The sequence below is a fragment of the Vipera berus genome (assembly GCF_964194415.1).
Source record: "Vipera berus genome assembly, chromosome: 11".
In the NCBI taxonomy this organism is placed as follows: domain Eukaryota; kingdom Metazoa; phylum Chordata; class Lepidosauria; order Squamata; family Viperidae; genus Vipera; species Vipera berus.
Genome location: NC_138214.1, coordinates 10,127,226 through 10,198,486, shown reverse-complemented (window position 1 = coordinate 10,198,486; position 71,261 = coordinate 10,127,226). Strand labels below are relative to the sequence as shown.

Here is a 71,261-nt window from a genome sequence, read left to right as displayed (position 1 = left end):
AACAATGAATAAGAATCAATTTCTGTATTATAAATGATATGTTAGTTAATCGCTCAATAGTCTTCTTCTTCCTAGTATATATTCAAAGTTACATGGTACATTTCACATTCCTTTCTCTCTAACCTGTTTCTCTAGCCATTGATAAAAATTATCCTGTGTTCTAAAGTACGCCGAGTCTTCAAAATAAAGGAGAATGTTTGTAGCTCAGGGTTGAAGTGAAGGGACCTTGGTGCTCTCTAAGCCTGGTTGTTTTCTCACAGACGTTTCATTACCCAAATTAGCACTGATGATGTTTACCTAGTTTAAGTAATGAAATATCTGCAAAACATCCAAGCTGAGAGGGCACCAAGGACCCCTCAGAATGTCATTTGATCTCATATTTTCTACCACCCTTCTCCCTGTTTATTCTGCCTTCTATCCAATTTAATTTTAACTTATCAACTTATAAAAATTAGCCAAAACCTAGCCAAGAAAAAAAAATCTAGAGATCACATACAAAAACTGGAGGTAGCATTTAAGCAACATTTCCTAATCTTGGCCACTTCGAAGACATACAACAGTCATAGGCATTCTCTCCAAACCCTACTAGAAGAACTAATCTGGCCTGGCTGATCCAACGTGCAAACATTTCAAGTGTCAAACGTAATCGCAAGAACATGAAGCAATACCACCAAACAGCTGAACGTCCCTTCCAAAACTCAAAGCTATACAAATGAGATGTGTGCTGTTTGATCTGCACACCGCCAACGTTGGCACCATTGCAAAACGATATTTGGAGACTAAAACATGTTAAGGAGTTTTTTTTAAAAAAAAAACACCCACCAACAACAATAACAACCCCACGTTGTCATTACAGCTTTTCTCTTTTTTTGCCAAAGAAAAATCCAGACTTATACAAATACATTTGACATTTCTGAAGAAAAGAATGTAAAATGAGTCTGTGTTTTAAAACAACAGGGAAGCTTCCAGTGCTACAATTAACTGCTAGCATATGCCACTGCTTCTGAGGGGATTTTTTTTAATCCCTTTAAACATTAATGTGGCATTTTTTTGTTTCTGTCGCAGTACAGCAGCCATCTGCATGGGGATCTGGTAGGAACCAGGAATATGGAGGAAAGAGGGAGGGAGGCTGAAACAAGGAAAGTTAACAGAATAACAGAATACTAGAGTTGGAAAGGGTCTTGGAGGTCATCTAGTCCAACCCCACCCTGCTCAGGCAGGAAAACCTATACCATTTCATATGGTATAGCTGTCCAGACTCTTCTTACAAAAACTTCCAGTGTTGGAGCATTCACCGCTTCTGGAGGCAGGTTGTTCCACTGGTTAATTGTTCTCACTGTCAGGAAATTTCTCCTTAATTCCAGGTTGCTTCTCTCTTTGGTTGGTTTCCATCCATTGCTTCTTGTCCGGCCTTCAGGGGCTTCCAGCAACCGTTCCCTATATGTTTTAGCCTCCAGCCCCCTGATCATCTTTGTTGCACTTCTCTGCACTCTTTCTAGAGTCTCGACATCTTTTTTACAACGCGGCGACCAAAACTGGATGCAGCATTCCAAGTGTGGCCTTACCAAGGTATTGTAAAGTGGTATTAACACTTCACATGATTTTGATTCTATCCTTCTGTTAATACTAAGCTGATGCTATTCTTTTTTTAAAAAAGTCTGGAAGCTAAACCAACAAATTATTTTCTAAAGTGTTATTAGGAAGTCTGATGGTGGCCAGAATAATGTTTAAATTGTTCACTTTCTCATTGCATGCTTTGACAACAACGGCACACCCATAGATTCTTTCTCTCCTCTCTCAAAGAATATATTTCTGTTCGGGACAGATTGTTTAGCTCACATCTGAATATTAATTTATCTAATGAAGAAGGCCATGAAGCCAAAGCCCAGACAGGTGACCCTCTGAAAATGCATTTGACAGTGCTGCTCACCATTCTAAAAACCTGTTAAAAATAAATCTGCAAAAATTATATACGATAGTTTGAAAAGAAGCATTTGATTCAGCAAAACTGCAAGGATGTGTATTTTCATGTGTTTCAAGCCTATGAAAACCAGAGGAAATTGTTTAGCTACGGTTAACCATGTGCCACTTTTAATTCACTTTATCTGGTTGCAGGTAGTCCTCAACTTATAACAATTCATTTAAGGACTGTTTGAAGTTTCAATGGCACTGAAAAAGTGGCTTAGGAATGATTTTTACACTTACGACCGTTGTAGCATCCTCAGGGTCAAGTGATCCAAATTTGGGCGCTTGGCAACTGGCATTTCTTTATGACGATTGCGCTGTCCTGAGGTCGTGTGATCACTATTTGTAACCTTCCTAGCCAGCATCTGACAAGCGGAAGTCAATAGGGCAATCCAGATTCGCTTAACAACCCCTTGATTCGCGTAACAACTGCAGTGGTTTGTTTAGCAACGGTGGCAAAAGGGTCGTAAAATGGGGCACAACTCATATAACAACTGTTTTGCTTAGCAATGGAAATTTTGGGCTCACTTGTGGCCATAAGCCAAAGATTACCTGAACATCTCTACCATTTGTCAGGGAGAAACATGCAATATAAGATGCAATAGGGACTTTTTTTTTAACCCACTCAAACCTTTAAGCATTCAGGTTTGAACTGGAAACCCAGTGAAATGTTGCTTCCTCCAGCTCTCTGTGCTAGGGGCAGGGGGGGTGGGCGGGGAATGTCCAGCCTGTTTTTGACATTAAATCAAATCTCAGTCTATTAAGGAATTCCTTCTGCAAACCAATTATTGTTGTCAAATAAAAGCAGACACAATGACTGGCAAGGCACCAAACTTTATATATCTTTCATTTCTGCATCTTCAGCCTTGACCTTCCTTTGGCCTCAAAGATCAACAGGAACATTTAAGGGATCAGCGTCTCTGCTTTTTAGACGTTGAAAAAAGAATGGCCAAACACACCGTGTTTTGGGTTGACAATCTCCCAGTCGGGACACAAACGTCGTTCATTGAAAGGGAACATGCAACACAATGGTGTTGAGAAAATGGACTTTGCATAGACTGCAGCGATTAATCGCCTTTTAAAAACAGCTGCATGATAAACTAATCTGAAAACAAGGGACCCACCCTTTACAGCATATATAGAATTGCTTGTTTTTCCCCCATATTTCTGTGTTTAATGTGGATGCCCCATCGCTGGACAGTGACTTGTCCGGAATTGTGTAGGGCAGAGGTCCCCAACCCCTGGGCCACAGTCTGTTCGAAACTGGGCCGCAGGAGATATGGGCAAGCGCACGCATGTAAAACTCACTTGTGTGAGTCAAGGGCGCCAGTGCTTGCGAGTGCAGCTTCGCATGTGAACACAAGCTCCCTCCACTCAACCGCTCTCCACTCGTGCAAGTGGAGATTCGCAGGTGAGCACAAGTGCCTGCTGCTTTCACGAGTGGAGCTTCGTGCACAAGCGCAATGCCAGAATCTGAATACTCCTCCCCTGAACACATCGTATCAAACACAATTCCCTCCCTTAATTTAAATGTCATAAATCACATTCTCCAATTAGTTTAACATGCAAAGCTTCACTTCCGTTCTGTAGCATACCATTCCTTATCTTATTAAAAACAACCGGGATAGGATTCTCCTCCCCCCAGCTTCATTTAATTCAAAGCAAAACAGTTTAAAGGAAAAGGCTGCCTCTTATATTGTCAGAGCAAAAACATCCAATGTTTGCAAAGCAAAAACATTCAACGTTTGCAGCGTTGACACACAAGCATTTTGCTTGCCCGTGAAGCTCCAATCACGCGAATGGAGGGCATGCGTGCCCACCGCTCACACAAGTGGAGCTCTGTGTGTGTGTGTGTGTGTGTGTGTGTGTGTGTGTGCACCCTGTGCTGGGCTGAGCCACCAAGCTGGATAGGTTCTGGACCACTGGAATAGGGCCTCCTGCGTGAGAAAGGGGCTGGACTAGAAGACCTCCACAGTCCCTTTCAACTTTTCAATTGTGGTTTAATGTACAAAGCAAGTACATCCCCACATTTTTGACCCACCCTCATTCATAATATCACCTCCATCACCTACCACTGATGGCTTCTGGTCGCTTGTTTTCTCTCTCAAAATAGCACGAGGGTGGAAAATTCAGGATATACTGGCTAGATTCTCACCAGAGATAACAAAAGCATCCATTGAAAGTCGGGGCACTGGGATCGAAACATTGTTCAGGTTTCCTCTCTGGAGAGAGATTAAACAATTTCAGGTGCAACTGCTCCGAAGATACTGTGAAACGCCTGTAAATAGAAAGGTGCTAAATAAAGGATTCAGGCAGTATGTTGTACAGGCTGGAATTCTCCCGAGGAAACAGAAGGAATAGAGAATTTCTGCTAAAGTCATTAACCGGCACCAATAATTCCAATCTCCTCCGTCCAAATGAATCACTTCCTTCTCTGGCTGGTGCTCAGTACTCAACCTTGTTTTCTCACAGAAAAAGCCGAAAGTAAAATAAAATAAACATGCCATACTAGAAAACAGAGTATCGTATTATTTCTGATTTCAGAGAAGGACTTTGGTTACTTACGCCTTCTAATTTTCGACTCTCCTTCCGTCAGAACTCGCCTGGGATAAAAGGTTGGCAGGAATGAAAAGACAGATTCACTTTTTGGCAGTGAGGACTGATCCCGTTCGGGATTTTCTGTTCAGGTGAAGCAGCTGAGGCTAACACCTTGTTGTCGTAAGGATTTCAGTAAGAAGTTCACCCTTTTGGTGGCTTGCAAGGATACGTTAAACTTGCAGCCAATATAATAAGACCAAAAAGGAGCACGGTTCTAACTATCTCCTCAAACTCTGTTGACCTTTGCATCCCTGGCTGGGAGGATACGGCACCACACAAGGCATATACAAAAAAGAGTTCAAAGAACGTGAGGCAGACCCAGAATAAGATGGAGGGACAGCCAGAAATTTGTGTCTCCCTTGACACCCAAAGGGAGGAAGAGGAAGAGGAGGACGAGGAGGAGGAGGAGGAAGAGAAGGAGAAGATCTTTCTTTTTCTTTCTTTCCTTCTTTCCTTCTTCTTCTTCTTTGTATCTCCCTTGACACCCAAAGGGAGGAAGAGGAGGAGGAGGAGGAGAAGAAGAAGAAGATCTTTCTTTTTTTCTTTCCTTCTTTCCTTCTTCTTCTTCTTCTCCTCCTCCTCCTCCTCCTCCTCCTCCTTCTTTGTATCTCCCTTGACACCCAAAGGGAGGAAGAGGAGGAGGAGGAGGAGAAGAAGAAGGAGGAGGAGGAGGAGAAGAAGAAGAAGAAGAAGAAGAAAAAGATCTTTCTTTTTCTTTCTTTCTTTCCTTCTTTCCTCCTCCTCCTCCTCCTCCTCCTCCTCCTCCTCCTCCTCCTTCTTCTTCTTCTTCTTCTTCTTCTCCTTCTCCTCCTCCTCCTCCTCCTCCTCCTCCTCCTCCTCCTCCTCCTCCTCCTCCTCCTCCTCCTTAGATTAATATAGACCGGCAGATTTGTAGCTTAAAATGGCATTTCATTGACTAACAACATTTCATGTAAGGCAGAATTCATTCAGTGCACTTTGTTGGGATGAATAAAGTGTAAGGCAGAGCTCTCATCTTCACCTTTTGAAGTGGGATGGATGAGTAACATATGGATACAAGAGAAACCCAGAGCACAAGACAGAATGTGTTGCTTCGGCTCCTTGCCATCTCCAGTCCAAAGGATCAGGTAGAAGGCGACGGGGAAGGGCCTGCATCAGATACCACTGAGAGTCCTTGGATCCTCACCTCTGAAGGAAATTGAGCAATACATTATATTCCTCGGGAGCTCTTGGCCGTTTGGAATTCTGACCGAACAAGATATCGGCATGAAGAATACAGTAGAAAATAAGGATTCTGGTAACAGCCTTATCATAACTCCCACCCAGCTGAGGAAAAGGGAGGAACAAGCCTTCCAGCCAGGTGAGGAGGGTATGTTGGTCAATAATAGAGGAGTTTTCTCAAGAACATGAGACCAGTTCAGATCCAGCATTAAGTTAATCCAGGTCATGTTTGAGATTATTTGAAGTTTTAAAAGAGTAATAAACCATTTCAGACAAATGGGTGATTCCATTCTTATCCCTTGTACATTTACAATAATTGCTCATGCTTCTTGCTCCCGCCCAAATCACATTTGCAACAGCACTTTACAGATCCCAAATCCAATCTTCTCCTGCAGTGGAAGTAACAGAGCTTCCCTTCTTCCTTTCTCCTTCCCTCCCTTCCTTTCCCAACTCCTTCCTTCCTTCCTCTCTTCCTTCCCCAACTCCTTCCTTCCTTTCCCAACTCTTTCCTTCCTACCTTTCTCAATTCCTTCCTTCCTTTCTCCTTCCTTCTCTCTTCCTTTCCCAACTCCTTCCTTCCCTTCCCTCCCTTCCTTTCTCAAACCTTACCTCCCTTCCTTTCTCAATTCCTTCCTTCCTCTCTTCCTTCCCCAACTCCTTCCTTCCTTCCTCAACTCCTTCCTTCTTTCCCTCCCTTCCTTTCTCAATTCCTTCCTTCCTCTCTTCCTTCCCCAACTCCTTCCTTCCTTTCTCAACTCCTTCCTTCCCTCCCTTCCTTTCTCAATTCCTTCCTTCCTCTCTTCCTTCCCCAACTACTTCCTTCCTTTCCCAACTCTTTCCTTCCTACCTTTCTCAATTCCTTCCTTCCATTCTCCTTCCTTCTCTCTTCCTTTCCCAACTCCTTCCTTCCCTTCCCTCCCTTCCTTTCTCAATTCCTTCCTTCCTCTCTTCCTTCCCCAACTCCTTCCTTCCTTTCTCAACTCCTTCCTTCCCTCCCTTCCTTTCTCAATTCCTTCCTTCCTCTCTTCCTTCCCCAACTCCTTCCTTCCTTTCCCAACTCTTTCCTTCCTACTTTTCTCAGTTTCTTCCTTCCTTCCCTTCCTTCCTTTCTCCTTCCTTCTCTCTTCCTTTCCCAACTCCTTCCTTCCCTTCCTTTCTCCTTCCTTCCTTCTTTCCTTCCTTCCCATTCAGGATCAAGCCCATTTCTAATTAGCATGGCTGAAGAGGTTAGAGCCAGCTGCCTTCACAGAAAGAGGCCATTGGTCTCCCCAGTTGGCCATTTAAACACAGAACAGCGACCTCAAACTGTCCACCAGGTGACTTTTCAGGTTACTCCATAAAGTCCCAGTCCCAGCAGGGAAGCTTCATTTTATCTCTCTGACTTACCTGAGACCTCAGCCATGTGTTAAGTAAAATCACCATTCTGCTTTACCCATAATAATTCCCAGGAATCCACAAGTGATGAAAGATGCCATAAGGCCCTTCTGAGATGACCGTCTGGATGCGACGTTAGATTCAAAGCAAAAGTGAAGCATTGCCTTTCTCTTTTAATTAAAGAATTCACTTATGTGTCCTAATATAAATAAACTCGGACACCTGATGTTCATGGTTACCAGACCTTTAATCTGCCATATCCAGTACAGCCCAGTGGTTGAGGGCTCCAACTCATGGCATAAACGTTAGGTTATGGTTCAGAAAACCTCCTTGCATTTCAAATGAAATAAATCAGGGTACTGGAATGTTTTATTTGGAAAATATTTCCAATCATTTCCTATAAAGGGCAGACCTGAAAGCATTACCGCAGCTAGGAAGTGAGTGCAGAGTTTCTAGATCAAGAATATAAATTCTTATTGTTTCTCATCCATTTGATGTATTTGTGGCCAGCAATGAGCAGATACCAAAAGCAGAATATAATGGAGTTTACATACTGTATCGCATGGAGAACAGTTTGGTGTAGTGTTGGGCATAAGATTAGAAACCAAGAGACTGGGAATTCTAGAGTACTTAGCTACAAAGTCAACGGGATGGCCTTGAACCAGCCCCCCCCCTTTTTCATCCCAGAAAGAAGTCTAATGACAAATCACATCGAGAACGTCGCTAAGGAAACTGCAGGAAACAGTTGTTCCACTACCACACACACAAAGACACACACACACACACACACATGCAAACACACATATCTACCATACCCAACATTGGAAAAGAAGCATATTAGTGGGAGAGTACCTTCAGAAAAGATGATTCCAATGGTGGTTTAAGTTCCGCCGATGTTATTGGTCCACCGTCTCCTCCGATCTTGCTTTAGTTTGGCATGTTCTGTCTATAGGTGAGGAACAACAGTGAAATCTGCTTGGAAGGTAGGAGCCTTGGTAGCACAGTGGTTAGAATGCAGTATTGTAGGCTAACTCTGCCCACAACCTGGAATTCGATCTTGATGGGGTTGACTTAGCCTTCAAGCCTTCCAAAATCAGTAAAATGAGGACCCAGATTGTTGGGGACAGTAGGCTGACTTTGTAAACTGTCCAGAAAGGGCTGTAAAGCATTATGGGGTGGTATATGTCTAAATGCTATTGGTTAGTGCTAGTGTTATTTTAGACTCTGACAAAATGGAATCAGTTACTCTGGTTTCACTTCAGATCACATAAATCTTTCACCCCAATATATTTCTTTATCACCTTTAGTAGGTGTTATAGGTGTTGTTAGTAAATCCTAAGCGTCTTAAATAAAATGAACTGATGGGAGAAATGCTAGTAGTCCATCGGTAACTTCATAGATGATGGAAGTAATTTTATAGAACCCGTTGTGCAAGGAAAAGCATTGTTCCACAAGGGTGTGAATATTTGAGAAAGTAATTTAACAAGAGCATAATCTGGCTCAATAAAATCAAGAGGTATTTTATTTATTTTATTTTTTATTTTAATTCCATTTATATCCTGCCCTTCTCCGAAGACTCAGGGCGGCTTACAAGCTTAGCAGTAGCCTTCATTCTATGTATATGCCTGCTTATTAGGGCTTTTCCCCCCCAAGCGGCATTATTACAAAGTCAGCTTATTGCCCCCAACAATCTGGGTCCTCATTTTACCTACCTCGGAAGGATGGAAGGCTGAGTCAACCTTGAGCCTGGTGGGACTCGAACCTGCACTAATTGCAGGCAGCTGGTGTTACTTAGGGAGGCATTAGCCCACTGCTCCACCAAGGCTCTTTTGAAATGAGATCCAGTGCTATCAGAGAGAAAGACAAAAGGAAACCTAGTATGAATGTCACACAATGGGTTTTGGCTTTCAGACATACAAAGAAGGAAATAAAAGAAGAGGAATAAAGGAAAAAAATTTTTTAGTACCAATGAAAGAAATTTGTGCAGCTCACGATCTAAAACTTTGGTAATAAGAAATCTGCTATTAATGAAACCTTGGGAAATAATGACTTTAGTAGCCAAAGAAATGTTGCTGCCTTCTTGTTAATTTGATGTCAGCATCCTTCCTGTTAATGTTTCACAACAACACAATCGAAAGGCCTAATTTGTTTTTGTTAATATAAAAAATATTTGTAAAAAATCTCTGGGGACAAGAAGGATTTTTTTTAAAAAAAAAAAACAACAACAACCACAAAACCAAAACAAAGAAAATATTTTTTTGGGGGGGGACACAAATCTGGAGTAAAAAATACCTAGAGACTTAACGCTGAACTTTTCCAAAATAAACCTCTGCCTCGGGTTTATTTGTCTTTAGAAATATTTCTGAAGGCTATGGGAAAGTTCAAGGATTTGGTAGGAGAAACGGTAGATCCTTCTCTAAATGAATCAGCTAGTAGTTCCATGCTGCAATGCCTTTTCACTGGAGTATTTGCAGATATCCTAAAAGCTGTCTCTTGCTCCAGATCACCCAGAACCATTTTGAAATAGAGATAAAGAATCAGGCTTCCCCTGTCCAGTTGTGTCCAACTCTAGGGGTGGCACTCATTTCCGTTCCTTACCCGAGGGAGCCAGCATTGTCTGAAGTCATTTCCATGGTTATGTGGACAGCAGGACTATAAAACGAGGAGCATAGAATGCGGTTAACTTCCCACCGAAGTGGTACCTATTTATCTACTTGCATTTGCATGCTTTTAAACTGGTAGGCGGGCAGGAGCAGGGCAAGTAAGAGGAGCTCATCCCATCGCATGGCACACGGAACCCGGGCTGTCAGCTTTCCAGCTGACAAGCTCAGTGTCTTTAGCTGTTGAGCCATTTTTCCCCTCCCCCGTTTAGAAACAGGCTACCCTTAATCAATTTCCTCCCTCCTTGGAATCCAGATTACATTCCACCTCAATCCTTTCTAACTGTCCATGTCATCCTTTGCCTCTTCAGCTATCTAGTAACTCTATTCTACTCCTCTTATCCTGAAGATAAGTATCCAAGGACATCATGGCAATTCCTTCTTCAACCCTGCTGATTTTCTAATCCAATAAAGGTAAAGGTTCCCCCGCACATGCATGCTAGTCATTTCCAACTCTAGGGGCCGGTGCTCATCTCTGTTTCAAAGCCGAAGAGCCAGCATTTGTCCGAGGATGTCTTCCGTGGTCATGTGGCCGGCGTGACTAGATGCCAAAGGCGCACGGAACGCTGTTACCTTCCCACCGTATTGGTCCCTATTTTTCTACTTGCATTTTTACATGCTTTCGAACTGCTAGGTTGGCAGAAGCTGGGACGAGTAACAGGCGCTCACTCTGTTACACGGCACTCGGGATTCGACCCGCCAAACTGCCGACCTTCTGATTGACAAGCTCAGCGTCCTAACTCACTGAGCCACCGCGTCCCTTATCCAATGCAATTCTGTATGCATTCGCCCTCTCACATTCTTGCTCCTCCTCCCTTGTGCGTTCTCACCTTCTGATTCTCCTAGTCCACGCAGAGTGGTTTTGCAAGTCAACGGATGTTTCCCTATTCTCTTTTTAAAAGCTAACCCCTTTTTTCCTTTTGGCCATCCAGTTCTGAATAGGGGCTGAAGGATCTTCTGTGACATCACAGCATTCAGCTGATTTATTTATTTGTGTCCCGCCTTTTATTATTTTTACAAATAACTCAAGGCAGCCAACATACTCAACACACTTTCCTCCTTCTATTTTCCTCACATCAACTACCCTGTGAAGCGAGTTGGGCTGAGAAACAGGGACTGGCCCAAAGTCAGCAAGCTGCTTTTCATGCCTAAAGGCAAGACTAGAATTCACAGGCTCCCGGTGATTGGCCCCAAATCACCAACTGTTTTTCAAGCTTAGGGCAGGATTGGAACTCACAGGCTCCTGGTGATTGGCCCAAAGTCACCCAGCTGACTTTCCTGCCTAAGACAAGAAATTGTCTTAAGGCAGGACTAGAACTCACAGTTTCTGGCTTTCTAGCCAGGTGCCTTAACACGAGACTGAACTGACTCTCCAGTTTGTTATTAATACTGGCAATGCTTTCAGGGGCAAACATATTGAATCTCAAATGCCAGCTTGACCATTATAACACTATTTATGGACAGTGTGTTGTATCATAAGTAATATCGGGTCTTCAAGCTTAAGTTAATTGATGGTCTGATGCCTTTCTCTGAAAGATTAACCTGATAGATAAGTATATTTAAGAGATTCTAATGTGCACATCGAAGTGGAGTTACAATGATGCAGCAAGCAATTCTTACTGAATCAGCAGTTTCTCAGGATATAAATATAATTTTCAGAATGGAATCTGGCCAGGATACTCAAGGACAAAAAAGAAATAAAAATGCCTTTTTTATCAGTGCTGCCTGAAGCAATTCAGGAATAATTATATATAATATCAAATTATTCAATTATGCAGTAAAGATGGCTTTCTTCCGCAATTATGCTTTTAAACATAAAAATGCTAACACCTCATCATTTCATAATAGAATGCAAGCTACAAAATTGATATAATATGGGCACATTGTATATGTGCATTAGAAGTTTAAAATCAAATTCTGAGTTCAAAGAAATCTAATAAAAGGGGAAGGGAAGGGGAAGGGGAAGGCAAAAGCCTCTTTGCTTTTAGGCACTAAATAAGGAGTTTCGTTTTTTAAAACTTTAAAAAAAATTCTACTCCCACCAAGTACTTCCATATCAAAGGAACAATTATTACCAACTGATCGAACTGCAGGACTGCTATCTCCCCAAAGTAAGGATCGCACTCACCAGAAATAAATAACTAGAAATAAATCTATTGAATAAAAATAGATTTTTATTAAATCTGTCCATCTAGCTTGGAATAGTCAAGTGGTCTCCCATCCATCCATGGCTGGAAAGTCCAACCCACCTTAGCGTCTGAGATAGCGGTGCCATCAGTAGAGATTTAAAGTGATAAGCTACGGTCCAAAGATGTTCTGATGAAGTTCTAAAACTTTCCCAAGCTTGCTTTTGTTGAGATTAAGGCCAAGAGCCAGCTAAGTCCACCATCAGCTGGATACCAAGGTCTATGCAGGTGGCTGTAATTCAGGGCTTTGGACATATCATCACCTGCTTGGAAAGAAGACAAGAAAGGGTTGGTAGATACTGGAGAACATCCTGTCACTCTAGAAAGTGAGGCAAGGAGCAACTTCACGGCTTCACCTTTTGCCTTCCCTACTAGATGACCTGCAAGCTGTACCTTGTGTTGTGACTCTTTACTGCCCTTCATGCTAAGGTTCTGAGGAACAGGGATATTGCTTTCAGCTAGCTCCCCTTTAATGAACTGTAGAAACATCAGTATGTACTGTATGCTTCCTGCTCAATACGATGGACTTACCCTGAATATTTTGTTTCCCATGACTTCTGTGGCAGTCAGTCAAGACAGAGATTTGGGATGTATATTTGTTTCTGCTTCTGATCGCTGGATGACCTGCCCAAGGAATTCAGACTTCTGTCATTTCTCTGGAGAAAAGGGAATCTAATACCACAAATGGATTATTTGCAAGTTCAGTGTGTACAGTCCATTCCGTGTTGGATAGACGTACAACGCACTCAGCTGACCAGTGTGATCTCCCAGCGCCCACGGCCTGCTATGGTTAACCATCAAAGGACCCCACCATAGGGCCAGGTTGGGTGTTCTCTAGAGAAGACGAATTAAAAAGAAATCAGGGCAGGACAAAGCATGTCTTAGTTCAGGATCTTCAAAAGTGTCTCTAAGAGAAAGTGATTTAGCATCTCTTTTGGGGGAAGCAACTTGAGGTTGACAATTCCCTGTCTCCAAAATGTGGGGGGTGGGCAGTTCTAGGTTACCTAATCTGGGCTGCGTGAATCTGGGTTATCACTAGATAGCAGCAAAGGAGTAGTTTTTTGTCACCTAATGATCATTTTTGCAGCCCAAATCTAGTAGCCTTAGGTAATCCACTGAACACTTTTTCACCAAAAAATTGATGCAATGATTCATTATCATTCTGAGAAGAACATACCAAAATGGCAATGCATTAAAAATAAATCTCTATGCTTTCCCAGAAATAGAATCCTTGGTCCCACTCATCTCTGTGATGTGTTCCAGCTAAGTTGCTCCATAAACCCACCTACTGTAGTTCTTCTCCCCAAACCAAATATTAACTGTAGTTCAATGCTGCCAAAAATCTGATCTCCAAAGACCCCAATCTACTGGAAAACCTTTCTGATGGAATGGGCCAACTTGTCGCAGCCAACTCACCTTGGCCAACTCATCACCACAACCATCTCACCATGGCCAACTCACTCTGGCCAACTTGCTATGGCCAGCTTGCCACAGGACAACTCATCATGGCCAGCTTGCCGTGGAACAGCTCACTGCAGCACAATTCAATAATTCAATTTCATTATCTGAAATAACTAAAAAAAATATTTTAATTTTTGTCATTCACATTTCATTCTGTCCCTCCTTTGGCATCCTTTGTCTAAACATTCTATTGCACCATTTCTTCAATATTAGTGTAACTCTTGTCCTGCAGTGAGTTGTCCTGTGTTCCACAGCAAGTTGGCCGTGGCACGTTGGCTGTGGTGAGTTGTCCTAGGCCCCTTTCCGAAGTAACACCTCTTTGCTTTTCTAAGTCATTGGTCTCCTTGACACGCTGTTATTCTTCCTCCATTGAACTGAAATCTACCCTCCTGTTATCTGGCCCTTCAACAGAAAGAAGAACCCATTGAAAAGCCCACAACTGTTATCCATGACTTAAGAGAGAGGAGTCCACGTGGATATAACAGATTTGCCTTTCGTTCTCTCCATGGCCCTTTGAATCAAAGTGCCACACAATGCCTGTTCCTATCATTCTTCTCCAGAAGCCATTTTGCATTCCCTTTCAAACCATCCATTGATTCAGCTCTGTTCCTGTTAGGTTTTTTTATATATATATTGATAAACAGATTGCATCAAGAAAGCCAGCTCCAATCAACACATCTTGAGCAGTCCTGGACACGTATCTCAAAGGGGTGTTTGTTTTTTTCTTTCTTAACAGTATGTTTATATAAGGAGTGATTTTTCTGACAACACATTTGGAGAGTGATTTCTTAACTAAGAACCTGAAGGGAAAGGGGGCTGGATTTGAATCATAATTGGCAATCATCCAATGTGGTCACCCTGGTACATAAGAAATGCTTGCAATGGAAGGGAGCAACTGTCTCTATAATGTGGTCTCTTCTTTGGAGTTGACTGCAGTGCAGGTCCCTGTTTGGTTCAGGGAATTCCCGTCTTGGATCTGCTCTCCTTTCTCTCCGAATTATTACCTTCCGGGAAATGACTAGGATCAACTCCGAAAGATAGCGAGTCTCGTGCACTTTGACAGCCCAGCTCCAAAGAATCAGAATTCATTTGAAGATGGTCTGTGAGCATTGTCTCTTCTGCTGACTCAAAACACTAAAGACGAAGAGCAAAAAAAATCACAGTCCCTCTCAAGCATCTGTAGGTGCGGCAGCCAAAAAAAAAAAAAGGGGGGGAAATCAAAAAGAAGATCCTCGGGAGTGTATTTGCAAAAACGCAAATCCGGCTGACTGACTTGTTAAGTGTCCAGCTAGTCCCTGCTCTGCAGAAAAAGATGGAAACGAAAAAAAAACCTTGTTCATTACGTTCTGTGGAGGTCTTGGTGGTTTCTGAACTTGGTGGTTCCCTTGCAGATATTTCATTACCCAACTAGGTAACACCATCCATGTGAGTGAGTGAAGTTATACCTCTGCAGAGCAATAGCACTTAGACTTATATACCACTTCACAGTGCTTTACAGCCCTCTCTAAGCAGTTTACAGAGTCAGCCTATTGCCCCCCAACAATCTAGGTCCTCATTTTACTGACCTCGGAACGATGGAAGGCCGATGAGAATTGAACTGTCAAACTGCTGGCTACCGGCAGTCAGCAGAAGTAGAATACATTTATATACATTTATATGTGTGATGGCGTGAAGGCGCTTCTCCAATAAGGCTCAGCTATTAGAAGGAAACTGATTGGCCACTGCTTTCCTGGAACTGAAAAAGCGAGGGACCATCCAAGGAGAATGGGATAGCCTGCAATCTGGATTCGCACATTGTTGCTGAACTCTAGATAGGATTTTCTTAAGCTGTTTTAGAATCAAGCCAGCATCAACACAAGACCGGAACAGCCTAAGGATACAGTGCAGATCAGCCCTGGCTCTATAAATTGGCTCCATTGCAAACAGGCCTTGGGATCCCAGGGTGTGATGGAGCCCATCAAATGACTCATTTGATTGACGTTGCTGGGGGACTGGGGTTGAGAGTTATTGCTTTTCTATTGTTTTTCTATTGGGTTTTTATTGAGAGTTTTATTCTGGGTTCTCACTCATGAGTCACTGAGAGCGAGTTGCGGGACCATGTAAATTTCCTCAAATTAATAAACAAGCAAATGTTTATTTCATGGTGATGCTACTCACAAGGTTTCTATGCACAGTGGAAGGGGTATAAATAAACGACATGTACAAGCCCAGAGAGACGAAATTACACAAGGGAGAGGACAATCCCAGGACAATTGGTGCCGGGACTCTTTCTTAGGCTAGCTAGTCTGAATGCAGGGTCACTTTTAGCTGTAACAATATGTGGGGTCCTGTATGTGGGGAGTTACAATATGCCAAATCAGCAAATGACAAGGTTAAAAAAAGCCCGAACATTTGGTGGGTGGGTGGTTACGTTGACAATCTTAAATCTTCTTGCTATTTTATGTGGGTGTCTCTCCATCTCACTTGAGCAGGGCTTTAAAAAACAAACCAGTCTAGGCATTTTGCTTTGAATGTCCGCTGTGCTTACCCATTAGCCAGAAACCAATTCCTCCAATCGACTAAACTGTTACTGACCTATTCAAGATTTTACGATAGCATCCAGTTCAGATTTGGATTTCTAAGTAACTTTAAAAAAAAAGAGAGAGAGAAAGAGAGAGAGAGGAAGTAATGGAGTGGAAGTAAAACACATGGTGCTTAATTAGAACAATCCTCTCTTGTTCAAAGTCCAGGAATGAGTAGAGATTATTTTGTGGCTAGAAAAGCACAACTATCATCACACACACACACACACACACAAACCCCACTTTGAGTTCTGTGGGATAGTCCATATTCTGAAAAAATGGGGCAAAAATATCACCCACCGAGAACAAAAACACTTAACGCTATAAAGTAATCCAGCGATGGCCAGGTCATCTCAGTGATCAGAGAACTTCTCTGTTGTTGGATGAGTTTAATAACAGGAAGTGGAATGTTGGCTAGAGTCTGTTCAATAAAGACAGATGTCTGTTGCAAATCCCATCCTACGATTAAAAAAGCAAAATGTATCAGCTCTAGCCTAAACACAGACACGAATCTGGTAGCCCATCCTGATGAGAGCTGGAAAAAGTTAGTGTTGGAGGACCTAAAAAGAATTGGTCAAGCAATGTTTAACCTCTGGATTGAAGCTACGGTATTAAATAAGGATTGGTTAGCTGATTTCCTTCAATCCTATTTGAAACCAGCTTTTCACTTTGTAAGGCCATGTTCTTTTTCTACGAAGGGCTCTGCTTTCTGAATTGAAGTGTTGATTATTGCTTACTTACTTAAATCCTGCAAACATGATGGAAAATCTCACACAATGAGCAGGTTCTGCTTTTGGGGGGGGGGGGGGTAAAGGAGAGAAGTTATTAAACACTTTGGGTACGGATCAACTAATTTCCATTGCTTCCAAGACATAGCAAGCCGTTGCCCGCTCACGATAAAGGTGATGCTTCTTATATATATTGTGATAAAAGATACACATACCTCATGAAGTTAGATACATGAACAAGGGAGTAAATAAAGAAAGTAGTGTTAATTTCAAGCTCCATTAAGAGTAGGATAACAAATCAATTTGAGTTAAATGGGGAAATGGGCAAAATGGTGCAGGCATATTTTTAAGACTTCTAAAAAGGAATTAGAGAGAAAGGATGTGGGGAAAACCATTAGCTATTATTTTACTTCTTGGACTCCTGCATTGCACTAAAATCAGACCCCTATAAAAAGCATGGTCTGTAGTCTGCTAACTGGGAAGAAAGAAACAGAAATTGAATTGGATGCATTTTGAATGAGAAAGGTGGGATGGCCTCGCTCATCACTGTTATGAAGTTCTGCCAGGAAAGCAATCATCAACTTTTAAAAAAATATCCCTTCTTTTTCCTGAGAGAGTCTAGATCAGAGGTCCCCAACCTTTGGGGCCCCAGGGACCGGTTCCGCGGAGAGAGGGTTTTCCGCGGACCGGAGGGGGCGTGGTTGTGTGTGCTGCCTGCATCCCGCGGATGGGGCTTTTCTTGTTTGTACAGACAGGTTGCTGGCATGCCGCGGTCCAGTACCGGTCCACAGACCAGGGGTTGGGGACCCCTGGTCTAGAGAACTCATTATATAGTTATAGAACTCAATGTATAGTTGAAAGTACATTGTGAAAAAAAAATCAGAACCTGAAGTTAGACCATTCTTACATACAGATATTTAGCAATTGGGGTGAGGCAAGCAAGTTCCTCCTCCTCCTCCTCCTCCTCCTCCTCCTCCTCCTCCTCCTCCTCCTCCTCCTCCTCCTCCTCCTCCTCTTGAAAACTAAACCATCACATTCTCCTAACAGGGAAATAATGCTGTTTTCTGTCTCCAGGAGGGCAATCTCAGCTCCATCAATGCATCTTTTCTACAGCAAAGTGTTTAAGAAACATAAATTGACTTAAGAAATGACTTAGTCTCCCACAAGAAGGGGAAAGAAAGAAAAATCAGATAAAGAAAAAGAAAAAAACACACCACACCAATGTTTTAATCTAAGTCATTTCAGAACCCGTCACCGTCAAAAGAATAAAAGGGAAGCTTATTTGCATGGCTTCTTTGCTTACTTAATAACAGCACAAATAATCTCTAAAAAGGTCTGGGATTTTTCCATGCCATTTGATATAATCAAATGGAAGACCCATTTAGTCTAACCGGCAGTATGATTAAATCATTTACTCGCAGATCAAAGGAGATTTTTAATTATGTAAACCAGTTGTTCAGACACATAAAATGTTCCATTAAGCTTCACAATTAATATGTCAAGTATTTAGGAGCAGTTTTGACTGTGGATGCTTCCCCCCCCCCATTTTCTTTGGGGAAAAAAAAGTTAACCATTTGAAAATGTCCCCTGGAATCTATCGATTGGGAAGGAAGCTGTTTTGAACCTGCAACGTAGAAAGCAGCCAAGGTACTTGATTATTTTCATCCACCCCTTTAATTACCTTTATTTTTTGTTTTTCTTCTGCAACTGGCACTAAAAAAGCGTTTTGTCACCAGATGTTCATTATTGGGAGGAGGTGGGAGAGAGATGTGACATTTTGTACCATGATATCTTCACAGCGTGGTTGGCTTTCACCGAGGGCAAAAATCCAGGATTGGGTCTATAACAGTTGTCACTCAAGCAAACAATTATAGACCAATATCACTTTTGAATACGGACTACAAGATATTTGCTAAGGTTTTAGTTAATAGATTAATATGGGACTAAAAAGTTTCATTTAGCATTTGAATAAGTACTGATGTGATATTTATATTCCTTGTAGTCATTTTATAAGAGTTAAAGTGCGATAGATTTAATAGTTTATTGTTGTTTGCATATGGTAGATTATGATTGTTTCTACTTTTATACCTTGTATTTAGCTCTGGGAAGTCGGGGAGGGGGAGGGAGGGAGGTGTTGGGGAGGGTTGGGAAGAGGGGAGGGGGTTGGGAGGGGTTTTGTTTTGTTTTGTTAAAGATAAAATGTACTGTAAAACTTTTCAATAAAAAAAACAGTTAACTATAAAGTTTGCCATAGAGGAAACAAAGGACAGAAGAATGTCTGGATTGCAGAAAACGGTGAGGACAAATTGCATCGAAGCATTATGCCATCTCCTGCACCCAGAAATGCTACAGTTTCACTTAGGCTGGCGTGGATATACCTAATTACTAAATCCACATAATTTCATCGTTTCTGTGGGCAGATTACAGAACCAATGAAAAAGCCCGTTTAAAAGTCTCTTCGTAGCACACGAAAAAGACAGAACACAAAAGCAACCATTTTAATAGGAGGGCACCTAATAATAGTTCAAATACCTAAAATGTCTTTTTTTTCTTCCTTTCTTAAATACCCAGGAAAAGTGTTTAAATCTGGGGTTGAAAAATTAACAACACTGACCTGATTCCCCCCCCCCCCGCAATAATTGGAGGAATCTAGGAGAAGCTTCTGAAACTGACCAAAGTCAACATATTCAGAGAATTTATTATTTACTCATTATTTTATTTTATTTATATCCCACCCTTATTGGTTTATTTTATAAACAGGTCAAGGCAGAAAACATATCTAATATAATAATAATAATAATAATAATAATAATAATAATAATAATAATAATAATAACAATAATAATAATAATAATAATAATAATAACAACAACAACAATAACAACAACAACAACAACAACAACAATAATAATAATAATAATAATAAGAAGAAGAAGAAGAAGAAGAAGAAGAAGAAGAAGAAGTTGGAAGGGACCTTGGAGGTCATCTAGTCCAACCCCCTGCTAAGGCAGGAAACCCTATACCATTTCAGGCAAATGGCTGTCCAGTCTCTTCTTAAAAACCTCCAGTGTTGGAGCATTCACCACCTCTGGAGGCAGGTTGTTCCACTGGTTAGTTGTTCTAACTGTCAGGAAGTTTCTCCTTAGTTCCAGGTTGCTTCTCTCCTTGACTAGTTTCCATCCGTTCCTTCTTGTCCTGCTTTCAGGTGCTTTGGAGAATAGCTTGACTCCCTTTTCTTTGTGGTAGCCCCTGAGATATTGGAACACTGCTATCATGTCACCCCTCACCCTTCTCTTCATTAAACTACACATACCCAATTCCAGCAACCGTTCCCTATATGTTTTAGCCTCCAGCCCCCCAATATCCCTTTCTCCTCCTATTTCCCTCGCACTGTGAGGTGAGCTGGGCTGAAAGAGAATGCCTGACCCAAAGTCACCCAGCAGGCTTTCATGGCTAAGGCAGAACTAGAACTCAACATCTCCTGGTTTCTAGCATGGTGCCTTAACCACTAGACCAAGCTGGCTCTTTATTAATCAAATTTATATGCCTGCCATCTCACAAGGAGTGGCTCCGGGTGGTGTATAATAATCAAATAAAACAAGCATATAAAAGCAATCATGATTAAATATCAAAACATTATTAAAAACTAAAATATACAGTCACAAGGCATGGAGATAGTAGATCAATCAACCAGAAGAGTGGAGACCTTGTTGAATGTTTCTAGCTCCCTGTGACCCCAAGTCTGATCACCAAGCCAACTTTGGAGGGACCTTGAGAAGATTAACAAGGATGGAGCAGACCTGATTTTGGGGTGCTAGTGGGAAGATATATCTAAAGAAGTCCAGAGGGTTAGAGAAATGCAGCAGAACATAAATATAAATATAATAAATATAAATATAATAAATATAAATAGATCACATGAAGTGTGAATACCACTTTACAATGCCTTGGTAAGGAAACACTTGTAATACTGCATCCAGTTTTGGTCACCCTCTCTTACCCAGCATAGCTCCATGGCTGCCCACGGTGCTCTTAAACATCATAGTTTGGCATCACAAATGGGCTTTGATGATTTCAATATGGCCCTTTCATAAGGAGTGATGTGGCATGACCTTCCTTTGCAAAAGATCACCCTTGTCCATGAGGTGTCCAGAAGATCGGTGGGCAGCCTTCTCCATAAACAGATTGTTAAGCGGCCATGCTCTGTGGCTCGGCTAACGAGGAAAAATTACACTTCAAAGCAAACAAACAGCCAGGGCAGTTCTGCTAAAATATTCAAGCTGTATTGGTTATTGAGTAATTTATTTCTTGCCAAAGTTTTACTAAGGGAAGCAAATCATGGGAATGGAAGGCTGCTGACACTAAATAATCTTGGAAATCGGAGGGAACAGTTGTAAGAAAACTGATTACTACTTAAGAATGATGAACATAAATCCTTCCAAACTCTCAAGGCCAGCTGTAGCATCAGCAGTTTCTGCCCACTGTAGCCCCCACCACCACCACCACCAGAGGCTGTGCGCCCTCTTATCAAATCCACTCAAACGACACTAGTGTGCACACATGTGGGAAAGATTAGTGTGCAATGCTGGGGCACCATTTGATCTCACTGATCATTGGGTTAGACCTGGGTGCAGAAATTGATTGGGCTGAAGGCTGGAGAGTAAAAGGAGAGCATCGCGTTCCACAAATTCTAGCTAGGGTCAAAGCAAGGGCTAAATTTGACTTGATTTTGTATCGTTTATCACTCAATTCAGTGAAGGTGAAATCTAACGCAGGAAGTCCTCGACTTCAACAGTTCATTTAGCCACCGTTCAAAGTTACAACGGCACAGAAAAAGTGACACAGGAACGTTTTTTCACATTATGCCAGTTGCAACATCCCTGTGGCCAAAATCCATTCAGTGCAAATATATGTACAATGTTGACTTGGGGTTCTAGGTATATCCAGCACCAAAAGTGGGATCTTCTGCAGAGCCTTGGTGGAGCAGTGGGCTAATGCCTCCTTAAGTAACACCAGCTGCCTGCAATTAGTGCAGGTTCGCATCCCACCAGGCTCAAGGTTGACTCAGCCTTCCATCCTTCCGAGGTAGGTAAAATGAGGACCCAGATTGTTGGGGGCAATAAGCTGACTTTGTAATAATGCCGCTTGGGGGCCCCCGAAAGCCCTAATAAGCAGGCATATACATAGAATGAAGGCTATTGCTAAGCACATTGGTTTGTGCTTAAATTGTAAGCCGCCCTGAGTCTTCGGAGAAGGGCGGGATATAAATGGGATTAAAATAAAATAAATAAATGTAGACTTCCCTCCTCCCACCACCAAACTATTTGACTGTGACTGTATTTTAATATGTTTATGTAATTTTAACAGCTTTCTGAACTAGCCATTTCTTTTCCATTAATTTATGAAGCATCTCTTTGAACAATGTGACATCGTATCCTCATTGTCACCATCTAATATCAACCCTGTGTAGGGGGTGGAGGTAGCGTTAAGCCGGCCTCTTTTGCTAATGAAAGGCGACTAGATTTTTAAAAGGATTATGAAATGGAGATTGCTAAACAAAGTGGATGGACTGATGCTAGATTGGCCACTTTCTTTAATGAAAATAACTTTTACTCAGCTTTGATTTCTCCATCCAGGCTGTCTTGTTAATTTCTGGTATGTTGGAGAAGCAAAGATTTGTTTGAATCAAGGGGTTTTGTGCATGTGTGTGTTTGTGTGTGCACAGTGTAATCGGTGAGGATCCATTTATTTTATTTAGCGTGCGGCATCTACAGAGATCATGCAATCACGGACATGCAAATTTAATTTAAATAAATCATTAGCAAATATATATAAGCAAGATATGTGAACAATACAACATAGGAGATAATATATTAAATTAAGATAAAACCATAATAGAAGCACCGTAATATGTAGCCATAGAATTGCAATGGGATGTAGAGGTTATACAGATAGTCCTTGACTTAAGAACAGCTCATTTAGCAACTGTTCAAAGTTACAACGGCAGTTACCTATGACCATTTTACCCCCTTGCAGCATCCCCAGGGTCACCTGATCAAAATTCAGACACTTGGCAACTGACTCCTATTTACGACGGTTTTCAGGGTCCCGGGGTGATTCCCTTTTGCGACCTTCTGACAAGCAAAGTCAATGGGAAAGCCAGATTGACTTCACAACCGGGTTACTAACTGAAAAACAGCAGCGATTCCCTTAACTGTGGCAAGAAAGGTCGTAAAATGGGGCTAAACAAACTTAACAGATGTCTCATGGAGCAACAGAGATATTGGGCTCAATTGCGTTCCTAATTCGAGGACTATCTGTAATTCGATACCTAAGGAAGCTAACCGACTTAACGGCTGCTTTTGGTGAGGAAAAGCTTCTTTTAAGGACCTTTGCTGTCCCCTACTGGACATTGGTGAGCAAGATGGATTTTTGTCCTTCTCATTTTGAATCTTCGGAAGCATTGATTTTTTAAAAAAAACAACAACACCCAAACCCTAGAAATTCAGGGTTATCAATCTGTTTTGAGGATGCCTACAAGGAACCCGATTGGTCCTGTGAACATTAGGTAAAGGTAAAGGTTCCCCTGCATACATGTGTGCTAGTCATTTCCAACTCTAGGGGCCGGTGCTCATCTCCATTTCAAAGCCAAAGAGCCAGCGCTTGTCCGAGGACGTCTCCGTTGTCATGTGGCCGGCATGACTAGACGCCAAAGGCGCACGGAACGCTGTTACCTTCCCACCGTTGTGGTCCCTATTTTTCTACTTGCATTTTTACGTGCTTACGAACTGCTAGGTTGGCAGAAGCTGGGACGAGTAACAGGCGCTCACTCTGTTACGCGGCACTCGGGATTCAACCTGCCAAACTGCCGAACTTCTGATCGACAAGCTCAGCGTGAAGACAACAGATGTGTGCTGCAGAAAATAGCTCGCCTTTATCAATCTGATGCTCTCCAGATACAATGGTAAGTACAGCTAAGTCCTCAGTGATGGCTGCAATCGAGCTGAACATTTCCGTTGCTAAGCAAGACCTTTGCTAAAGGAATTTTGCCCCATTTTACGATCTTTCTCACCACGGGTTAAACGGATCACCGCAGTTGTTAAGTTAGTAACACGGTTGTTCAGTGAATCGGGCTCCCCCATTGACTTTGCTTGTCAGAAGGTCGCAAAAGGGGATCACGTGACCCCTGGGTCACTGCAACCGTCATAAAGACATGCCGGTTGCCAAACGTCTGGATTTTGATCATGGGCTCACGAGGCTGCTGCAAGGGTTGTGAGAGTGAAAAACAGTCCTAAGTCATTTTTTACAGTGCTGTTGTAACTTTGGTCACTAAAGAAAGGGTTGTAAGTCAAGGATTACCTGTACAACTTTCAGAATTCCAAGCCAGGAATTCTCTGAAGGATGGATAACCTAGGGTGTAAAGCAGAGGTCCCCAACCTTTTGGGCACCAGGGACCGGTTCCGTGGAGAGAGGTTTTTCCGTGGACTGGAGGGGGCGTGGTTTTGTGTGTTGCCTGCTTCCAGTGGATGGGGCTTTGCTTGTTTGTGTGGACCGGTTGCTGGCATGCTGTGGCCCAGTACTGGTCCATGGACCAGGGGTTGGGGACCCCTATTTTAGAGCGTTCTTCTCAAACTTGGTACCCTCCATAAGTGAAGGAATATATATTGCAACAACCGAATGGTACTAAGCTGGGGTAGTTGACTTAGAGCAGGGGTCTTCAAACTTGGCCCTTTTATGATTTGTGGACTTCAACTTCCAGAATTCCTCAGCCAACATGGCTGGCTGAGGAATTCTGGGACTTGAAGTCCACAAGTCATAAAAGGGCCAAAGTTTGAAGACCCATGACTTAGAGTATCAGACTAAGGTTGAAGAAAACCTCCACTGGAACAAAATTTAAACGCTGTGAGTGGAAATAAGGTGAAATAGAGGACTGTTGTTTTGAGGGTGAACACTTTCTCTGAATTGTCTATTTGAGGCTGATTAGAGGTCTTCGTGTCCTTTTGGAGCTTCTGGAGAAACCCATAAACTTTGATTAAGGTTTTTTTTTTTTAGGTTCCGCCTCAATTCTCGTCTCATATGAATTTTTAAGGGGAGAACATGTACATCTCAACAAAATGCATCAAGCTCAGGATACATTTTTAAATATGATAAAAGAAAGGTCATGGGATGAAAAACAGACCCCAGGCAGTCCTCGGCTTACAAAAGTTCATTTAATGACCGCTTAATGTTACAACAGCACTGAAAAAGGGAACTTGTGATGATTTTTCACACTTGCGATGGTTGCAGCCAAATTTTGTGGCCAAAATTCAGTCACTTGCCAACTGACTCATATTTACGATGGTCACAGTGTCCCGGGGTCATGTGATCCCCTTTTACGACCTTCTGACAAGCAAAGCCAATGGGGAAGCCAGATTCGCTTAACCGTGTTGCTAACTTAACAACCACAGTGATTCACTTTAACGACAGTGGTGAGAAAGGTCATTAAATGGAGTAAAACCCATTTAACAAATGTCTCGCTTAGCAACATGCATTTTGGGCCCGATTCTGGTCGTAACTTGAGGATTAGCTGCATGTGCATGCAAATCAGAGGGCAGGAAGATGGGGTAGGGAAATTATTCAGCTAAGAGCTAGGATATTTGCCAGGAGCGTCCGCCGGGGATGGTCAAAAGGCTCCAGATGGTGGCTACAATGGTGCTATTTAAGCTCCACCTGTTTTCATTGGAAGAAAATGATAAAATAAAATGCCTCCGTCCCAAAAGAGTCAGCATAATCATTTCCATTCTTTGCAGCAAGAAAAAGACGTTATGCTCGGTATGCCACACTGAGGATTCATGTAGAAAAAGATGAGGAAATTCACGGTTTGGGGGTTTTTTTTACTTGTTTGTATCCTGGCTTTCCATCTACCAAACATGAAAAAGTTTAAAAGCACCGAAATACAAACAGAACAAAAGAACAGAATGATTAAGATCCCAGCAAATGATCCAAGAGTGATGAAAATACCTTTGTAGTAGGTTAACAGAAGATCAAAGTTGGAAGGGACCTCGGGAGGTCTTGTAGTCCAACCCCCTGCTCAAGCGGGAAACCCTATATACCATTATGGCAGAGGGTGCGCGTGTCAAAACTGGAAAGATGGTGGACGCATCGGGGGCTGATACAGATTCGTATACTTTTTTAAAAAAAAAAAAGTCCCCGGACTTCTTTCCCGTGAACCTTATATTTGGTTCCCTAAAAAGTAAACAAATGAAATCATTGCCGAATGGATTAACAGGACATTTTGAATGTTTGCAGAGACTTCCTCCCCACTCACACGAAACAAAGAAGGGGAGAAGCAACCTGGAATTAAGGAGAAACTTCCTGACAGTGAGAACAATCAACCAGTGGAACAGCTTTGCCTCCAGAAATTGTGGGAGCTCCATCACTGGAGGTTTTTAGGAAGAGACTGGAGAGTCACTTGTCTGAGATGGTGTAGGTTCTCCTGCTGGAGCAGGGGGCTGGACTAGAAGACCTCCAAGGTCCCTTCCATCATTCTATTCTATTCTATTCTATTCTATTATTCTATTCTATTCTATTCTATTCTATTCTATTCTATTCTATTCTATTCTATTCTATTCTATTCTATTCTATTCCATTCCATCCTTCCCTACCCTACCCTACCCTACCCTACCCTACCCTACCCTACCCTACTCTATTCTATTCTATTCTATTCTATTCTATTCTATTCTATTCTATTCTATTCTATTCTATTCTATTCTATTCTATTCCATTCCATCCTTCCCTACCCTACCCTACCCTACCCTACCCTACCCTACCCTACCCTATTCTATTCTATTCTATTCTATTCTATTCTATTCTATTCTATTCTATTCTATTCTATTCTATTCTATTCTATTCTATTCTATTCTATTCTATTCCATTCCATTCCATTCCATTCCATCCTTCCCTACCCTACCCTACCCTACCCTACCCTACCCTACCCTACTCTACTCTATTCTATTCTATTCTATTCTATTCTATTCTATTCTATTCTATTCTATTCTATTCTATTCTATTCTATTCTATTCTATTCTATTCCCTAGTCCCTATTCTATTCCTAAATTCTATTCTATTCTATTCTATTCTATTCTATTCTATTCTATTCTATTCTATTCTATTCTATTCTATTATTCTATTCTATTATTCTATTCTATTCTATTCTATTCTATTCTATTCTATTCTATTCTATTCTATTCTATTCTATTCTATTCTAAATTCTAAATTCTAAATTCTAAATTCTATTAATATTCCCGCCCCCCAAAAGCATCCGGATGACCATGTCTGAATGCCCTCACTACTGTAAGCTCTGAAACTTGAGCAAACGTGGGTGAAGGATGATTAAACCCCACTGCTGCCCACATCCGCTGTTGAACCTGGGCAGATTAACAAGGAAGGTTGCTTGTGTTTATTGTCTGGTCAAGGACAATTTATAGTGCTGTTATGCTAGAGGAACAACTTGTTGGTCCAAGCACGCTATAGCTATAGCTGTAGCTCCAGGTAAGGGGTGATAGATCTGGCCTTCGTGGTGATGAAGTGCAGCTCATGGGCTGGCAGCACAGAAGATAAATAAAACACCTGTAGATCTATTAGGCTCAGTGACTTGACAACTTGGGCCTAGGAGAGAGCCCCCGAGTCTTGAAAAATGGCTGGAAACGATGGAAGAAGAAACATATTTTAGACCCCTACAGGTGTAATCTTGAGCCGACGTCTGAAACATTCAGTCCCTCCAACAACGGTCATTTTTCAGCTCAAAGCTTGAGAGGTAGAACCGGTGTCTCCAAGGGGGCATCTGAAGACTTTACTGGGCCTGCTGCTACTTTGTGAAGGGAGCATCACATTCCACACTCCCAAGTGGCCTGTTGGGCGTTGCGCTTTTGTTGGTGTGCTGTTGCTTCCAAGCAAAGCATCAGTCTCAGCCCCAGTCTCAATTTCCAAGAAGTCATTAGGAGCCTGCATTTATCCCAGAGGCATTTTTATTTTTTAGAAATATGATGGGCGTTAGAGGTTGTGCCCATTGGGGACGTACAGCTCAGAACCTGGGCAAGCAAGGACCCCGCAACTGAGTGGGGAATGTGTAGAGGAGGGTAGATTATGAGGTCCTTGGTGCTCTCTGAGCTGGGTGGTTTTCTTGCAGAGATTTCATTATCCAACTAGGTAACATCACCAGTGCTAGAAGGGAGTGGGGTTTGCTCTCTGTTTGTACACACCTCGCTTGTCCTGTCAGTGATGGTGGAGGGTTACTTGATTAGGCTGTTATTTACTGTTGGATTGTTTGTCTGAGTTTGTCATTCCTTAATTGAGGTATTTAGAATAGAATAGAATAGAATAGAATAGAATAGAATAGAATAGAATAGAATAGAATAGAATAGAATAGAATAGAATAGAATAGAATAGAATTTAATAGAATAGAATAGAATAGAATAGAATAGAATAGAATAGAATAGAATAGAATAGAATAGAACAGAACAGAACAGAACAGAACAGAACAGAACAGAACAGAATAGAATAGAATAGAATAGAATAGAATAGAATTAAGGGATAGAGTAGAATAGGATAGCATAGCATCGGATATAGAATAGAATAGAATAGAAAACAGGGAACAGAACAGAGAATAAGGGCTAAGGGATAATGGATAAGTTATAAGGAATAGAATAGAATAGAATAGAATAGAATAGAATAGAATAGAATAGAATAGAATAGGAATAGAATAGAATAGAATAGAATAGAATAGAATAGAATAGAATAGAATAGAATAGAATAGAATAGAATAGAATAGAATAGAATTAAGGGATAGAATAGAATAGAGTAGAATAGAATAGGATAGCATAGCATCAGATATAGAATGGAATGGAATGGAATGGAATGGAATGGAATGGAATGGAATAGAATAGAATAGAATAGAATAGAATAGAATAGAATAGAATAGAATAGAATAGAATAGAATAGAATAGAATAGAATAGTTGGAAGGGACCTTGGAGGTCTTCTAGTCCAACCCGCTGCTCAGGCAGGAAACCCTATACAATTTCAGACAAATGGCTGGCCAGTCTCTTCTTAAAAACTTCCAGTGTTGGAGCATTCACCGCTTCTGGAGGCAGGCTGTTCCACTAGTTAATTGTTCTAACTGTCAGGAAATTCCTCCTTAGTTCTAGGTTGGGTTGCTTCTCTCCTTGATTAGTTTCCAAGACAAGAAACGAAGTGTCTGTAAGAAAACAACCCAGCTTAGAGAGCGCCAAGGACTGAACAGTCCAAATCCGATCTGCAAATATTCCCTTCTATTGGTAGAAGATAAATATAAATGTTAAGGTGGAACCCTTGCTTGAGCCGTTGCCTCGGGACAATCTTGGCTAATAGACAGAAGTCTTTTGAACTGAGCCCTGTTTTATTCTGTGTTAAAAAAATTGTCATATGGTAGATATTGTACTTTTTTTTTAAAAAAGAAAAGACATTCTACTTCATTTATAAGCCAAGATGGCGCTGCTTCATGCCATCACAATCATCTCTAGGATCCGTGCCAAGGATTTTGCAGCGTGATTCTGCTGTGCTAGCATGACCTTAGTTTCCAAAATAACAAGGGTCCTTAAGAGCAAAGAAGTTCACGGGACTGAGGAGAAGGTTGCATTTTTCAAAAGCTAAATCTGAAGGATTTCTGCACAAAATAAATAAATAAAACTAGACCCAGCTTACATACCTCGTGCCCTCTCTTTCTTTCCAAGGCGCTAGGGCTTGGTTCCTTATTAATCCTGGTTCATTTCCCCCCCCCCCATAAAGCTACCTTAAAAACAGTTTATCCCAGGAAGACAGCTAACCACGTCTGTAGGAAATAAACATCTGCCTGAGCTATTTTGATTCAAACAGATTATTGAACACACTTGTCATCTAGCTGGGAAATATCTGCTACTTTTAATTTTTATGAAATGTCCGTAGAAGGTTTGATGGTTCTGTAGGAAGAGGTAATTCCCCAGCCAAATGTTTATGCATTATTAACTCATACGAATGTGTGATGCTATTGAAGACCGAAAATCTATATGGGACATCAAGTGAGGGCACCAACTTGGAACTGCTAATTCAGCATTCAAGATGCTGCCTACAAAATGATTATAGCAAACAATATCTATTTGTGTTGTTAATTAGTTACACTTGATAAGGCAGCACTAAATGGCTTTGTTGTGTTAAGATAAGGGAAAAATAAAACCTTAACAAAGCTCTTTAGTGAGATAAATTGGAGGAAGATTTGTCTCCGTTTCTAAAGCACCATCCCATTACTAAAATATATAGCTGGACTTTTTTTTTTAAGAACTTCAAGAAAAAAAAATCAGAATAGCACATCCTTGGGACATAACTCCACCTTGCTTTCTTTGAGTAAATTTGGGGAAGGAAATATTGAATTTACAGTCCTAATAAGCGTAGCAGGAACATTCTTAGCTCAATCCTTAGTATCTCCAGATGTTAACTGGAGCCAGCCAAGAGGGTCCCATAGCTGAGATGTGGGTAAACCCATGAGCATATTCAATTTTCTCCCAAAAAATCTAATGCAGTCTTTCTCGACTTTGGCAACTTTAAAATGTGTGGACTTCAACTCCCAGAATTCCTCAGCCAGGATGGTAGTTGGAAGTCCACGCGGATGCCAAGGTTGAGAAACACTGAAGGATATTGTGAAGTTAAAAGTGAAGGAATGCCATGTGGTTTATCATGCTAAACGTGAATGTGGTATGTGCAGACCATCCCTCAATTAATTATGTTTAATTGTCCACCCAGTTCTGGATTTTCTCTCCTGACAGGCTGGAAAACACTGGGCAGATATGGTCTTTCCTGCCACCGATTAATAATTGATCCTTGGTTTAACTGCAGGTGGAAAAGAATTGAAATTGGAACTTTCTAACGAGGTGTATTCTCCACCACAAAACACTCTGAACTCAGGGTCTTTTATGATCATGGCTAAAGGCTAGTAAGCTCCATCTGGTATTTGGTAATAATTATTGCTATGACAAATGTTGTTCATTCTTGTGGAGGAGTGACTAATCTGCAGAAAATGTTCTACACTGCCCAAAGATTATTGCATATTATAAATATGCTTCATTTAAAATATTATTTAGGGACCAGTTATTTTAAAATATATATATTTAATGGTAACTATGAACATTTCCTGAATCTTAAATTTCTGGTAATACATTTTTCACCTTACACTCAACCGGTAACTCCAACTTCCTTCTTTATGGATTACCCATACGGGTGATCTCACACACAGCACAGAGAGCGAATGGGAGAACATGCAAGCGCTATGAAGCCAAAGGAATCTGTATAGAATAGCGCTGGAAGGGACCTTGGAGGTCTTCTAGTCCAGCCCCCTGCTCAAGCAGGAAGAACCTATACCGTCTCAGACAGGTGAATGTCTAGTCTCTTCTTAGTTCCAGCTCAACTGTAACTTGGGACTGAAGCTGGGCAAGACAATTTAGTGAAAGTAAAGAATATAAACCACTCCATTCAGACAATATAAATCTGTTGATCAGCATTCTCTCAAGTGAAAACAATAGGGAATAACTGAGCGAAAGAAAGTGAGGCTAGCAAAAACAAACATGCCACCACTTACACAAAGAAATGCCAGTTGCTGAAAATGCAGGTAGAGTTGGGGCCAGAAGAAAGAAAGGGGTTTAAGCGTGTTATACATTCAACTTTATTATTTATTTATTTATTATATTTTTATACCGCCCTTCTCCCGAAGGACTCAGGGCGGTGTACAGGGCAATAAATATAAAAACGAAATACAAAAGTTAAAAAACAATTAAATATTATGCCCAGATTTAAAACAGTAATTAAAAGACATATTAAAGCCTTTACAACCTTACTTTGGCACACTTGTCAACAGCAGCCGTTAAGTGAAACAACGCACAAACCGGCTTACGGACAAGTGAAGTGAAGTTTCAGCTCAGCCCTCCCTAATGATGTTTGTATTTTCCAACCGGTGCAAGAATGCTTGATAAGAAATTTTTCATTTTTCAATTTCAAAAAGAAAATAGGATCGTATTCTGATTCAGGCTCTTATGATCCGTTGGCCCCCAGCTTCATTGCTATGTAAGATGATGGGAGCGATGATTTATTATTGGCTGTCATTCCTTCCGGAGAGGAACAATCTTCTTCTTCCATATTAAAGTGACTTTCAGGCAAATCGATCAACCATAGATCACCCCATAAGACTGTCTGGTGATGTTAATAAAGCATTCTGTAATAAGAACTTTTTATGAGTTGTATTTATAGACGGTGAAAAACTCTATAATCTATTTCGGTTTTAACTGATGAGTGAAAATAAAGCTTGAAGTCATTATGCCATGGAATTTTACAATGTCAGGTGTAGAACACTCCCCCCCTTTGTTTTTTAGAAATAAGAATTCATACACAACCTTGGGGTTTTATAGGAATTAAGAGTGACTTCAAAAGTCAGGTTGGGTTTACAATACACCAAACTTTAAACCCTAACCAAAAAGCAACACACTATAGAGTAATGGGTGGTATGAATCCAGCCTCAGTATATTTGGAAACCAAAAAGTAGTTTTTGTTTGGAAACTGGTAACAGCAAAGCAGGAGAAATATCTGGTTTGCTAAATATAGCAAATCCTTGCTAGATCAGTAGAGTATGGTTGTATAAAGGGAAGATCTTCAGTCTTAGGGATTTAAAATTGGATGCCTGGCTTCTGATTACGTTGAGTGATCCAGCCCATTGGGTAGGTTTATGATTTAGCATAATCTCCCAGTGAATTAATGAATTAATTAGCAATCAGGTTAAACGTGTTGTGTAAACACAGACAATCTGGGAACTCACTCAAACTAAAACATTCACACTGTGACCGAGTTATCGTCCTAACTCAGTGGCTGGATTTTGAAAATGATATGATCCCAATTGAAGGTGGCTTGCCCATAAACTGTGGATAAATAATTTTGTGCTTAGCAAGATGTTGGAATATAGTTTCTGTAATCTGAAATTAGTACTGTGCACCTGGGTGACAAGGTACAGCTTTGATGAAATTGTGGTTTATTTCTGAGCATAAATTCAACTGAACAGTTCCGACTATTCTACCTGTATTTGTGAACTAGTCTGTAATATGTATACATGTTTTTCCCAGTTTGGAAAGTTTCTTACCTATATGTGTAAATTTCCATTAGGGCAGGCTGGCGCGCTAGCTAAATTGCTTATATCAAGCCAGAAGAGCTGAGTTATTTGATGTTCTGATGATACTGAATTAAATTGCTAAAGTGTAATCTCTACCATCTGTCACTTCTCCAGATCTTTTAAGTGCCAGTGATACCTTCCTGAAAATTTCAATCACTAGAGAGGGCCTGGCTTTGGAAATTATTGATGTCCTTAATATGGTAATACGTCATGGCAACAATGACATTTTTGTATAGATCTCGGCTTGTGTGGGTATTAAAGAAAATGAAATGGGAGATAAAGCAGTCAACAAGTCTTCCTCAAATCATTCAAAAAAGTCTAAATACTTCGAAGATTAGAACACACACGTTCACAGTTCAGTCAAACAGCAAAAGACAATACGGCGGTGGGAAGTGTGAAATGTGAAGGTTAAATGGCGAATGAGATTTGCAAGATAATTTCAGAATGATTCTTGCCTATTCAGGAGGAAACCCAGCGGAGTTTGATGGTTCTCCAAGGAAAGGTGGAATAGAAGTGCAGCTTTTAACTTTGATTTCAACCTACTGATTAGTAACAGAAAAATCTAAGAAAAGGGATGCATTTATCACCACTGCTCTGTAAACAAAATACTCTTTTATCTTCCAGGTTAACTTCTGAATTACAATAACCTCTTAGCTTAAGACTGATTAGCAAGGGACGCATTCGAATTTAACACAGCTTGCTCTCAACTTATAACCATTTGAAGTTACAATGGCTCTGGAAAAAGTGACCTAAGACTGGTCCTCACACTTTAATGATCGTTACAGCATTCCCCATGGACATGTGATCAAAATTCAGATGCTTGGCAACCAACATGCATTTTCAACAGTTGCAGCACTATGGGACTGCCATTTGCAAGACTTCTCAGTTGGCTTCCAACGAGCCAAGCTGATGGAGGAAGCTGAATTGATTTAAAAAGTGAAGTCTTTTGCTTCACAACTGTGGCAAAAAAAAAAAGTTCATGTATGCGACAAACTGAACCACAAACTAAGCAGAGGATTGGATTTAGAAACGGTACATTAAAATGAGGCTGGTTCTGTCTGAACACACAGCCATTTTGTGGCCCAGCCTTTGTATTCTTCAGCATCTGCTGTTGAAGCAGCAGCTTCATTTTAGTAGAAGGGACATGTGCTCCCCCCCGCCCTCCCCATATTCTGATACCTCAAATTCCAGTGCTGAGAGATGCTGGTTATTGGAGCAAGGTAATTAAAAGGTAAAGGTTCCCCCGCACATGCGTGCTAGTCGTTTCCGACTCTAGGGGCTGGTGCTCATCTCCGTTTCAAAGCCGAAGAGCCAGCGCTTGTCCGAGGATGTCTCCGTGGTCATGTGGCCGGCATGACTAGACACCAAAGGTGCACGGAACGCTGTTACCTTCCCACCGTAGTGGTCCCTATTTTTCTACTTGCATTTTTACGTGCTTCCGAACTGCTAGGTTGGCAGAAGCTGGGACGAGTAACAGGCGCTCACTCTGTTACACGGCACTCGGGATTCGACCCACCAAACTGCCGACCTTCTGATCGACAAGCTCAGCATCCTAACCCACTGAGCCACCACGTCCCTTTTACAGAGTAATTACCTATCACTTAATAGTAAGCACTCCTTTTTTTGGAAAGAATGCAGGGTTGTTTTTTTCCCGGGATCATCAGCCTTCAGAAATTCTTCCAAGATTGAAAATATATGTTTATGCTTTAACTCTGTGGTTAGGCTGAGATCCATTGTCGAGTTACAGTCATATACACCAGGGGACAAAAATCTATAGTCTTTTATATATGGCTGAATTAAATCCCTCAATAGTAGCCATTCTGAGCAAACCCTAACCAGGGCACTTTATTCATTTGTGTAAAAACATTTCTTATCGCATCTTTTAAGTTAAAAAAAAACAGCTGTTCTGCAATAAAATGGAATTTAACCATTAAAAACTGCAGTAAGGAGCTGCCAATTTTAACAAATTCCCATTTTCTGATATTTATTTACTTAAGAATTTTATTTTATTTATTGTATTTTAAGAACTGCCCATCTCCCTTTGCTTTTGACGTTGGTTCCTGTCATGTTTGCAAGGCGTTACCAATTTTCTATACAGTAAAGTTTTCCATACAGCAAGATACGTTGGTGGAGCTGCTGATTTAAAATCTTCTGCTTTCGTTGGAAATCTGCACCCGTCCTAAAATTTGCGCAAATGCTTAAATTCTTCACACACACACCTACACCCTTAGAGGCTACATACTTACTGATGTGGTTTTAAGGTAGAAAAGAGGAAGGAAAAGTAATTGTAAGATCCTGTGCTTATTTATTCAAAAATAAGCTGTGTGCCTCCGAATGTTAACAGGTATCTAAAATCATTGCCTAAATGTTTTTTTTGTTCTTTTTTTTCAAGGAAAAATATTTCCAACAGTGCTCTCTAGTGGCACCTCTTGAGATTATAAGGCAGAAAATAAAAAGAATTGAGCGGTGATTTTACGGGAATGCCCGTCCTTATTAAATTATAAAATGGTTTGAAAAAGACACAGACACGGAGACACGTTCCTCAGAAATGGGTTGCCTTCCATCTCTCTTGCCTTGTTGAACTGCATGAAGTATAAACTTTTGGCTGAATGGCATTTCAGTGGCCCGCCCTTAATTGTTTGCAATAAAACTGTTTTAACTGAATCTTCGCACGTGGACCTGACCCTTCATGCCCGACGGATAATATTTACAGACTTGATTTCCCCCTCCTATTTTTGTTTCCACCCGGCAAAAAACTCTTTAGCGTTTTTATGCGGGGAAAACTATATAAATGAAAAATTAAAAATAGTCCTCTGCACAATAAAAAAGAAAACCCAGACAACTTTGCTGCCATAAAACTTGATCTCAGCTTTACTTTTCACAACAAACAACACAAGCCATGTTTAGAAAAAAAAAACCTTATTACAAGTTCCTTCCAATCAGTTCTGGTACAAAAGTTATATCCATTTACGTTCAGTGCTTTTTTTCTGGTGGAGAGGGGGAAAGAAAAGCTATTAAGTGCACAGTATCTTTATATCAGCATTTAGATAAGGCAGGCACTACGTCTGAATATTTACAACCAGAATCAGGCCCCTTTCGTAAATGACAAGAACAGAGAGTGAAGAATCAAATGCAGGAGCTGCAGCAGAACTATTTCCTTCCTGGAACTGTTTTCTTCTTGACTAAACACCCAAATAATAAAGTTTCCGCTTCTTTGAAACAATTATTTTAAAAGAGAAAGGTTAATTTCTCAGTATGGAAATTCAAAGTCCCGCTCTCACATGCATCCTAGGTAGAAATAACACCACTTCCTTCAAACTGTAATTTAAGCCATCAGGCCTCACATTTTCTGCTGCATACATCACCGAAGGATGGGCTGGGAGTCAGCAGGTGTGGCTGGGATCTACACAAAGAAAAAGAACTGTAAGTGGCTCACAACGTTTATGAAATTCGGGCTGCTGTTCCATCTCTTTCCAAGAGGACCTGCTGAGACTGAAGTCAGGCAACAGGAGGCAACAAATGAAGTCACGGTGTGGACCAAGTGTCTCAGTACAAGCTGGTTTTCTTCATGATCCGCAGAAACTCCTGCTCATTGACTTCCCCATCTCCGTCTCGATCGGCTTCATCAATCATCTCCTGCAGCAAAAGCAAAATAAAATAAAATAAAATAAAAATCTAGTGAGCTAAGAGCGGGTCTATGGAAACAAAAGACGGCTTCAAACGCTTGGTTCAAAGAGCTTCTTACTCGTTCCAATCATGACCTCAACATGATCAGCTTTGTCCACCGGTTGAGGTTTGATTGATCCTTTTTCCCACTCATGCATTCCCGCTTGTTCGTTTACCAGACTTCAGCTTTATTTAAAACGAGCTGAACGTCACCGTTTATACAATCGCTTCGTAAACAGGTCAACGTTAATTTCCAACCTGAAGCTCCTCGTCGGTAAGGTTCTCCCCCAGTTCTTTGGCCACGCGTTTAAGGTTTTTGAAAGAGATTTTGCCTGTGTCGTCGTCATCGAAGAGCTTAAAAGCTTTCAGAATTTCTTCTTTTGAATCTTTTTCAGCCTTCAAAAAGAAAAAAAAACCAGAGCAAGCCTTCAGACACGTTAAACAACGTGAAACAAAAACAACTGGGGTAACGCTGCAGAGAGCTATGAGCCGTGGTGGTTAGAATGCGGTAGTATTGCAGGCGGACTCTGCCCTAATGCCAGGAGTTTGATCCTGACCGGCTCAAGGTTGACTCAGAGCCTTCCATCCTTCCGAGGTCAGTAAAATGAGGACCCAGACTGTTGGGGACAATAGGCTGACTCTGTAAGCTGCTTAGAGAGGGCTATAAAGCACTAAGTGCTATTGCTATTAGGAGCCCTGGTGGTGCAGTGGCTAGAATGCAGTATTGCAGGCTAACTTTGCCCACAGTCTAGGGTTCAATCCTGATGGGGCTCTAGGTTGACTCAGCCTTCATTCCTTTTGAGGACTCAGATTGTTGGGGACAATAGGCTGACTCTGTAAGCTGCTTAGAGAGGTCTATAAAGCACTGTGGAGCGATATATAGGTCTAAGTGCTATTGCTATTAGGAGCCCTGGTGGTGCAGTGGCTAGAATGCAGTATTGCAGGCTGTTGAACTGCATGAAGTATAAACTTTTGGTTGAATGGCATTTGCCCACAGTCTAGGGTTCAATCCTGATGGGGCTCTAGGTTGACTCAGCCTTCATTCCTTTTGAGGACTCAGATTGTTGGGGCCAATATGCTGACTCTGTAAACTGCTTAGAGAGGGCTGAAAAGCACTATATAAGTCTAAGTGCTATTGCTATTTTAATCCTCAAAGAGGATTCCGCCAGAGATGGCTTTTCGTGCTTACATACAATAACATATCCTCATCATCCAATCAGAACAAGATTTCTGAAGAGCTGTTGACAGAAAAGACTTTATTTTTCATTCTTTTCCAGTCTGCCTCAAAAGTTGCATCGTTCTACCACTCCCAGTATGATATCTGGAGTTAACGATGGAACGCTACCCCGAGAAATCCCAGATGGCTTTCAACCTGAGAATTGCAGCGTAAAACCAGAGTCTGTCTCTGTGGCCAGAACAACATACCATCTTCTGGGTCATCACTCCTAGGAAGTTACTGAAGGTAATTTTTCCTGTCCCTTCCTTATCAATCTCGAGGATCATTTTCTTGATCTCGTCTTTCTTGGGCTCAAATCCAAGGGCCCTCATGGCGACCTGAAAACAAATAAAAAGAGGCCGAGATAAGATTGGACTAGAAGACCTGCCAGGTCCCTTCCGGTCCTACGATGCTCCGACTAAAATTACAGATCTCTCTGCAAGGCCCATGAATGGAGTCGGCTCTCAGGCAACGAAAGCACCTCGGTGGTATTTGGTAGCTTGCCTTCAGCTCTTTTACGTCGATGTTGCCAGTCCCATCGGTGTCAAAGAGATCAAAGGCCTCCCGAATCTCTTGCTTCTGCTCTTCGGTGAGTTCGGTTTTGGGAGCTGTCTTCTTCCTCTGAGCTGCAGCTCCAAGGGACGTTTTCTTATAGCTGGAGGCCTGAGAGCATGGATGAAAGGCAGAAGAGAATATGAAAAGATGTAACCCAGTTTTAGCTCTCTAGTGGGTTTCACTTCTGACTATTCCAGAGAGCCTGGCCCGACTTTGAAGAAGAGTTTCAAACACTGCTGCCTCTGAGGTCCCAATGGCTAAACTGCTCTTTAAAAAAAAAGGAAATAAAAACTCCAATTTTCAGAATGTGAAGAGATGCACCACACTGCAGATGTGACGCAAGTCTTGAATTATTATTTTTCGAACACATCCTAAATCAAATAGGTTTATTTATGTATTTGGTCTAGGAACACCCTGGTTTCCTTCACCCAATTCATACATATCTGGTTATAGTTGCGTAGGAGATATTCTTCTTAAAGATATTCCTTTAAAAAGCTTAACCTTATGATTAAAATGACAGTGTTCATATTGTATTTCCCAAGTTTTAAAAATATCACCAATTTTATTAGTGTTTATTCTAAGGGGAAAAAAGCATTATGGTTGCAACCTAAAATGGAAAACGTTGATGGACTGATCCTATCGTACGGAACATTTTTTTAAAAAAAAAGTCAACTTATACCAGCACTGATCTATTGGGGCTGCATTCAAGGTTGTCCTCAATCTAGTCAAAATAATCAAGATGATTAACGATGGTGCATAAAAGAGAGGGAGCTTTGATTGCAAAAGCATGGCCATCATCTTGACTTTTTTGACCATATCCCACAGACAATTGTTATTACTTGACAGTATACAGGTAGTCCTCAACTTATAGCAGTTCATTTAGTGACCGCTCGAAGTTACAACAGTACTGGAAAGTGACTTGACCATTTTCCCCCACTTAACAACCGTTGCAGCATCCACACGGTCATGTGATCAAAATTCAGACGCTTGGCAACTGGTCCACACTTATGACGGTTGCAGGGTCCCGGAGTCATGGGATCTCCTTTTGCGACCTTCCCACACGCAAAGTCAAGGGGGGGAGGCCAGAATCACTTAACCACCTTGTGTGACTAAGTTAACAACTGCAGCGATCCACTTAACAAAATGTGGCCAGAGGAGTCGCAAAATGGGGCAAAATTCATTTAACAAGTGTCTCACTTAGCAACAGAGCTTCTGGGCTGAATCGTGGTCGTAAGTTGAGGACAACCTGTACTCACATCATTCAACAGGGTTAAACAAAAAAAAAACTGCCTCCAATCAGAAAAGCGGTAAATCAAGGAAAGCAAATGGTCCGGCTACCCCCCAAGTGCTACTTTTCTATAGGTAAGATGCTCTCTTTTTTTGGTCAAGAACAGCCTCCCCAGAGATGGCAGGGTTGTGGTCGTCTCCTGGCAACGGGAACTCCTGGCCAACGTTTATTGGACTTTCCACTCTAGTCTGCCTGTCCCCCTTGGGATCACTGGGTGGTCCCCTTTCCAGCGTCCATTTACCCCGGTCTTGAGCTTACAACACGTTTCCCCACCCCCACCCCCGCCGAAACTCCGAACTGGAGTTTCAAGGCACGACTCCACCCACCACCGCGTGTCCCTCGGAGAGTTCACACGTGCACGGGAAGCGGGAAGCCCGGGCTGGGGCCGCCGAGTAGAGCAAGTGGCCGGGAAGGCGGGCGGGGAGAGGCTCCCGCCTCCCGATCCTGCAAAAGCGGCGCAAGATCCGCTTCGGATGCGCAAGAAGGCCCCAGCTGGCTCATTTGCATACATTAGCATAGGGAACGGGTGCGAATCCAGGCCGTTAACCCTGGTTTCGGCTAACTCGGGCCTCGCTTGGCTTCGCCGGCACGGCCGCCGCCTTCTGCCCACCCGCCTAACTGCCTTCCGCGGCCGCGATCCCCCCCACTGACCATCCCCCGAAGCGGCGCCGGTCCCGCCGGGAAAACAGCCAGAGCTCAACCGTCGCCCAGCAGCCGGACGCTCACGGTCGCGCCTTCCGATTGGCTCCTCTCGCTACGCGCCGACCTCGGGACAGCCGCCCTCGCTATTGGCCGGGCGGCGTGGCGCGCGCTCGGCGCGCTGGGAGGTGATTGGTGGCGACGGCGGAAGGCGGGGTGGAGCCGACTTCGGCGGGGAGAGGACCCGATTGGCCACAAAGGCGGAAGAGCCAATTGGGCCAGCCTCGCCACTCTCGGCAGATGTTCACCCTAGGGGGTGGGGTCGAAGGAGAGGGAGGAGCCGAGCGCTGCCCCAGGATTGGATTGGAGAAGCTCGGGGCTGGGCGTGGTCTGCCTGCCAAGGGCTATAAAAGCAAAGGGGCGTGGCTGTTGGGGGTGAATGGGACCCTCCCCTGAGCCTGCTGGGTGGGCTTTCTTGGGATCTCTTCTTTGGATCGCTTCTGCTTTGGATTCCTGGGCAGGGAGATCGGCGGGCGGCTTCAAATCCCTTGTCCTGGTCCTCGATTTTGGCTAGGCTGCTTTGCCTCACCGTTAAACCTGGGATATCCTTTTTTTTTTTTAAAACGAGAGGGAGGAACACCTTGGCAGCTTTGAGAAAAGCAGGTGAGGGATGACGGGGATGGAGATAAATAAATAATAGATTTTAGATTTTATTTGATTTATATACCGCCCTTTCCCGAAGGACTCAGGGCGGTTTACAGGGCATTTTAAAATCATATCAATATAAGATACAAAGTTAAAAGAGAATTAAAAGATTAAATTATCCCTGAAAATAAAAACCCCAGTTAAAAATTCTCAGCCTGGGCCAGAGAGCTCAAAGAGCCAAGTCTTCAGCCAAGTTGGAAGGGACCTTGGAGGTCATCTAGTCCAACCCCCTGCTCAGGAAGGAAACCCTATACCATTTCAGACAAATGGCTGGCCAGTCTCTTCTTAAAAGCTTCCAGTGTTGGAGCATTCACCGCTTCTGGAGGCAGGTTGTTCCACTGGTTAGTTGTTCTAACTGTCAGGAAGTTCCTCCTTAGTTCTAGGTTGCTTCTCTCCTTGATTAGTTTCCATCCGTTGCTTCTTGTCCTCCTTCAGGCGCTTTGGAAAGTAAGTTGAACTCCTCTTCTTTGTGGCAGCCCCAGTGTTGGAGCATTCACCGCTTCTGGAGGCAGGTTGTTCCACTGTTTAATTGTTCTAACTGTCAGGAAATTTCTCCTTAGTTCTAGGTTGCTTCTCTCCTTGATTAGTTTCCAGATGATGTGATGGAGATGACAAGGGATTCTTCTAGCTGTGATGTATTTTATTTATTAAATTTGTATGTTACCCACCTCTCTACTAAAGTGACTCTAAGGGATTTAACTGATAAATATTCCATTTTCTTTAAAAAGAAGCCAGTTATGGAGATGGCTTATTAGACTAGTGAATTGATAACACAGAGCATTGTTACATCTCTTTGATATTTACTAACATGTCATGTCTGGCCCTTTGTAAACTGTCCAGAGCTCCTGGCAGATGGGTGACATATAAATTTTATCATAATAATAAAGTTGGAAGGGATCTTGGAAGGTCATCTAGTCCAACCCCCTGCTCAGGCAGGAAACCATACCATTTCTTCGCTCTTTGAGCTGTTTGGTCCGGACTGTGGGGTTGTTAATTTAATTGGGTTTTAGATTTACTTTTGGGGCTTGAATTTAATTTAATTGTTTTAATTGATTTTAATTTTTGTATTTCTTGGTTTTAACTGCCCTGTAAACCGCCCTGAGTCCTACGGGAATAGGGCGGTATACAAATTCAATAAAATAAATAAATGGCTGTCCAGTCAATTGTTGTTGTTGTTGTTGTTGTTGTTGTTGTTGTTGTTGTTATTATTATTATTATTATTATTATTATTATTATTATTATTATTATTATTATGGTTGGTTGTCTATGGAGATTCTTGGTTATCCAGGTCATGGTTGTGTCAAAGGTGTTTTTTCAAAAGGCAACTTCTGAAAATGGAGCCTTGGTGGAGCAGTGGGCTAATGCCTCCTTAAGTAACACCAGCTGCCTGCAATTAGTGCAGGTTCGAGTCCCACCAGGCTCAAGGTTGACTCAGCCTTCCATCCTTCCGAGGTAGCTAAAATGACCCAGATTGTTGGGGGCAATTAAGCTGACTTTGTAATAATGCCGCTTGGGGGGCGAAAGCCCTAATAAGCAGGCATATACATAGAATGAAGGCTATTGCTAAGCACATTGATTTGTGCTTAAATTGTAAGCCGCCCTGAGTCTTCGGAGAAGGGCGGGATATAAATGGGATTAAAAAAAATAATAATAAAAGGGGAAAAAACATAGCCCAGGTACCTTTTTTTTAAAAAAAGCACCTTCGAGACAGTTATGATTGTTTGCACAGTGAGCCAGATGCTTAGACTGAATTTGGCCTGTTCACCTACCTATGGGGTCTTTTCCAAGGACCTGGGATAGGCAGCTACTGTTTGATGTGTACAAAGTATTATTTGCAGGATATAAACTGTTCTAAATAAACTTACTTTTGCAATTGTCTGTTGGGGACCTTGCCAGTGCCAGTGGTGTCCAAGTGGTGCTACAGTTGGCATTAGTAGTAGTGGGTAAATCTTCCACATTTAAACACAATATTTCTATATGGCAAGAGTAAACTGTACAGTAAACTGTTTCCTTAAATCTTTTTTTAGAATGGCTGTTTTTTTCCTTTTACAAAGGCTATTGAACAGTTTAATTTTTAATGCTCTCAGAGGGGTTGCAAAAGTAGAGTGTCTTCCCCCCCCCCCCCCAGGCAGCAATTTTATCTGCAGGACCTATGCTGAGATCAGGGTAAGGGAAACTTCAGTTGCTCATCTTAACTGATTAATAAAGAGAGAAGTAAACATTTGGCTGTTAGAAAGTTAGGTTGCAATCTAATTTTAGGGGTGGTGGAAATGGGAGGGTTCTGATTAACTTTTTCTGTCCTTTGACTACAGCAAGAAAAGAACTGGAGAATTGCCCCTCCCTTCCTGAGAAATATTTGGACAAGATGGGCACGCATTTGAGGCCGGTAAGTTAGTTTATTTCTGCAAAATACCTTTTTTGTGTGTGGGGATCTGCTTTTATTTCCATACAGGAAGCACTACTCTGATACTTGTGTTTTTCTCAGCGAATGCCACATTTTCTCTCACCTGGCTTCCAGGTGGGGTGTCAGTCTCCTGGAATCTGCTTTGTTTGGGCTAGGACCTTGAGATCCACCCCTTTCATTTGAAATAAAGAGTACAGGACAGTCCTCCTGGTTCAAAATGTTGCTGTGGAGACAACTACATATTGTCTTCTACTTAAGATAGCCTATGAATCTGCAGATTAGGTATTTTTGCACAGGTAGCTTGATTTCTTAAACAGGTAGCTTTTGTTTTCACTAGCTAACTGTGGAAAGATCCTGCAGAGCACTAAGTGATCAGCTAGTCCCTCCTGATCTAAATCCTTGGTTATGATTTCTGGGATTTTATTTGGAAGCCAATAATCTTGGTTGACTCAGCCTTCCATCCTTCCGAGGTAGGTAAAATGAGGACCCAGATTGTTGGGGGCAATAAGCTGACTTTGTAATAATGCTGCTTGGGGGGGCAAAAGCCCTAATAAGCAGGCATATACATAGAATGAAGGCTATTGCTAAGCACATTGATTTGTGCTTCTTAGATTGTAAGCCGCCCTGAGTCTTCGGAGAAGGGCGGGATATAAATGGGATTAAAATAAAAAAATAAATAAATCTGAGCTAGCCCTGCAACACCAACTCTTTGCTTCTCAGCTTTGCTCTCTGAGAAGGAAAATTGCATTTCTCCCTCACTGTGTTTGCAAAAACACTGATTGTGATCCCTTTGCATCTGCTTCTTGCAGGCTAGTAAAAAATGCACTGTGATTGGTGGCTCAGGATTTCTCGGTCAACATCTGGTAGAGCAGTTGGTGGAAAAAGGCTACTCGGTCAATGTATTTGACATTCGCAAAGGCTTTGATAACAGCAAGGTGCAGTTCTACCTGGGCAATCTCTGCAAGAAAGAGGTAAGGAACAAACTAAGGTAGATTGACGTGGCTCAGGTGTAAGGCCAACATGAAGTCTGTTGATCTTCAGCTGGAGTTGATGAAGGCCGTTTAGGAGTACCAATGGGAATTCTGGGAATTTCCACCCTGTATATTGGGGAATGTTGCAAAGATAGGAGAGCCTGCTGTAATTGTGCATACTAGTTTGACAAACGTTTCCTACATCTCATGTGCTAATTGCTTCCAACATTTCTCATTTCTGCTGTAAGATACTTTAAAGATCTAAGAGTCTCTGAATAATTGAAATTTCCTCTTTAGCTCCAATCTTAGAGGTTCCTCTAAAGTGGCATCTTTCAGCCGGATAGCCCTTAGACTCAATTCCAGATTCTTCAACATTCTTGCTTCTAACTCTCTGGAGGTCTTCAAGTAGAAATTGCACAGGCATCAAACGGAGATGGCCTCACTCAGAGGATTGATGCAACTCGCCAGTTCTGTGACTGTATTTCTTCTCCATTGCAGGATCTGCTCCCAGCTCTACAAGGTGTGACCGTGGTGTTTCATTGTGCCTCACCTGCCCCTTCTAGCAACAATAAAGAGCTTTTTTACAGAGTCAATTATTTGGGGACCAAGACGGTCATTGAGGCTTGTAAAGAAGCTGGTGTCCAAGTAAGATTTGAACAAGAATTTTAAAATGTTAACCCAGACGAGAAGTATCTGCCTGCTGCTTCCAACTTGGAAGCTTTAGCAGTCTAGAATGGGGCTTTTCGAAGTGAGTTCTCAAGGGTTTCTGGAGGACTCGAACAGGTCTCAGAGGAGGCCTAAGACAGAAAAGAAATTCACTGCAATTGTGGTTGTTATTCAATTTTTTTTGTTAATCCCACCACCATTTTTACCGGTATGGATAATTCAAGGTGGTGAACATACCCAATGCTCCTGCCTTTTATTTTCCTCGCAACAGCCCCATGAGATCAGTTGGGCTAAAACTAGAACTCGCTGGCTCCTGGTTGCTAGGCCAGCACCTTAGAACTAAGCTCCCTCGCCCCCCCACCACCCCCGAGTCTTTATGGAGAGTTTTCTTCTAATCCCTTGAGTTGTTTTTTCCTTAGTCACCGATGCAATGAAAAGGGTGAGCGTCACCTGCTATTTAGAAGGAATCTGTCTTCAGTTACTATATAGAATAGAGCTGGAAGGGACCTTGGAGGTCTTCTAGTCCAGCCCCCCACTTTAGCAGGAGACCCTATACCATTCCAGACAAGTGACTGTCTAGCTCGGGGCTTTTCAACCTTTTCACCCATTGTACCACTTTTAGGATATGACAACATCCGACTACCACCAGTTGCCTAGCAAGGTGTCAAAAACGTGATGACCAAAAAAAAAAGGAAAAAAGTGATGAAGTACAGGTAGTCCTCGCCTTACAACAGATCACTTAGTGACTGTTCAAAGTTACAATGGCACTGAAAAAAGTGCCCCCCAAGCCACAGCCGAGCAAGACACCTGCCTGCCCTCCTGGCGGTGCTCTTTCTCCTGTCTGAGGTTTTCATTGTTGTGAGCATTTCTGTTGAGGATTGGCAGTGTGTGTGTGTGGGGGGGTGTTTGGTTTTTATTCCCCCCCCCCGGCTGGGTGGTTGCAGCAGGTTTTGGTCACTTCACATGACCCTGGGACACTGTGACCATCATAAATATGAATCAGTTGCCTAGCATCTGAATGTAAGTCACAAGACCCTGGAGATGCTGCAACATTCCAGCTGATCGGCGCTTCTTCTGGGCTCAGAAGTGCCAGGATCAGTGCTGAGCTCCAGCTGGAGCCTGGCGCTGATCCTGGCACTTCCACTGAGCCCCGACTGCCCTGCAGCTCCAGCCGTCTGTCATTCAGGCTTGTGCAGTGCTGCCATTCCCCTCCCCCACTACCACTTTTCTAGGATGGTCGCGTACCACCTGCCAGGTGCCAATGTACCACAGGTGGTACCCGTACCACTGGTTGAAAAGCCCTGTTTTGGAGAATTAACATGACCCCGCTCTTCTTGGTGGCAGCCTCTCAAATACTGGAAGACTGCTATCATGTCTCCCCAACTTCTTTTTTTCTTTAGACTAGCTAAACCCAAGTCCTGCAGCCGTTCTTCATACGTTTTAGTCTCCAGGCCTTTGCTCTTCTCTGAATTTTTTCCAAACTCTTAACATCTTTTTTGTGATATGATGACCAAAATTGGCTGCAGTATTCCGGGTGTGGTCTTACTAGGGCTTTATAAAGCGGTACTAATACCTTGCGTGATCTTGATTCTATGCCTCTTGTTTATACAACCCAAGATTATGTTAGCTTTTGGTGGAATGCAGTATTAGAAGACAGCTTCAACCTTCATCAAAGCCCTCCTGGTAGACTTTTCAGAAGTAGCTGTTTATATTCCAAATATAAATCCAAATAAATAAATATTCAAGAACTACTTGTACAGATAGAGATGAAGGCCAGCTATTCACTTGGATCCAGCAAGGATCTTGCATTGCTCTAACTTGATCTGGCAGTCAGTGTGTTTCAATAACTCCCCGGATGTTTTTCCTTTGGCAGAAACTGGTGTTGACCAGCAGTGCCAGCGTTGTCTTTGAAGGTACGGACATCAAGAATGGAACGGAAGATCTCCCTTATGCCAAGAAACCCATTGATTACTATACAGAAACAAAGATTCTGCAGGAGAAGGTCTGGATCTTTTGTGGTTAATGATGCTTCGTTTTGCTCTTGGTGGATCTACACAGGCTTTTTCTTTCCTTACGTTTAGGAGGTGCTAAAAGCCAGTGACCCGGAGAAGAATTTCTTCACCACCGCTATCCGTCCACATGGCATATTTGGACCTCGGGACCCTCAGCTGGTTCCGGTTCTCATCCAGGCAGCCAAGAGTGGCAAGATGAAAGTCATCATTGGGTAAATCAAGTTGCATCTACAATCTTCCTCGTGTTCTTTCAGCTTCTTTTTCTTCTGGAGATATTTCATGACCAAGCTAGGTAACCTCGTCAGTGCATAAGGAAGCGAACAGCCTTAAACCTATTCTTCCTCTTCAACACATACTTATTAACCAACACCCCAGATAGGCAGGAACCCATGTCTGATCAACAGAAATCAAGGCTGGTATAAAAACCCAGCAAATTGCATAAGTCGGGAGTCTCCAAACTTGGGAACTTCAAGATTTGTGGATTTCAACTCCTAGGATTCCCCTGCCAGCATGGCTGGCTGGGGAATTACGAGGATTGAAGTCCATAAGTCCTAAACTTAGGCCGTGCTTGGAGAACTCTGGCATAATCCTGCACATACGATGCACCGTGGCTGTTAATGGAGCATCTGCTTGACAGAAAAGCAAGCACCGCAAAGTTCAACCCTGAGCTACTTGTAATTTTCACTAGTGCAAGTTGATTCTGTTTGTGGTTCTTGCAACATTTGCTCATCGGGAAAGCGCACCTGAATCCAGAAATAATTGCCTTTGCTTTGAAATACTTTGCCTTATGTATTGCACAAGGAATGTTTTGGCTACAGCTTGCGCCTCTGAAGTCTTTCCCAACTGAAACAATACATGGCCAATGACTCATTTATTCTTAGTTGCTTTCTATTTTGCTGTGGTGGCTTTTAACAAGTTTTTTTTTAAATTATCCTTAATTTTCTACCCCTCTGTTTAGGGATAAGATTATTGCCAATAGTTTTCATCATTTTATGGCGTAAGGTTTGGTGATTTGTTATGACTCGCTCGTCACAATGCTGTTACTGTTATTCGCTTAATTGTGTTCTTTATCCCATACTCAGAAACTGCTCTCTTAAAAAGTATCCTTTTTTAAAAAAAAATGATAGTGTCCGAGTTGTCAGCTTACGAAATAAGGGAAAAGGAATGAAGGAAAATGCAAACCAAAGAAACAGAAGTGTGAAACAAAGAAAGACAATTCCCCTAGAGCTAAAAGAATCTCATCTCCCATTTAAAGCAGGAAAATTAAGAAGTCCCTTTTCTCTAAAACCATGCAGAGCAAAAAAAAAAGCTTGCTTCTCTCATTAAACTCACTAATGATCTCGCTTCTGTTCTCTCACAATCCCTGTAGAACTTGTAGATCGTTTAATAGATGGGTTTAATACTGCCTAAAGCATCAATGAGTTATTTGTTAATGGCGCTTATGCAAGTAATGTTGCATCCAGATTGGATCCCCCCCCCTCCGTGTTTTATAGTTTGGCTCACGCATTTTATTGTTGGTTGGACTCTTTTTCTGCACAGCAACGGGAAGAATTTGGTGGATTTTACCTATGTGGAAAATGTGGTCCATGGGCACATCCTGGCAGCAGAGCAGCTTCAAAAGGATTCTCCGCTGTGTGGAAAGGTAAGGCCACCCCATCGTTGCCTTGAAGCTTAGACTTTGAGCAAGCAGCTTGGTGTTTTTTTTTTTAAACTCAAGGACCCCTCTTTCAAAAACGAAACAAGGAGAAGGGCAAAAGGAGCGGAGGAAAATGTAAACCAAAGAAATGGAAGTGTGAACAAACAAAGAAAATTCTCCTAGAGCAGGGGTAGGCAACCTTGGCTCTTTTATGACTCGTGGACTTCAACTCCCAGAGTTGAAGTCCACGAGTCATAAAAGAGCCAAGGTTGCCTACCCCTGTTCTAGAGCTAAAAGAATCTCATCTCCCACAAAGCCCTGTGAGGCTTTAAAACTTCTTAAAAATGCAAAAAAAAAAAGGGGGGGGAGGGCGGGAGTGAGACTTTGGCTGCGCTCACTCTGGGAACTTTAGAAGACAGATGTGGTTGGGCTGCGCAGATAGTCCTGAGATTATGACCGCAGTTGAAATGTTCGGTTCCTAAGCAAGACTCTTCAGTGACTCGTCCCCAATTTTATCATCTTTTCTTTGCCCTGGTCAATGAAAAAACAAATGGCCGAAATTCCTTCATGCAGACGTTAAGTGAATCCAGTTTCCTCCATTGACTGCTTGTCAAAAGATCGCTGGGAAAGTCAGAAATGGTGATCACATGACCCCTAGATGCTCTTAACCGACATAAATATATTTTCCTTGCCGAGTGCCTGAAGGTTGATCGTGTGACCCTAGGGATGCTACGGCCATCGCTAAATGGAAGGACTGGTTGTAGGCCACGTTTTCCCGTGCTGTTGTAAACTTCGAACGGTTGTTAAAAGAAATACCTGTGTGCGTTTCTGAAATTCTACTTTTTTTTATTCTTTCAACTTCTGAACAATAATTTGTCGATCACTTCATTCGCTCTGGTCCTTTTCTTGAAAATCATCAGAGAATTTCATGAAAATAAGCTACGTCTGCGAAGCCAAAAAAACATCTCGTAAGAAAGCAGTAGGAGCCATTTCTTCACGGATGCCAAAAAAAATAATAAATCAAAATGGGACGTAACCCTGTGGTGATCCGGAGTTTGTCTTGCAGGAAAGTTTTCCCAGTCATAAAAAAATAGTTAAAAATACTGCCTGAAGCATCGTGAAAGATTGAAACTTCATGCGCTCCTTCACTTCTCCTGCGATGTTTCAGAGTTTCCTCTTAAGACAAAGGCTAAAGACCTTTATTTTTATTTTTATTTTTTAATTCCATTTATATCCCGCCCTTCTCCGAAGACTCAGGGCGGCTTACAAGCTTAGCAGTAGCCTTCATTCTTTGTATATGCCTGCTTGTTAGGGCTTTCACACACACCCCCCAAGCGGCATTATTACAAAGTCAGCTTAATTGCCCCCAGCAATCTGGGTCCTCATTTTACCTACCTCGGAAGGATGGAAGGCTGAGTCAACCTTGAGCCTGGTGGGACTCGAACCTGCACTAATTGCAGGCAGCTGGTGTTACTTAAGGAGGCGTTAGCCCACTGCTCCACCAAGGCTCTTATGAAGTTTTCTAGCCAGATGTACCTCTGAGAGGAAATTCTGCACGTTCTTACCAAGTGCGGCTTTGACCTTGCCCAGGGGTAGGCAAGCTCAGCTCTTTTAGGACTCGTGGACTTCAACTCCCAGAATTCCTGAGCCAGCCATGCTGAGGAGAAAGGGAGAAGTTTCCAAGCAGAGCCATGCTGGCTCAGGAATTCTGGGAGTTGAAGTCCACGAGTCCTAAAAGAGCCGAGCTTGCCTACCCCTGACCTTGCCAAACAGAAAAGGCTAAAATAATTGGGCTGAATGTTTGTCATTGTGAGGGATGAAGCTGCCCTTAACGTTCTTAGCGTAACAAGGACCAACAGCAGGAAGCCTTCCAGGTTATCTTTGATGTCTCTCGCAAGACCATCTCCACGTTTCCGCAAGTGAGCCTTAGTGCGGCTCAATCCCATCAGGATAAAGTTGAATTGCTTAGATTTTTGTGTCGTTGATTGAAGAAAGTTTGCCTGTCCCTGGTCTAAGGCAGAAGGCCCAACGGGACGTAGCACTTAAGTGCTAAGCTTAGAAGAGGTCCGTAGTTGGCCCCACCTCCCTCGGGGGGAAGCGCTGGGTGAGAAAATTGGAGGAGAGACTTCTGTGGGCGCCTCCTTTAGCTCCTAAAGGAAAGCTGAGATGTAGGTCAAAGATGTAATTACCTTGTACGGATTGTCTGATCTTCTCCCTGATGTGGCTGGGCGTGTTTGGGGTGTGATTAGTTGATTTAACTCCCATCCTTCTCCTGGTTTTGTCTTGCAGGCTTTTCACATCACAAACGATGAGCCCATTCCCTTTTGGGAATTTTTGTCTCGCATCCTCACTGGCCTGCACTATGATCCTCCCAGATACCACATCCCTTACTGGCTAGCCTATTATTTAGCCCTTCTCTTCTCCCTGCTTCTGCTGCTGTTGAGTCCCCTGGTTACCGTTCACCCCACCTTCACTCCCATGAGGGTTGCCCTCGCTGGGACTTTCCATTACTACAGCTGTGAGCGGGCCAAACGGGACATGGGCTACAAGCCGGTGGTTCGCCTGGATGAAGCCATCGCAAGGACCATCCAGAGTTATTCTCATCTCCACAGGACCACGTGATGGTCTGAACTCCGACCAAACCATGGATTCTGTGTAGGTTCCCTGATTGGTCTTTCCCTTCAGTCTTATCTGCCATGGGGGAAAAGTCCCACTTTGGAACGACGTCTGAGGTTGAAATACTTCAATGTCTCCAGAGTATCTGCTGGCCCAGGATGATCCATTTTTGGACAGGGTGCATCTTTTGATAAAAAAACCTTTTGTAAAGGTGCATTGGTTTTGTGGGATTTCTGCTTGATCTACTACCTTCCTTTTCAACGTTGTCGCTTTGGGGACATAGATTTTCGGGTTTAAGGGTGAGAGGTGGGAACTATCTTGCTTTGGGTTTTGCCATTGCAAAAGGAGGAAACAGGTGCTTGGGCTGAGGAGAAACGGAAATGTCTGGTCCAAGGATGTCCAGTACTTGGCAACCTTAAGACTTGTGGACTTCAACTTCCAGAATTCCCCAACCAACATGGCTTGCTGGAGAATTCCGGGAGTTAGTCCACAGGTCTTTAAAATTGCCAAGGTGGGACAACCATGTTCTAGACTTTGTCCAGAGCCTGCTATTTTTTGAAGCTTGTTGGATTCTTGGTATTCTTTGGGCTTGCTTCTCTTCTTACAGATATTTCATTATTTTTCATCTGGTGCTGGTTGGCTATGAGCAACCTGACCTAAACACATCCTTTCTTATCTCATACCTATTAATCAACACCCAGATAAATAGGAGACATCAAAGAACTTTAAAAATCCCACCCAGTCAAGATAGGATCATCCATCACAAATAAACAGCCAGCAAACACTGCCAACCACCTCCGTGCACTGATGACGCTACCTAGCTTAGTAATGAAACATCTGCAGAAGAGAAAGTCAGAAAACACCCAGAAGTCCACAATTCAACCTTTAACCCCATATATATATTCTGCATTATGAAATGTACAGTAGATTCTGTAAGTTGAGTCATGACAACTGGATTGATAACTCATGACTCAGTTTTCAGGCAATTTTACCTGGATAACTCAGAATCTTCACTGATGTACAGTGAGGGGTTTCTGATGAAATCTACTTGCTAATTTGTGGGGGGGGGAGGAGCTTATCCTTATAATAAGATGGGGGGGGACTTTTTAGTTTTGTTATCAACTAAAATATTTTTTATACTATCTCAAATCACATAAATCACATAGGTACGGATTAAGATGTGAGTATGAAGAGTATTTCTGCTCCTTGTGACTGGTGCAGTTGCTGGAAGTTACCAAACCTGAAGACGTATCTCCCCAGCTTGAGTGTTCCAATATTTGAAAGGCTGCCACAAAGAAGAAGCAGTCACCCTATTTTCCAAAGCACCAGAAGGCAAAACAAGAAGCAATAGATGGAAACTAGCTGAGGAGAGAAACAAATCTAGAACTAAGGAGAAATTTCCTGACAGAACAATAAACCAGTGGAACAGCTTGCCTTCAGAAGTCATGGGTGCTCCATCACTGGAGGCTTTTAAGAAGAGACTGGATAGGCATTTGTCTGAAATGGCATAGGGTCTCTTGCTTGAGCAGGGGGTTGGACTAGAAGATCTCCCAGGTCCATTCCATCTCTGTTATTCTCTTATCCCTCCAAGCTTCGAAGGTCCACGCTTAAGCTGATAACTGGAGTCTACTGGAGCTGGCAACCAACAAGTCTAAATAAAGCTAGAACTGGTCAAAGGAGAGCCAAAATGGGACGAGAGGGGTGATGTGATGCGTAGAATTCCTTTCCGCCTTCTCTAATGACTCACAACCCTTGCAATGCACGCTTGTTGGCACACCCTTATGCAGAAAGGGTTCAGATGAGGCTTGGCTTTTGTTTTGAAGAATGTGTAATATCTCTGTGTTGGTGGGAAATGTCCCTCGGTGTTGCTAAACGTCTGAAAAAGGCAAGGGACAAGATTCCACCGTTGCAGAGATCTGCAGTAAGCAGATCCAGTCCTCTCAAGTGGGATACCATGATCTGAGTGGGTAGGAGGCAGTAAAAGGGTACTCAAGGTTATATGTAGAAGGAACGAGTCATGCAGTGCTGATGTTGTCCCTCTGTCTACTATGACTGTACATTTCAGAAGGCAATTATATGCAGCAGTCCTTGACTTGCAAACTTTAGTGAGCGTTTGAAGTTGCGACACCACAGAAAAAAGCGACTTATGACCCATTTTTCACCCAACTGTTGCAGCATCCCCTTGGTCACGTGATCAAATTTTAGATACTTGGCAACTGACTCATATTTATGACGGTTGCAGTGCCCCTGGTCATGTGATCACCTGACCAGGCAAAGTCAATGGGGAAGCCAGACGCACTTAACAACCAGTGACTTAACAACTGCAGTGATTTGCTTAAAACAACTCTGGTGCAAGGAAGGTCGTAAAGCAGGGCAAAGCTCAGCTGTCTCACTTAGCAACAGAAATGTTGGGCTAAATTGCGATCGTAAGTTGAGGACTGCCTGCACGAGATTGTATCCTGTTCCTATGCTGCCATCTGTAAGTGCCTATCAGCGAACCCCTTCAGGTTGATTTGGCTAAGCTCAGAAGCTAAGCAGAGTGAGACCACATTAAAACTTGAGTGGGAGACCAGAAAGGTATTCCAGAACAGTAAGCACGACTTGGAATTATGAGCAAGAAAAGCAATTTGAGTTGTTTTGGAAGGGCAAGCGTGGAAAACCCCTTCCAACTTTCCATAGCAAAGAATATTGGCAGCTCAGGTTGAACTATAAAGTTTGAGCACGCACACTTCCTTGTTGTTGGAATAGAAAACTCTGTGGACGTATCTCGATGGACCAAAGGCTGGAAGAAACGTTCCTTCTTGTGGGTGGGTCCACATAGTCACTAGAAGTCAAGCTCAATATGGGGGCTTCATTTGAGAGGTTTTAGAAGCTGTACTTTAGTGCCAGGCTGGAGAAATATTCGGATAGCGCTCATTCAGTTTGAGAAAAGAAAATTTGCTTTTGAAAATCCGTTAAAAAAAAGAAGAAGAAATTCTTGAGTATGGTGCATGAATGCTTATTTATTTTATCAATTTATATACGTGCCCATCCCACAATTGTGACTCGGGAGTAAACATAGTATTAAAACCAATACAAGTAACAATTGTTTTATAGAGCCAGTACGGTGTAGCAGTTAAGGTGCTGGTTTAGAAAGCCGGAGACAGTGAGTTCTAGTCCCGCCTGAGACATGAAAGTCAGCTGAGTGACTTTGGGCTAATCCCTCTCTCTTTCTCAGTCCAACTCACCTCACAAGGTTGTTGTGGGGAAAACAGGAGGAGGAGGAGGAGGAGGGAATACTATGTATGTTCACCATCTTTAGTTACTTCTAAAGCAAGATAAACATGTAATAAATAAAAATAACCTAATGACACCTGAGGATGATCTGAGCCAATAAGGTAAACACAGGTTGTACTGAGAGAGAATCTCATTGATGGGGGGTTCACCCAACCTGCTCTCCATACTTGAGGAATATCCAAATCTTCAAGGAATTATGAGATACCAGCAAGAAGGTCAACCAACATTTGCAGATACGGTGTTCCAAATGGTCAATGGCGGGACAGAGAAAGGCTATTTCTTAAGTGAGGCCAGGGTGGCCTTCTTTCATCAGTGGGATCAGGAGCACGTCCATTTTGCTGGATCTAGTAGGATGAGCAAGCAGAGATTAACCTGGTGGAAGCCATGAAGGGCTGCGTAGGTGGTAACCAGCATCCTGTGTCGCTGGTGCTGGTTGCCACGGACAAGAGTGGTATTAAGGCCAGGTCAACCAAGGAATGTATGAAAACCTCCCATCTTTCTTTGCACAACCATCTCTCTAGCCCGCAGCTTCACTGACTTTTTGTGTTTCCCATAACCGTCAAGACATCAAGAGGGCCGCTTCTTTTAAGGAAACGTTTTCAGTAGCTAAGCTGTAGGCATCATCAAGGGGCATGCGGTGGCTCAGTGGGTTAGGACGCTGAGCTTGTCGATCAAATGGCAGTTTGGCGGGTCGAATCCCGAGTGACGCGTAGCAGAGTGAGCGCCTGTTACTCGTCCCAGCTTCTGCCAACCTAGCAGTTCGAAAGCACATAAAAATGCAAGTAGAAAAATAGGGACCACCACGGTGGGAAGGTAACAGCGTTCCGTGCGCCTTTGGCATCTAGTCATGCCGGCCACATGACCACGGAGACGTCCTCGGACAAGCGCTGGGTCTTCGGCTTTGAAACGGAGATGAGCACCGGCCCCTAGAGTCGGAAACGACTAGCATGCATGTGCGGGGGAACCTTTACCTTTACCATTTCCCCTGGAGAAATGCAGAGAAGTCCTCCACCTGTTTTTTTTTCCCCACCCAGAAATGGGATGGAGAATTGTGAGCAATTCTGCTGTGGCCAATGCATTCCTTAGATAATGTATGCATATTATTCTTTTTTAATGTCTAATGCATTCCATGTGCGTAGTCTTAATAATTCTTAAGGCGAACAAACAAGACAGGTCAGGGCTACCTGCACTGTATATGATTGGCAAAAGTTGGCCCCAGGCGAGCCATCTTGGCACCGTGATGCTTCCTTGAGTTCATAATGGAGTCAAAGGGAGCCTTCTTATTTCGTCATATCTCCATTTCTTTACTCGTTCTTTTAAAATGTATTCGCAATTCTTTTTTGCTCGGTTTTTTTTTTTGCAAACCGGTGAGTTGCAAGCTTCCCTTGCCCCCCCCCCCCGTCTTTTAAATTCAAACAGTAAAGCTGACATGCTTTTGTTTTGCCCTTCAGCCTTAGTGACATTAGGAAGACACTTAACAATTTGCAATTGTTTTAAAAAAAACCCTGTAGCCTTCCAAGTGACTAATGCTGGGTTTAACCGTAATCCTGGGGAGGTGTCACAATGCTGAGCAGACTTAAAGGATGCATTAAAGCTGATGAAAGATAGTTGCACAGTTCTGCTGAAAATCTTCACGATGTTGAGAAATTCCAAATAGAATAGACTGATGTCATTTTAAAAGCACTGACATTTGCTGGCATTGTTTGGGGCCAGAGACTGTTCTTTGTTCCGAGAAGCAGATAACTCAAAATGTCAATCACTGCTTGCCCTCCTTAGCCAAGAAAAAAGTCTAAATAAACTCAGCTCTGTCTCATTTTGTGATCAAACATAAAAAGGTTCCAACTTAGTTAACTATTTTTTGCTTTTGAAATAACATAAAAAGAAACAAAAGAAAAGATAATTATAATACGATATAAATCAAAGAAAAATATATATAAAAACTGAAAAAATACAACAAAAAAGGAACAAAGCAGAATATATTATTCCAATAGCTACCAGTTACAATTCTATATATACTTCGCTAATGTAAATGTTATTCAAGGATGTATATATTAATTTCCAATACATTTATATAACTTACCTTTTTTTTTAACCTATGGTATTTTGTATAAATGAGTTCCGTGTTTCATTTTACTTTTCTCCAAACAAAGTCTACACCCTGGATAACTTTAAAATTCAGTGGAATTCAGTGTCAAAAAACACAATGCTCACGTTTTGGATGAAATCATGCAACTTTGCCTGACTTCCAGAATTTTTCTTGGTTTAATATTAACCTAGGAGAGAGGATTGTATTGTCTCTTCTACTCACATTTGGTGGTGTGTGTGTGTGTGAGAGAGAGAGAGAGAGAGAGGGAGGGAGGGAGAGAGAGAGAAACCCATTGGAGAAGTGTATAAAACCCCATTTGATTTTCTTTCATGGAATAGGGTGGTTGACTAGTCTTTCAGTATTATGCCGCTTGTTTGGAGGAAGAATAGTGTAACGTTCATTCCTATTGCAAAGTTTAAACTATTTAGATAACTGGGAGATTTATATTCATTCATTCATTTATTCAAGTATTCGTTCATTCAGTTATTCATTCAATTTAGTTGCCGCCTGGCTGCAACCAACTCTGGTGGCTCAGGACAATAGCAGAACATGAAAGCCAAAAGAACAAAAAGTGGAACAAATACGAAGTAACTATAAAATAATTACAAGGCGGCATTCCAAACGACAAAGCAAATATATAATAACATCACACCACAACGGGCCAAACGTCTGCCTTGTGATTTTCAAATCTTTTCTTTTAGGGATGCTTTATTCTCAGGATGCTTTGAAATTTTCTTCCGTATTTCTCTCGCTGCTCTTGGGTCTCCTGATTCTTGGAGGTGGTGAAGGGTATCTCTGCTAACCTCTTCAGTTGCTCCTACTGATTTTTTGGTGGTTGTTGCTCTTGCTGGACTGAAATCCCCTAGGAGAAAAACTCAACATTATTGAGGATTCCAGAGAAGCCAGGCCTGAACACTGATCAGATATAGCTAGAAGGAAAGTCTAGGACATTATTCGCAGTTGCTCTTGGATGTTTGTAATCTACTAGAACAGGGGTAGGCAACCTTGGCTCTTTTATGACGCGTGGACTTCAACTCCCAGAATTCCTGAGCCAGCCACGCTGAGGGGAAAGGGAGAGGTTTCCAAGCTGAGCCAAGCTGGCTCAGGAATTCTGGGAGTTGAAGTCCACGCGTCATAAAAGAGCCAAGGTTGCTTACCCCTGTACTAGAATAACAGGTGGAAGGGGACCTTGGAGGCCTTCTAGCTTAACCCCCTCCTCAAGCAGGAGACCCTAGACCATTTTAGACAAATCTAGCAAAGGCGAGGTGGTCACAATGTCCAAGGGATCTTCTTCCCCTCCTCCTCCTTTACAAGACACCTCAAAAGCCAATCCCCCCCTGTGATTATATAAAAAAAATTTAAGTTTGGGAAGTAATGTATGGTATTTTAAGTTGTATAATATATTAGGAGAAGGAAAAGTTGTATAAACTTGGTTTTAGTATGAATTTAAAGCCTAGTTGGATAGAAGAATAGTTTTAAAAAAATTGATATAAATTGTTTTATCTGTGATTGAAGTTAACTTGTAATATTTTATGGGTAATAATGAAATAGGTAATAGAAAATATAAGAATGATGTGATTATATAGGTTTTAGTATGAATTTAAAGCCCAGTTGGAAAGAAGAATAGTTTTAGAAAATTGATATATATTGTTTTATTTGTGATTGTTTTTATTGGGTATTAGATTAAAAAGTATTATTTTGTATTTGAATAATTATTGATATGATATATATATGTTTGGAGTTTATCTATATGAGTTAAAGTGCGATAGTTTAAATAGTTTAGGATTGTTTGTGTAAGTTAGATTATGATTGTTTGTATTTTTATACCCTGTATTCAGCTCTGGGAAGTGGGGGGGGAGGGGAAAGGGAGGGAGGGGTTGGGGAGGGTTGGGGAGGGGGAAGAGGGTAGGAGGGGAGGGGGTTGGGAGGGTTTTTTTTTGTTAAAGATAAAATGTATTGTAAAACTTTTTAATTAAAAAAAAGCCAATCCCAAAGGTGCTTTTTCAGGAGGCAACCGGGCTTCCCCCCCCCCCGCCTCCCTTCTCTTTGAAGAGGTTTCACTTCTCATCCAAGAAGCTTCTTCAAAGAGAAAAAAAAAGAAAGTCCGGTTGCCTGGTGAAAAAGCAGCTTTGAGACAAGCCTGTCCTGAATGATGGGGAGCATCCCCATAAGCACTCAAAAGCCAATCTGTTTTCGAAGAAACCGAATGAGGACTGGCAGGCTGACAATACAGAGGAGGAATTTTTGGCACGCTAATGGTCTCAATCGTTAGGCGATTGTGCCCGCAATAGGCAAAAGGTGAGAGTTGATTTTTCTGGGCAAGTTAGATGCTGGTGGTGGGGGGGGGGGAAGGGGTGAGGAGGGAAGGTGGATGCTTCTTGCATCCCTAATAGCTGACCTGTCAGCCTTGCCCACGGCCAAGAGCTCAGCTACCCCATTGCTTTCTTTTCTCCTCTGGCCCAGGACATGTGCAGTGACACAGGGCAGAGAATGTGAAGAATGTGGAAGGGAGAGGCTGAAGCGGAGAGAGAGGGAGGGAGGGAGGGAGGGGGGAACTCTCTCTCATTCTCTCCCTCTCCTGTGCCTGGGATGTAGGAACCTGTTTGATGCCTTGCGGGGTAGAAGCACCCTCCCATTTTTGTCAGCCTTCCCTCCCATAACAAGGCTGGGCCCCAACCTGAGAGCTTGTGAGCTTTGCCCACACGCTGCCCTCCCTGCAGATCGCTCGCACCAAGCGAGGGTGCAGGCTGTTGTATGCTTTAAGTAAGATATCCTTGCAGAAGGAAATCCCCCTCCCGGCGCTGCTTCTACTGTGCAAGCGTCCCACGTAAGTCTCCTTTGGCTCTGAATCCTTTGGGGAAACAGGAGAAGGGAGCCTGCTTCTTTTTTTTTCTGTAAAGGGTTAAAGGTTGCTCTCTGCCCTAAACTGTTCAAGCTTTTTGGGCCAGATGTGGATAGCCTTAAGTTGGGATGAGGAGGGAAGGACCAAGAAATATTGCTTTGCAGTCCCCACCTGCTTTTTGCCCCCCTCTCCTCTACCACCCTCTCAACTGTTTCCCATTTTCTCACACCCTATCGATGAAATAACGAGACGTTACACCGATCTGGTTTGACGTGAGGGAAATGAAAGGATTGGTTTGTGATAAGAATGTGTGTGTGTGTGTGTGTGTGTGTGTGTGTGTGTGTTAAATATTTGTCAAGTTAAAGCAACTGCCTAATATATAATCAGCCCAGGTTCGAATCTCAGATAAAAAGGGTATGACTGACTGACTGATGAGAACATAAGAAGTTCGAAATGATCATTTCAGCCTCCCTAAAATTCTTTATTAGCAATTTGAATAATTTACATATAATTTACACACACACACACACACACACACACACACACACACACACACATATATATATATATATATATATATATATATATATATATATATATATATATATATATATATATATATATATATATACACTGCTCAAAAAAATAAAGGGAACACTTAAACAACACAATGTACTGCATTTAATAGTAGGATGTCTTATTTTCTGTTCCCTTTATTTTTTTGACCAGTATATATATATATATATATATATATATATATATATATATATATATATATATATATATGAATTTCTTTTTCCCTGACCAGTGCTGCACAGTATTTGCTCCATGCGTCCAGAATAGTGTTTACACTGGACTTTTAAGGCAGAAGAGTTCTGGAGAAGAGTTTTCCAAGGAGTGTCCCCCCAGGGCTCTTAGGACACTCATTATACTCCGAAGTGGGCAGAGTTTAAAACAAGGTCAATTGCTGGTGATTTTGGAAAAAAAATCATCAATCGTTGCCTGCCTTTTGCTGTTTTAAGGGGAGCAAAGACATCCGCCCAGAGTTTGGAAGCCTTAAATGCCAAGGCTGGCGTGCCTTACCCAAAATCCCTGTTGTCTTTGTGCATTTGAAGGTTTTGTGCTAGCAACTCCCATCTGTCCCAAAAGTGCTTTTCAAAAGGCAACTGGACTTTTGTTCGTTTTTGTTTTTCCCTTGAAAAGGTTTAGCTTCTCATCCAAGAAGCTCCTACAGTTCGATCTGTCTTTACTTCATTCTGTGTTTACATGCGCCAGTGCAAGATAGCTTCTTTGGTTCAGATCTTCGGATGTAGAGTCTTTTTTTAACTTTCTTCTCAAATCCATCAAAAAAAATTTTTTCTCCCACCAACGGGCGTGAGATGGGTGAAATCCATGTCTCAGGACTCTTCTAAAAGCTACGGTAATAGATTCTCCAAAACTAAAGTTTGGATTGTCCCACCCTGGGTTCCGCTTTTCCCCTTTGGATTTCTGTCCGTTGGGCAGCTCTTGGTAAAATAGAGTTTCTGTGCTAAAATTGAAAAATGTAGCCCTGTAGGGTAGGCAGAGCTTGGCGCCTTCTCCTCAGCTGGGCGCCCTTCCCTCTTCTGTTTGGCAAGCTTTATTTATCCTCTGCCCATGCTTGGAGAACATCTGTCAGAGAGCTGAGGAATGCAAGGCATTCTCAGAAACCACATGAAGAGAACGCTGGTTTTAAAAGTAACCGGTATAACAGAGATTTGTGCCAAATCTTTTCTCCTTTTATGAAACTCCTCCTTATAAAGGCATTCACCATATTTTTTTTTTCTGAATCCAACTCTTGGGCCTTTAATAATTGCACCACAGGCAGAAATCAAACCAAACCAAAGTCCCCAAATGCTCAGAAGGCTTGGCTCACATCCTATTTGATTGTTGTTGGTACAAGAGGGTGAGAGGCTGGTTCTTTGGTTCCTAAATTAAATGAATGACCCATTGGGAACCCCATATTAAAACTTAAGGACCATGGTGTTAGTTTTATGACTGTCGCATCTGCTTAATAATAATAATAATATAATGATAATGATAATAATGATAATGATAACAATAACAATAGTAATAATAATACAGTTGGAAGGGACCTTGGAGGTCGTCTAGTCCACCCCACTGCTCAGGCAGGAAACCCTATACCAGTGATGGCAAACCTGTTAGAGACCGAGTGCCCAAACCACAACCCCAAACCCACTTATTTGTAGCAAAGTGCCAGGGCAGCATCAGCATTGCGGTGCCCTCGGGGGGGGGGGCGTGGCCCACTGGGTGGGCGTGGCTGATGTGGTCATGGCAGATTTGGTGGGCGTGGCCAGGCTAGGCGTGGCCACCTTGATGTTGCTCATGGGGGTGGGTTTGCCTGTGGGGGCTGGGCAGGATTGGGGGAGATCCAGGGGGTCTCTGGTGGATGGGGCGGTGGGCAGGAGGCTCATCCTGCAGGGTGAGGCAGGGGGTAGGGGGGGAGTGCCATTGCTGTGGGGCCAGGCGAGGCGAGGCAGGGGCGGCTGAGCGCATAGGGGCGTGCTCTACCACCTGTACTCGAGCTTGCTAGCCGGTTGCTTTGCTTCCTTTGTGCTGGGCAGGGCTGCCACGCTGGGCACTGGTGGTAGCCTAATGGGCCTGCGCAAGCTGCTAGTGGTGGCGGCAGGTGTGCCCACAGAGAGGGCTCTGAGTGCCACCTCTGGCACGTGTGCCATAGGTTCGCCATCACTGCCCTCTACCATTTCAGACAAATGGCTGTCCAGTCTTTTTCTTAAAATCTTCCAGTGTTGGAGCATTCACCGCTTCTGGAGGCAGGTCGTTCCACTGATGAATTGTTCCAATTGTCAGGAAATTTCTCCTTAGTTCTAGGTTGCTTCTCTCTTTGGTTAGTTTCCATCCGTTGCTTCTTGTCCTGCTTTCAGGTGCTTTGGAGAATAGCTTGTCTCCCTCTTCTTTATGGTAGCCCCTGAGATATTGGAACACTGCTATCATGTCCCCCCTCGTCCTTCTCTTCATTAAACTAGACATACCCAATTCCTGCAATCGTTCTTTATATGCTTTAGCCTCCAGTCCCCAATCATCTTTGTTGCACTTCTCTGAACTCTTTCTAGCGTCTCAACTTTTTTTTTTACATCGTGGTGACCAGAACTGGATGCCACGTGTATTCCAAGTGTGGCCTTACCATCATGATGATTCTCTTCCTTCATCTTCTACTCTTCCTTGTCTTGGTGTCCCCCAAATGTGTTAGGCTACCAGCTTCTGTAATTGGCAGTCAGAGTGAAAGATATCTCCTCTGCTACATCATTTTTCCATAGACGAAGGCCATAGTGATGAGTGTCACATGGCTCGTGTTTCTGCCATTCACCCGTGATTTAGCGGCATGACAGTTTAGGGTTTGGGACATCAGTAGAACAAGTTTTCCACTTCCCTTCATGTGTTTGGGAGGGAGTTGTGGACTTGTGCCCCACCCAATGGCTCTTGCCCATCAAGTTTACTTTGCTCCTGTTTTGGATTGGAGTGAAGGTTTGCAGAAATGAGAGTCTACTTTTGGGATAGTTCTGAGTGGTCTTCTCACTGACCCCAGTTTTCAGCTGACCACAAATCCAATTTGATGTTGCCTTGGTTGTCATCTTGGTGACCTGTCACGGTCTGGTGGTGTCATGGAGCTAAGAAGTTGGTCTAGCTTTATGGTGCCTTCAGTATCTCCCTAACCCTAAGAGAATCTATATTCTCCTTTTCCCTATTCATTAACAAAGCCCATGAGGCTGTCCTTCAGAGTTAATAAAAATATGTGCCAAGCTAGAAATCCAACCACTATTCTTGTTCATAAACTAAGTAGAGCTGGATCAAGTTAATAGTGAATGGAAGAATATCAGGAAATACCAGGGCTGTTGTAGATTAGAAGAGAATAGAGTTAGAAGGGACCTTGGAGGTCTTCTAGTTCAGCCCCCTGCTCAAGCAGGAGAACCTATACCATCTCAGACAAACAGATGGTTGAAACAGATGATTGTTAAAAACCTATTGGGAAAAGAGAATGATGAACTGCTTCCATATGATTGCCCAGAAAACATCAGGGATGAAGTCACTAGAAGTTAAGCCTGATTTAAAAGAGGTTTTACCTTCACCTAAATACGGCTAAGGGACGCGGTGGCTCAGTGGGTTAGGACGCTGAGCTTGTTGATCAGAATTTTGGCCGTTTGGCAGGTCGAATCCCGAGCGCCGCGTAACAGAGTGAGCGCCTGTTACTCGTCCCAGCTTCTGCCAACCTAGCAGTTCGAAAGCACGTAAAAATGCAAGTAGAAAAATAGGGACCACTACGGTGGGAAGGTAACAGCGCTCCGTGTGCCTTCGGCATCTAGTCATGCCAGCCACATGACCACGGAGACGTCCTCGGACAAGTGCTGGCTCTTTGGCTTTGAAATGGAGATGAGCACCGGCCCCTAGAGTCGGAAACGACTAGCACGCATGTGCGGGGGAACCTTTACCTTTACCTTAAATATGGCTAACCAAGCTAATAAGGCTGTATGCTGTGGGGCCATTTGTGGAAGAAAAGCTAGCATTACTCAGTACCTCATTTTATTTCAGAGAAAGTTTATGGGGAAATGTTATTGCTCAATAAGAACATCCTTATATCTGGAAGGTCCCATGTAGAATTTCTGGACCAAACTGATCTGGGAAAGGCTACTGTCTTGGCAACTAGAAAACTCACGGATGTTTCTCTTTACCTGTGACAACTGCAGTGAGATTATTACTATATGCTCAAAGGTGGAAAGGTTTGAGACGCTAACCAGAATGGAGGAGTGGTTGGTAAAAGTGACGGAACTTGCAGAGATAACTAAATCGACTTCCTTGATTAAAGATATTAACTATGAATATGGCTGACTGGAAACCCTTTATAGGTTGTTTTTTTTGCATGAAACAGAAAAAAATGCACATGATTTGTGGTTTTGATTATTAGAAAAAATGAATAAGGAGGAAAAGTGAGCTTTTTTGTGATTATACTGTAAGAGATAAGCTTGCAATTGTACTTGAATTTGCTGCAAAAGAAATTGGAAGTTTGTCTTCTCTTCTCTTCTCTTCTCTTCTCTTCTCTTCTCTTCTCTTCTCTTCTCTTCTCTTCTCTTCTCTTCTCTTCTCTTCTCTCCTTCTCTCCCTTCCCTTCCCTTCCCTTCCCTTCCCTCCCCTATTTCTTAGTAATGTTCTCTTCTTTATATAATGAAGGCTGCTGTCTCAAAATCTTCATTAAAGTGTCATGTGTAATGTGTTAGCCCTATTTCTCTTCTGGAACCAGAAAGACAATGAGGAAGTGAATGTATTTTAAAATCATTTGCAAGTAGATTCATTGCTCTATGTTATTTCAGTCAGTCTCCTCCATCAGAATAATGTATACAGGAGAAAGAATATGGAAATAACACGTGCAGGTCAAAGGAATGCATTACATCAACAAGGAGAAGAGAGAGAGAGAACAAAACAACCTACAGTACCTCAGGCAATTTATTTATTTATTTAAAAAATTGATATGGCCGCACAAATGAAGGGAAAACCTTACAGCAATAAAACCCCGAACCCAACAAGCCCCCTCACCCAATGCAATATTTGGGCATGAGAAGGGTACAAATGTTTCAGATGGTGACAATGCCAATTTTCCCTAACATCTGACTTGGAATGATTCCTCAAGTTTATTTTGCAAACTGATGTGAGCAGTCAAACTACACAGGGTTTTGAATTATGAGCCAGAGTATACCTGATGCTATGCTAGATTGGTCCAGTGAAATCCAAGAAAATCTACAATGAATGAGTAACTGTTTGAAGGTCTGGGTGGAGAGAAAACTGTCCAGTTTTCCTATTGTGGTCAGGAATCAGTGACCACAAATGTTACTCAACGCCAAGTAGCTTGAGCCAAGAGGACTAATGGTTAAAGTTCAGCAATATTTGGAGGTCCATACATTCCCACGCTCTCCAGTAGAACATGAATTCTGAATCTTCTGATCACCCATAACCTATCCTCTTGTATGCGCCCAGGGTGTTTATATTGCAGTAAGGCGTAATTTGCTTTGACTTCATGTAATATGCTAAGCCTTAAGCCATGTTTTCCCACCCACCATGGCCGGATTCAGACAGGTCTGTTAAAATCAAGCAAGGCACGGCTCACCATAACATATGAACTCGAGTCATGCATGATTCAGACCAATGCTTCCTTTAGTTCAGCACTGCCAAGTACAATTAATAATGGAGTTGCAAGTCTTGAGTAAGGCACTTTCTTGACTGTGCTGTCCAATTCCCTTCCCTGGGGTCGAACTGAGTCTCTTTTTTTGAATACAAAGTACCGTGCAAGCTTTGCTATCAATTTATGGATCTTCTGTTGGTTTGAATGTAAATGAGGGTGGAGGGATTTCTTCCTAATAAGCAATGCAACCAGGATTATCTTATAGGCTTAATGCTCCTTCTTCTAATCCCCATCTTTCCCAGCTGAAGTATTTCCTTCTCTTCCTGTAAACAGGATGGATCCCCAGTTCTAGAGGGGATTGCTCTGCTCCTAATTACTACTTCTCTGTGTAGTTTACCTCCAGCTGATTTAATTGGCCCAATTTGCATTTATCGCATCTCTCTCGTTCATTTATACTGTTCCTAGATGTATGCAAGGTTGCAACCTTGTTAGAGTGGGCACCAGTTTGGAAGAGCTTTCAAAAGCAACCAGAAGGATGGGGTTTGTTTTCAATTCAAGTCCAATTCTGGAAGAACCTCTGGTTGAAGAAAGCTGCCCGAGATAATATGAGTTACTGTGTGGCATCATTAGGAAGCCTAGCCAGGAAAATCAAGGGAAACCTGGGAACATACACAAGGGCAAAATACGAAGAATTTGACAGACCATATACTAAGTCAAAAAATATAAACTGTCTTATTATCAAACATGAATTTAGTATTTGTAATAGAGCTATTTTCCCTACTGGGTAAAACAGATTAGGAGAATGTATCTAGTTTCAAAGATGGGGTATCTGAAACGGACTGTTTTCCTCTGAGCTGATGAAAGCCTATATTAAATCCTGACCCCAAAATAATGATGACTATTTAATTGGGTTGCGCAATATTTTGAAACCAATTGAAAATAGAGGGCATGAAAGTTTCTCCTGTCTGCAGCTCTTTAAAGCAGCTGCAACTTTTCCAAACACTGTGCTATGTTTATGTCTGCATATTTTCAAAGGACCTTCCTGGATTATTGTAAGTCAAGGATTACACTGTATTCCTTCGAGAAATGTTGGTGTTATACAAATGCTGCAACAATCAGGTGCAATGCCTGGTTTCCCCACCCCCCTCTTTTAGCTCTGTTCTCATACTACCCGGTGATGTGAGAACATATGTGATGTTTTTCCTTGCGGTTCCTTCACCAATAAAACTAATTCTGAATAGCTTTCAGGCACAGATGATGGATTCAAAAAATCAGTAGCAACCAGAAAGAAAGAAAAAGGATCTTCCTGGAATGTAATATGAAGCACTGAGCAGGCATACGGTAGTGAAGGTATTGTCTCTGGGATGGTACCCTTGCCCTCTTCCCATCCCTGTTTATTTATTTATTTATTTTATTTTAATTCCATTTATATCCCGCCCTTCTCCGAAGACTCAGGGCGGCTTACAAGCTTAGCAGTAGCCTTCATTCTATGTATATGCCTGCTTATTAGGGCTTTCACACACACCCCAAGCGGCATTATTACAAAGTCAGCTTAATTGCCCCCAACAATCTGGGTCCTCATTTTACCTACCTCGGAAGGATGGAAGGCTGAGTCAACCTTGAGCCTGGTGGGATGCGAACCTGCACTAATTGCAGGCAGCTGGTGTTACTTAAGGAGGCATTAGCCCACTGCTCCACCAAGGCTCTTAATTATTTGCGCGTGTTATCAATCACGCGCAATTATTTCTCACAGATCCAGGTTTCAAAGCAATTTTTGGTGTGCTTGTATGACATGCTACACCAAATTAAAACGGGGTACAGTATTTGTAGTTCACTGAGTTGTAGGAACCAGGCCTCACATTAGACCTTAGCGTATCTTATTTCTTGGCCCAACATGCGTTACATTACACAACTGCTATGCCTTGTTAAGTTGGGTCTCCCCACCCTCCTTACGCTGATCTATGACCGTAACAAAGATTTGATTTGATTATTTTCTTGTCAATCAGCTCCTGAGGTAAATCAGCTGTTAAGAGCACTGGAGCTTATTTCTAATAAACCGGATACCGGAACTATAAGTGTGATGTAATCTGAAAATCACCCCACTGATGTAGGAATTGAAACTGGGAAAAAAACTAAACAAGGTATAATTTCTCTTCACAGATTTATGAATAAATTTAGAGACATTCTGATGATCCAACGGTAGACAAACTTCCTCAACCTGCTGTGCAGGTTGAGGCAGCCACAGGGCCTCCTTCCTTATTCAGTAGAAGAATCTGTTGAATAACAATTTAGAACTAATTGTAAGTAACAACAATAATTGCTCTTAGCAGTAGTGGGGCGCGGCACATCGGGAGGTGTTAGTACAGGCAGGAAATTTACCAGCTGTAAAACAGCTACAATAATCTTAGGACTGAACCTTTGGTTTTTTTCTGTGTCTTTGGAAGTATGGTTTCCATCATAGCCCTCAAGACTTGTTCATGAAGACCACTGTTTCTCAACCTTGGTAACCGCAATGCGCTGGCTGGGGAATTCTGGGAGTTGAAGTCCACACCTCTTAAAGTTGCCAAGGTTGGGAAACAGCCCACCCGTCTCTTCCTTCCAAGGCTAGCCAGAATTATTTTGAGCAAAGGGATCAAATTGTCAACAAACCAATGCAATCGTCTTTTCGTAAGTTAGAAGAATTGCATCCTTCAAAGGCCACCTTCCACTAGTGACTTAAAGTCTCTTCGTAGCATGGTCTCACCATCACTGGCCACATGGCTTTTATTTCGGCACAGTGAGGGGTTGGCTGAATTGGATGAGAAGAAGGTCATTACTTGGAAAACCTACAGGAGTGGCCAAAATTGTGGAAACCTTTTGGGGAAAGTGTGTTTTTGAGGTTTGATGGCTAATAACACCATTATTATTTCTTTTGGAGTATAAAATTATATATGAATGAAAAGATAATTTAATCAGGAATGTAATGCAACATTGTTCAATTATCTGTACTGTATTCTATGAAAAGTTATAGCCAAATAGTCAGAAAACTTGCTTAGGTCGATATCAGCTAGCTTTCCTTCATCTGATTGTAGCCAATGAGCATGAGTAGAGAGCCAATCGGGTGTCATTTTGTTTTGGCAATGAGCCAATCAGATCACAGTAGGATTCAGTGATTGATGTCATGCATTGAAACTGAGAGGAGGACATTTGTCAGTGTGTATTGTGATCGTTATCAAGTTGGTTGGGTTTTTTGTGTGTTCTTTCATTTAGTGAGCTTGTAAAACGTAATAAAATTAAAGTAATGGTGCAAAGAGTTGACTGGTCACCTAGAAAGCGATGTAAAATAGTATATTATTAAGCGAACAAGGCTACTACAGTTATATAAAGAAATTAGAAGAAAAATGGGTGGAAACTTAACCAAAGATGGCATTTCTACTGTACACTTTTCTCAAACGGTTTCCACAATTTTGGCCACTACTGTATCTCGATTCCTAAGAATGGAATGCGGCACCTGGAGTTAAGAATCTTAATTAGAAGGAAAAAAATGAATCTTTATTAATTGGGCTCGGAGGACTTTCTTACACTCACTAAAAAGGAGCACGCTGTATAGGTAGATATGTGTGTCTGCATAATCAACACATGTTCGCATTGAGATGCCTACTTTTTTCACATAGCACGCCACAAGTGACATTTCAATCTTGGGTTTACCCTCAGTATTTCCAGTGTGGTGTTGTGGCATAGCAGCATAAGCATTCAGGGTAGCTAAGAAAATCAGTGGACTTTCTTGTTCAAAAGCTGCAGTGACCTGAGGGTGTGCCAAGGGTTGCAATTCTACTTGTAATATTGAGCGGTAAGATGAGCTTCAAAGAAGTGAAAAGCAGGACTAGGAGTGACATGATAGCAATATTCCAATATTTGAGAGGCTGCTACAAAGAAGGGGGGCAGTCAACCTGTGGGTCTACCTATTTTCCAAAGCACCAGAAGGCAAGATAAGAAACAATAAGGTAAAGGTTCCCCCACACATGCGTGCTAGTCGTTTCCGACTCTAGGGGCCAGTGCTCATCTCCGTTTCAAAGCCGAAGAGCCAGCGCTTGTCCGAGGACATCTCCGTGGTCATGTGGCCGGCATGACTAGACGCCAAAGGCGCATGGAACGCTGTTACCTTCCCACCGGAGTGGTCCCTATTTTTCTACTTGCATTTTTACGTGCTTTCGAACTGCTAGGTTGGCAGAAGCTGGGACGAGTAACAGGCGCTCACTCTGCTACGCGGCACTCGGGATTCGACCCGCCAAACTGCCGACCATCTGATCGACAAGCTCAGCGTCCTAACCCACTGAGCCACCGCGTCCCTATAAGAAACAATAGATGGAAACTAATCAAGGAGAGAAGCAACCTAGAACTAAGGAGAAATTTCCAACAGTAAAAACAATTAGCCAGTGGAATGGCTTGCCTCCAGAAGCTGCGGGTGCTCCATCGCTGGACGTTTTTAAGAAGAGACTGGACAGCCACTTGTCTGAAATGGTATGGGGTCTCCTGCTTGAACAGGGGGCTGGACTAGAAGGCCACCAAGGTCCCTTCCAACTTCATTATTCTGTTCTGTTCTGTAGGAACTGGATGATAAAATGTTCAGGTATGAGTAGATAGAGATGGCACTTTTGGAAGTAAGAAAAACCCATCCCTTGATATTAACAAGGAAACTGGTTTTACCTTTAATTCGAGCTGCAAAACAGATCTTGAATGCTGGAATTCGAAGTCCCAGTAAAAGTTTAAAAGTCGGTGACTTGTTCTCAAATCACAACGGCCGAAATCTAGCTTGAAACCGTGTTCTTTTTCAAAGAGGAAAGATTGATCCCTCCAGGAAGAAAATAGGTTCAACATTTGGAAAATAATTTCCAAATGTTCAACCCTCGCTTACAAAGATAAAAAAGGCAGAAAATTAGGGCTGCTTCTCTAGCAGGATTTTGCTGCTGTTTTGAATAGTTGGGGTAGGGTTTATATTTTTTGTGGATAGTTGCTGAGTAGGCGTTCCCTTCTGCAGTTCAGGAATTTTGGAATAGTCTCGGGTTTCTGTACATTTCGCAATATAGTTTTTTCACACTGGGAGCTGGATATCTAACCTGCTGGTTCTTTTTATCCACGGCAATTTGCAATTAACACTGAATAACAGGATGTTTAGATGGAGGTGTGTAGGACATTCCTGATGTGTCTAGAAGTTCTGGGAGCTGAAGACTTGCATGCTGTGTGCCAGAATAGCACCTTGGAGGTCTTCTAGTCCAGCCCCCTGCTCAGGCAGGAGACCTTATACCAGGGATGTCAAACTCAATTTCATTGAGGGCCGCATCAGCATTGCGGTTGCCCTCAGGGGGCCAGGTGGGTATGGCCAGGGTGGGCATGGCCTACTGGGTGGGCGTGGCTAGAGTACGTATGGCCTACTGGGTGGGCGTGGCTAGAGTGCGTATGGCCTACTGGGTGGGCGTGGACAGCTCTACATCGTTCGTATCAAGGGTGCCTATCAAGGGTGCCTGAGCAGGAGTGGGACAGATCTGAGGGTCTCTGGCAGGAGGAGGGTCTCTGGGCCAGGGCCAAGGCAGTGGGGGATGTTCCCT

General features: G+C 42.5%; 3 protein-coding genes across 9 annotated transcripts in view; 2 read left to right on the top strand and 1 right to left on the bottom strand.

The window, feature by feature from the left end:
- Window positions 1–35,035: 35,035 nt before the first annotated feature.
- Window positions 35,036–40,472, bottom strand: CETN2 (centrin 2). Its single transcript, XM_081336400.1, has 5 exons — window positions 40,306–40,472; window positions 38,316–38,474; window positions 38,021–38,149; window positions 36,854–36,991; window positions 35,036–36,565 (listed from the first exon to the last, which is right to left on the bottom strand). Exons 1-5 carry the CDS (start codon window positions 40,306–40,308, stop codon window positions 36,476–36,478), a joined length of 519 nt encoding a protein of 172 aa, XP_081192526.1. The 5' UTR covers window positions 40,309–40,472; the 3' UTR covers window positions 35,036–36,475.
- A 265-nt stretch (window positions 40,473–40,737) lies between these two features.
- Window positions 40,738–53,009, top strand: NSDHL (NAD(P) dependent 3-beta-hydroxysteroid dehydrogenase NSDHL). Of its 3 annotated transcripts, XM_081336397.1 has the most exons (9): window positions 40,754–40,956; window positions 43,311–43,384; window positions 44,212–44,373; window positions 44,872–45,018; window positions 46,913–47,041; window positions 47,121–47,263; window positions 48,591–48,693; window positions 50,977–51,342; window positions 52,470–53,009. In XM_081336397.1, the coding sequence occupies exons 2-8, from the start codon at window positions 43,364–43,366 to the stop codon at window positions 51,307–51,309; spliced, it is 1,038 nt and encodes a 345-aa protein (XP_081192523.1). In that variant the 5' UTR covers window positions 40,754–40,956; window positions 43,311–43,363; the 3' UTR covers window positions 51,310–51,342; window positions 52,470–53,009. The 3 variants fall into 3 exon arrangements, with proteins under 3 accessions (XP_081192524.1, XP_081192523.1, XP_081192522.1); XM_081336398.1 differs by lacking the exon at window positions 52,470–53,009 and having other exon boundaries at window positions 40,738–40,956; window positions 50,977–51,507; XM_081336396.1 differs by lacking the exons at window positions 40,754–40,956; window positions 52,470–53,009 and adding an exon at window positions 41,356–41,445 and having other exon boundaries at window positions 50,977–51,507.
- A 6,266-nt stretch (window positions 53,010–59,275) lies between these two features.
- The window catches only part of LOC308673153 (zinc finger protein 185-like), a 45,903-nt gene continuing 33,917 nt past the window's right edge, over window positions 59,276–71,261 (top strand). For all 5 annotated transcript variants that reach the window (XR_014027587.1, XM_081336632.1, XM_081336630.1 and 2 more), the window contains exon 1: window positions 59,276–59,492. The gene's annotated coding sequence lies outside the window, so the exon portion shown is untranslated. The remainder of the gene's footprint in view (window positions 59,493–71,261) is intronic.

Coding starts and splice junctions, on each gene's coding strand:
- CETN2 (XM_081336400.1), bottom strand. Junction 38,150..38,315: donor TCGACGTAAAAGAGCTGAAG/GCAAGCTACCAA, acceptor ATTTGTTTTCAG/GTCGCCATGAGGGCCCTTGG. Junction 36,992..38,020: donor GAGTGATGACCCAGAAGATG/GTATGTTGTTCT, acceptor TTCTTTTTGAAG/GCTGAAAAAGATTCAAAAGA.
- NSDHL (XM_081336397.1), top strand. CDS start 43,364: ATGGGCACGCATTTGAGGCCG. Junction 43,385..44,211: donor TGGGCACGCATTTGAGGCCG/GTAAGTTAGTTT, acceptor TGCTTCTTGCAG/GCTAGTAAAAAATGCACTGT. Junction 47,042..47,120: donor CAAAGATTCTGCAGGAGAAG/GTCTGGATCTTT, acceptor CCTTACGTTTAG/GAGGTGCTAAAAGCCAGTGA.